The sequence below is a fragment of the Camelus dromedarius genome, chromosome 13 (genome assembly GCF_036321535.1).
Source record: "Camelus dromedarius isolate mCamDro1 chromosome 13, mCamDro1.pat, whole genome shotgun sequence".
NCBI lineage: Eukaryota > Metazoa > Chordata > Mammalia > Artiodactyla > Camelidae > Camelus > Camelus dromedarius.
This window is the reverse complement of record NC_087448.1, coordinates 69,706,913-69,777,178: the sequence shown is the minus strand read 5'-3', so window position 1 is coordinate 69,777,178 and position 70,266 is coordinate 69,706,913. Positions and strand designations below refer to the sequence as shown.

The 70,266-nt window shown below is 51.4% G+C and overlaps 1 protein-coding gene across 4 annotated transcripts; it reads left to right on the top strand.

Annotated features, from left to right (window-relative positions):
* Positions 1-10,706: 10,706 nt before the first annotated feature.
* FGF9 (fibroblast growth factor 9) lies at positions 10,707-59,437 on the top strand. 4 transcript variants are annotated; one of them, XM_064493272.1, is made up of 3 exons: positions 10,707-11,690; positions 19,664-19,767; positions 57,678-59,437. In XM_064493272.1, the coding sequence occupies exons 1-3, from the start codon at positions 11,414-11,416 to the stop codon at positions 57,888-57,890; spliced, it is 594 nt and encodes a 197-aa protein (XP_064349342.1). In that variant the 5' UTR covers positions 10,707-11,413; the 3' UTR covers positions 57,891-59,437. The 4 variants fall into 4 exon arrangements, with proteins under 4 accessions (XP_064349342.1, XP_064349341.1, XP_064349343.1 ...); XM_064493271.1 differs by lacking the exon at positions 57,678-59,437 and adding an exon at positions 35,683-38,891 and having other exon boundaries at positions 10,718-11,690; XM_064493273.1 differs by lacking the exons at positions 10,707-11,690; positions 57,678-59,437 and adding exons at positions 15,414-15,776; positions 35,683-38,891.
* The last annotated feature ends 10,829 nt before the right edge of the window (positions 59,438-70,266 follow it).

Sequence of the window (70,266 nt, the reverse complement as noted above, 5' to 3'; positions counted from 1 at the left end):
ACCCAGTCAGGCAGTTCTGCAGGCTTGTTCTGAGCTCTTCTGTAGGTGCTGTTGCCGCTGAGATCAGATGACTTCAAGTAGGCGAGATCATCCCAGATAACCTGATCCACTCAATTTCACCTTAGACGCAGAAATGAGCTTTCCTCGAGGCAAAGAAATGTCTCCTGTTCCTGAGCGTCCAGCCGGCAGGCCTGCCTTTGGGTTCTGAATGTGCAGAGCATGCCCACAATCAACCCCCTCCTCCCCCCACCCCATTTCCCTGTAAGCCTAATGAACAAACTGATTCACAACAGGAGAACTGCCACCATTGTTACTGTCAAGGGACAGAATGAGGACAGGACCCTACCTCATTTATTTTGTTTCCCTCTGGACTCTGGCACATGGCTCTTCGTAAGAGAGGAGCTGAATGAAATTATTATTAGCAATTACGCCAACAGCTCTGGAGTATGTAAAACAACATTTTGAATGTCTCTGCTGGGAGGGAGGTAATTTTTATGGAAAAAGGCATCATTTGGCATTCAAAATTCAAAAACAACGTTCTTCGTTATGTAACTTACATGAAGCACACCATTGAGAGTCTGTGAATTAGAGCGCAAACACACTGTAAGTTCACGACGGTAACGACGGGGCCTGCGTCCGGGTGTCGTCCAGGCTCCCCAGGAGCCCCCAGCCCACGCAAGTGCTGTGTTAGTGTAGTGGTGATCATGCTGCCGTGGGAAAGGTTCTTTGCTCTGTTTGTTTTGGTTTAGCTTTCTGCTTTTCTCTTTGTTATTGCTTTGTCTTTATGAATATCATTTTGTTTTTATTTTTTCTTTGTTGAAAATAGCTTTACTGTTCAGGTAAAATTAATTTATGCTCATTAACAAGATGTACTTTGATTGAGCCCTTTTAGGAAACAGGCATTTTAAAAAGTGCATATATTATCTCTTTATTTTATTATTATTGTATCTCATGGAGGACTGGGGACTGAACCCAGGACCTTGTGGTTGCTAAGCATGCACTCTACCATGGAGCTCCACCCACCCCCGGTACCAGGCAGTTTACGTGGCCTCTTTCTTTTTACCCTCAGAACAAGTGCGTGGCAAATATTATTATTCTCATCGTACAGATGGAGAAAATGGTCTAAGGATGGTTAAAGAGCGTGTCCAGGGTGCCAGGTGGAAGGGCTCCCGAAGAATACGTTCTTTCAGCTTTGCTATACTGTCTTGTTTTGCTTGTTTTATCTTTTCTTCTGTGGATAAAGGGGTTTATGAATTGGGGAGGGGGCGTTCCTTGCCATCTTGTTCCATGGAAAAGAACACATCACCGACTCAGGACCTGGCTCCGCAGCATATCATTGGGTGTAAGAGGTTTTCCACAGCTCAGCGAAGAGAAGCCTGCCATTTTCTTTTTTTTTAGGTGCATGAACATTGATGTTTTACTTCAGTTTATATTTTCAGATTAAGTTCACACTCCAATACTTTCTACTGAGGAAAAAGCCATCGTTTTTAGATTTTGGGATGGTCACTGGTAACTGTCCTATTTGAAATCCACGTCATCAGACATACACTTGAAACTAACAGAAGCAGAGCTCCAGGGTCGTCCAGCCCCAGCGGACGGATGGGGAGTCAGACAGCTGAGTGTGTATGGACGGGAGTCAGGTGAGTATGGACGGACAGCAGTCAGACAGCTGAACAGGGAAGTGAGGTTCAGCTTTCCTTAAAGAGACGCTCAACGATTAAGGATGGGCACCACCAGTGAATCTCCTGGTGTTTTTCACATGAGAATTGATTCAAAATATAGCATTCTCTCCATATTTGGGTCTACTTAGAAATACTAAGGACTTTTAGTCATCTTTTCCCTGTGTGTTCAACATATCGAAGTAAACAATGCCATCCTAAAGTGAACAATTCTAAATATGGTTGATCGATTAACACATGTACGTGATCAGATTACAAGACCATGGAGAAGGAAGGTCGCCGCTATTGGTGTTTAAAGCACGCTGTCACCTCCTTTGCCCCCCTGCTGCTCCTGGATATTGGACATGAGAATGCCCTGCCAGCGTGACCTGTCTACAGCACGTAGTCTGCTGGGCGTGGTCATGTGTTCCTCCTTTTGTCTGATGATTCTTAAGTAGATGCTCACACGCAGCTTGACCTTAACTGCGTCCTCTGGGTCTGGCCAGTTCACGGAGGAGACTCACTCTCCTCTCCCCTCTGATTTTGTTGTTGTTGTTTGGGTTTAATTGAGCTGGTGCCAGGGAAGAGGTTTTGGGTAGAGGGACTTCCTGGATCTCCTTCAGCGGCTACCCTGGAAATGCTACTGGCCACCATGCGGAAGACCAGCTCAGCCCAACAGTGGTCACTGTGCTCCAGGGGAAGGGCTTTGTTGAGCTGCCAAAGTTATCTGCAAGAAAATGTTAGAGATGCTGCACTTCCCACTTTCTGGAAAGGCCAGCTTGGTAAAGCTACCTAGACAGAAATAAGGATGAGCACATCCCCCCGGTTCTGTAATTCCGAGAAGCCAGCCTAGTTACCCAGAGGTGAGTTTACATACCAGCATAGTTCTTAGACTCAGTGTGCCAGGAGGCTCCCATAGGGTACAGCGTTACTGCCATATAGACCCTTAGACAAATTTGGAATGTTACTTTTGATTTTGTGTTTTCTCCAGTCAGTAACCCAGTGGGAAATGCTGTCTGAGGCGATTGCTCCATGAGTGCCATGAAGTCACCTTTAAGAAGATCCAAGAAGGTGATGCCTGATGATGTGAACCCTCAACCTGAACCCGTCTGCATTCATGCAGTCTTGTAGGTGAAGGCTGACAAGTTGTTGAAGGCGATGTTTCTTAGCCTGGGGGATAATCTCTCGTTTATTTTTATGACCTTAAGTTAGAGTCAGTGTAGACAACATAGGTCTCAGAAGAACTTGGACAAGCCCCTCTGGCCTTTGTCACGGAGGGCTGTGCCCCGGGGGTAGGACTTCAGTGATTTCCTGCTGAGACAGGTGCCCCAGCTTACCTGTGTCACAGACCTGGGAAAAGGGTCAACTGAGGCAGTAGACATGTAAGACCTTTGTAAACTAGAAGATGCTATGAAATGTAAGGTAGAAGCCTTGAGATAATAATTTTGTCATTTTCAAAAATAAGAGGTGACTCCACTACTTTTGAATAACTGGTTCAGGTGGGCCGGTAGTCCTACTGGAACAACTAGGAAAAACTGCAGAAATTCCAAAAACTATATTTTAAAGGCACAGAACACTGTGGAAGAAACAAGTACTAGAACTAAAATTACAGAGAGGGGAAACCCTATTCAAGGTAAGCGGGGATTGTCAGCAGTTTTCGGCCCTGGACACAGGTTGAGGGTCAGATGTGTTTCAGGTAGAGGGTCCTTGTGAAGGAAAGAGAAACCAGCAAAGCTTTAACCCACATGGGGCTAGTGAGACAAATTGGAAATTTGAGGGGCTTCAAACACAGAAGCTTTGTGGGGCTGGGAGGCCGGAACCTCTGAGGGTAGAGACAGGTTTCCCATAATCCTTCTGGGCTGAGGAAACTGATGCCCACCAGCCTCTCCTTCTGAAGCACAGGAGGGCTACACCAAGGAGCGGGGAGAACCACGGGTCCAGGGACTTCCTAAAACTGCAGCCCAGCCCCAACCCAACTCAGCTCCTGGTTGGACTCAGGTGATCAGCCCCTCACCCGGTCTCTCTAAAAGAATGGAATTCCGGCTCATCAGGAGCCCTCATGTTTAAATACATAGTATCTGGTGTCTGGATGTGCAAAGAAGCAAGAAAATATAAATGATGACAAAGAGACAAAAAACAGACAGCAGAAGCAAATCACGTGATAGAACCTGGAATTAATAGATAAGAACTTTAAGATAATGGTCAAGAATATATATAGGAGGATGGAAAAAGCAGATGAAAATATAGAAAATTTCACCAGGTATCGGGGAAAAAAGTTTTCTTTCAACACTTTAAATTTTTCGTTCCGTGGTTTCTGCATGGTTTCTGAAGAGAAGCCCAATGTAATTCCTACCCTTGTTCCTCTGTAGGTAAGATTTTTTTTCCTCCTGGCCCTTTCCAAGATTTCCTCTTTGTCTTTGATTTTTTAACCTGTAGACATGGGGTATGATATGTTGAATATGGTAGACAGTGTAGGTTTATTTGCATTTATCCTACTTAGTATCTTTGAGCTTCTTAGATCTGTGGCTTAGAGTCTGTCATCAACTATGGAAATTTCTCTCCTTTTTTCTCCGATCTTCCCATTATGTGTATGTTACACCTTTTGTAATTATCCCACAGTTATTGGGTATTATGCTTGTTTGTTTGTTTCTTTCTTTCTTTCTAATCTTCACATTTCAGCTTGAGAAATTTCTATTGACATATGTTCAAATTCATGGGTTCTTTCCTTGGCTGTGTCCAGTCTACTAATGAGCCTATCAAAGGCATTCTTTATTTTGCTACAGAGTTTTTGATTTCTAGCATTTCCATTAGATTCTTTCCTTTTATCTTCATCTCTCTGCTTACATTACCCATCTATTCTTGCATGTTGTCCACTTTTTCCAGTTGGTCCCTTAGCATATTAATCACAGTTAATTCAAATTCCTGGTGTGATAATTCCACAGTCTCTACCATATGTGGATCTGAGTCTGGTTCTGATGTTTGCTTTGCCTCTTCATACTGTATGTGTGGTTTTTTTTTTTTTTAATCTTTTAGTATGCCTCATAATTTTTTGTTGAAAGCTAGTTGTGATGTGTTGGGTAAAAATTACTGAGGGAGATAGTCCTTTAGTGTTGTTACTGAGTCTAGGCTTGTACTGCTTGATACGGGACAGGCCAATAAATTGAGAGACCAGTTGTTGGGGCAAGGAATAGTGACTTTATTTGGAGGCCAGCAGACTGAGAAGATGGTAGAGTAGTGACTCAAAGAATCATCTTGCCTGGGTTAGAATTCAGGCTTCTTTTATACTACAAGGGGAGGGAGTAAAGCCAAACATTTCCTGCTTCCAATCAGTCTCCAGAGGGGATGTGTAAATTTCTTCTTTCTGCCATCATTCACAGGTGGGCCTGGTCAGGAGGTTTCCTGTGAGCTAAACAAAGGTATTTTAGCTTAACGCTCATTACCTGGGAGGCAGGGTTGGTTGCCAGAGATTGGCCATTGTACGTAATTTTAGCTTATAGGCAACATCCCTTTAGTGATTAACTTGTAGAAAAACCAATAGAATATAAAGGTTAAAGTAAAAAAATAAAAAACAGATCCAATATGGAGTCAGGTTTGTTCTTCCCTATTACAATGTGAGGGTTTATATTTATCTGGCTAGGAGCTAGGCTGTGTTTTACTGTTTGTGTAGCTATGGTGTCAGGGGCTAAAATTTCTTCTGGTGTCCTCGTTTTTGTCTTCCCTGTTGTCTTTGGGTTTCCCTGGAGACTCCTTAAATAGGGTCTGAGTCTTGCAGTTCTTTTAGCTCTAATCCCTGTTATTATACAGAAGCCCTGTGGATGTGGTGGGGAGGGGTGGGGGCAGGGGAGATATTCTATCACCCTATGACTAGGTCTCAGTCTTTTATTGAGCCTGAGTTGGATGTCTCCCTTCCCCCACACTGAAGGCTAGAGGAGGCTGGAGTTGGATGTTTCCCTCCCCACAGTTTGCTTACATGCTGGTAAAAAACTTTCCCTTGAAGGCAGGCTTTGTTCAGGAGAACAGAGAACTCTGGGCATGTTTCAGAATAGTTACTTTCCCCATCTTCCTGAAGGAAGCAAGAGGGGACTTTTCTCAGGTCTCCTGAGTGGGAACCTGGTAGGGCTCCTGGAGGTAAATCTCAGGACAGTGTGGGGGCCCTTCTAGGACTGGGGCTCTTCTGAGCTTTTGACTCTCAAGCTTGTCCACCCTGAGCCCCCAGCAATTCATTAATTATGGTTGAAGTGTTCCCCCTGATACTGGTTCTAGCTGTGGGCTTCTGTTCCAGTAAGCTGTGATTCTCTATATATCTGTCTGTCTGCCTGTCTCTCCAGGTTCCAGAGCAGCAGTTTGCCCCAGGACCTCAGCTGTTTGATAACTCTAAGAAGAGTTGCTGACTTTCAGTTTGTTCAACTTTTTTCTTTTGGGAGAAGAGGAGACTTCCAAGCTCTGTGTGTCAGACTGGAAACCAGAAGTCATATTTTTCTTATTGATTTGTAGGAGCTCTTTATATATTAGAGAAATCAGTCCTTTATCTTGATATGAGATGCCCATTTTTTTCTATTTTTTCATTTTGAATTTGTGTTTTTCCCCATGTAGTTAAACAAATGTTTTATTTGTGCTTGAATTTATTATTCTTTTTTAGACGTTTCAATTCTGTGATACAATTAGTCAGGCCTTCACAACTCAGATTATAAAGGAATTCTTCCATTATTTCTTCTAGTACTTTTTATGGTTTTATCTTTTATATTTAAATATTTGCTCCATTTAGAGTGTGAATAATAGATACTAATTTTCCCCAGTCGTCTATTCAGTTGTTTCAAAACTACTCAATAGTTCATTTCCCCCCACTATCATGTATTAAATTCCAATATGTATTTGGCTCTATTTGTGTAATTTCTATCCTGTGTTATTGCTTTATCTCTTTATTCATATGCTAAAATGAAGCAGTCAGAGGATAATACTGCTCTGTTTTAATTAGTGTAGCTTTAAAATATTTAAAATATTGTATGGATAATTACCCTCTTATTTTTCTTGTCAACTTCAAACATTTTTTGTTAATTTATATTAACTGTATTAACATTAGCACCAGTGCTTCTAGTTAAAAAAAAACAACTTGGTGTTTTTATTGTGATGATGTTAAGTTTTTAGATTAATTTAGGAATGATTGCATATTGAGGAAATGGAGTTTTTCTGTCTAAGGACATTGTGTGGCTTTCCAGTTCACGTTTTCTCCTGTGTCCCTGCAGAGCTTTAAACACGTATCTTTGTGTAGATTGTGCACATTTTTGTTAATTTTATGCCTAGGAAGCTTATCTTCCTTTTCCTGTTTTAAGTGTGGTCTTTGTTCCTTCATTATGTCTTTTAACTGGTTCGTTATACACGTATATAAGCTATTTATTTCTATACATTTATTTTATGGAAACATGCTATTTCTCAATATTTATTTTATGGAAACATTGTAACAGAGGGCAGCTGGGGCTCTGCATGATTGGGGTCTGAGATCTATGGACTTGGCCCCAGCACTTATGAGCACCGTGACACTAGGAATGTTACTAACCTTTATAAGCCAGTTTCCTCTTGTATAACATAGGATAATAATGATACCTACCTCATAAGGTAGTTTTGAGGATTAAGAAAATAAAGCACAAAAGCACACAGTAGAGTGTCCAGAGCCCAGCGAGTCATTGATGAAGGGTGGCTTCGGCGGTTCTGTGCTCTTCCCATTGAAGCTAAGTCTAGTAGGTGGGGTCAGACTGGGAACAGACTTCAACCTCCCAGACCCCTCCCCTCCACCTCCCTCCTTAGTTCCCACACAAAAGCCCACTAAAAGACTGCAGGGTTGTTGGGCGGAGAGAAGTGGGAAATGGAGGTGGAAGGACTGAGCCCTAGCTCCCTGATTGCTCCAGGAAAGGAACGAAAGGGCTCTAGGTTGGTATGCATTTGGGGGGGGGGGTTTCAAGGAAATCAAAGAGGAGATACATGCTGATGAACTAAGCAGAGGAGGTGGTCAGAGCACTTTTTCCAAATGATCACCTTAGATTTGGAGAGATTTGATAGCTTCCAGGCCCTTTTAACATACATGCGTCCCAAACAGATCTTTGCAGCAGCTCAGCAGGGCTACGAGGGAAGACTTGAAATAGAAATTGCAGGGAGGGATGAGGGTGGGGGAAGCCAGGTCCAGATTTGCTGACCCCCCACACCTAGTCTGCACTTCTCCCCTTATCTCTCTTCACTTCCCTTGTCAATTTATTCCTATTTGGGTCTAAGTACTAAATTATCAGCAGGAAAGACAGATGACAAACTGGAAGAAGGGAAAACCAGAGGGATTAAATATTGGGAAGAGATAGCCTAAGAGAGCTTTGTGGTTCAAATCAGTAATAGTATTTGCTGACTACGCCCCGGGCAGATGAAAACCACGGACCAATATTAGGAATAGTGTCATAATAGCTACCCTGTCTTAAGTGTCTATTGTGTGTTGCCTGTTTCACGTGCATTTTTTGTTTTATTCCTAACGTCAGTCTTCCAAGGCAGGTGTTATTTAGCCAGTTACACCATGTGTCTCCAGAAAGCAAGGCCTCAGTCTTCTTGGAGATCAGTATCTATACACTAATGGAAGAATATTTGTGCAACGAACGTAGGCACGGGCCTGGGCAGAGGAGCGCACGGCCATGGCGGGGCTGGGAGAGACCTTGAGAGGTCAGCCCTGGGCAGCGCGGTGAGTTCCCGAGAAACGTGATGTGACCAGTGAGAGGAAGGGCGCTGTGTCTATTACTCGAAGAGGAAAACTCGACCAAACAGAAGCAGGGAGAGTCACCTGATGGGCAAACTGAAGGGGCGAGGGAGCAGCACAAGCTTCCTGCGACTGGACTTAGGGCCGCAGAGGAAGCGTGGGCTGAAGCAACTGCAGCGGAAAAGAGCCGCCCCAGGAGACTGCTTCCAGCTGGGAAAGTGCTCCATCAGCTCCCCAGCCCGCCCTCCCACTGCTGCATCGCTTTTAAAGTGACAGTCACGGGGCTGCGGGATTCGGAAGCGGAAATGGTCTTCGCTCATTGGCTGACAGTCTAAATTCAGACCGAAAGAATGTGGTTGGAGACAGCTGGTGGAAATTGTCCCTGTCCTGTCTTCAGTGGGCATGTCCACGTGCAGCTGGTCTTCCCTTACAGAGCGTCTCCCTCGCTCCATCTCTCCCTCTGTCTGCCGGCCTGTCTTTCTTCATTAGGGTTTATAAAAAAGTAACCAACTCGGCGCTTTGTGCCCAAGTGGTCCAGGAACGCCCCTGCTTAGCCCAGCGCCGCTGGCTGCCTCCGTGATGAATGAGAGCTACTCGGGTGGTTTATGAGATGTGACACTTCCTCCCCAGCTTCTTGTATCTGCCACTGAGCAGTTAAGGTTAAAGCCCACCGTCGACGTGACTGCTGTAAATACCACGGGGCAGGGCCCTGGAGCTTCATAAACACGTAAGCAAGACGCACGGAGTTAGCCCCGGACGCCCAGTGACCCGGGACTGCGGCAAAGGGGTGTGGGAATGGAGACAGGGAGGACACCGCGCCCCTCTGCTTCCGCCCGGCCAGCGGAGCACGCCTTCCAGCTCGGGGGGCAGGGGCAGGTCGCTCCAGGTGGCCGGCACCTCCGGCGCCCGAGAAATCTGCAAATTCATTGCTCCTTCTCATCTTCCGGCTAAAGCCGTCCGTCCCGAGTAGGGCCAGCCCCGTCCTTGGCCGCCAGCCTTTAGCTGACCGCCGAGGAGGGTCCGACTTCTCCCCATAAAAAGGCTCCAGTTCCCTTTCCCAGCGCAGGGGTCTCGCTCGGCTTTCGACTTCGCCTCTTACTTGCACGTCCCGCGGTCTAGAGCGGTGCTCAGTCTCGGCAACTTTCTTCATCTCGCCCCGAGAGTCGGGCCGTTTCTAAGACAATGTGAACAAAGAGGCGCTGGGGGGAGCGGGCCGCGCGGGCGGGCTGTGGGCGAGCGTGGGGGCGCCGCGCTCCAGCCGGCCCCGCGGGGATCCGGCGCAGAGCGCGCCCTCAGCTCCCGGGCGGCTCGGGCGGCTCGGGCGGCTGGTTTCTTTGTCCTGGCTTCGGGCTGGGCGCGAAGGCCGCCGGCCGCGAATGGAACTGCGACCCCGGCTCGGGGCTCAGGCTTCCACGTGCGCCCCGCGGGCAGAGAAGGAAGCAGCGACTGAGGTCGCAGAAGACCCCCGCCCGGCTCCCCGGGTTCGTCGGCGGCTTCGGGCCGCGAGGGACACGGGAATCTTGCCTTTCGCGTCCCCGAGGGCGGGCCCGGCTCGCCCTTGGAGCGTGGTGTGGGGTAGGGGGAGCCCGGTGCGCGCGCTCCTGCACTCGGACTCTCCGCAGACGCGCGCGAGGCGAGCTCGGGGACCCAGGCGGTGCTCTGGCGCCCCCCAGCCGGCCGCACCGCGGGGCGGGAGCTAAACGCAGCGCCGGCCCGAGATGCCCAGAAAGCTCCGAACCAGACCGAGAGCGCGGCCACATCTGCTGGCGCACACCCCCATCTCACCTGCGGTACAGTCTGCGTCTGTGTGTCTGGAGGAGGAATGGGAGAGGAACTGCAGTGTCCGTTCAAGCTCATAAAATCAACCCCCTTCCCTCCAACTCTTAGCTAAGTTTTATTTCATAACGCAAAGCATCAGAGTCCAAGTGAAAACTAGTCTCCCACTTTGTCTGCACCTTCACCTACGCATCGAGCAAGGGTTCGGTTCCCAGCTTCGATTCTGCAGGAGAGCCGCAGTCCCCGAAGGCCCGGGGCTCCAGCCTCCCGCTCCCTTTGTGAGGCCCAGGCTCCTGGCGCCCCCGGTCCCGCGCTCGGGCACGCGGCGCAGGGCCTGCCGCAGCGCGGCGGGCGCGGCGGGCGCTAGGACCGCGGGGAGCGCGGGCGGCGCGGCGCTACCTTAAACCCAGCCCAATGCCGCTGCCTGCGCCACTCTGCGCGCCGCGGGGCTGCGCAGGAGGAGCGCTCGCCGGCCACCTCGCCCCGCGCCCGCGGCGACACCTGTTCGCGGCCGCCGGCGGCACGCGGGTCCCGCCGCGGCGCCCCTCGCTCCCGCCGCCGCCCGCCGCCAGCTCTAAGCCAATGGACGCCTGCCGAGGCCCTGGAGAATTCTGGATACCAGCTTTGGACGCCTAAAGTTTTCCCCTCTTTTTGTTTTATTATCATTATTCTCATTTTTGGAGGGGGGCCGGGGGGCAGATTAGTCGCCGCCACCAACGTGAGATCTTTTTTCTCCTTGAAGGATTCCTGCTGATGTCTGCAGAGTCGGTTAGAGTAAAAACGGCGCATGCCTTCCTGGAGTCAGGATCCGTAAATTCTGACGTAGCCCGTGCATCTCAAAAATCCCTATAATAACGCCTAGGCATTTAAGTTGCTATGGTCATTCTGATCTCGAACCAAATGGAGAAACTACGGATTTTTTTTCCTTACTACGGTCGGATGGGATGAAGACCTTCCTGCCTGCCGAGAGCTGGGGACCTGTCTGTAGAGATACATAGATATGTTTATCAGTATGTCAGTGTGTGAGTATAAAGTGGTGGTTTCTTAGACTATCCGTGGTTTGACCTTGAACCTGTGCCAGTGAAACAGCAGAGTACTTTTATTTATGCATTTAATGGATTGAAGAAAAGGACCTTGTTTCTCTCTCTGCAGCTGCAGTAAGGGAGGGGAGTTGGATATACCTCGCCTAGTATCTCCTGGGTTGGCACCAGCATTATTGTTTATCGCTGTGCTCCGAAAGCCGAATCTTCTGATGGCTCCCCTCGGTGAAGTTGGGAACTATTTCGGTGTGCAGGATGCGGTACCGTTTGGGAATGTGCCCGTGTTGCCGGTGGACAGCCCGGTTTTGTTAAGTGACCACCTGGGTCAGTCCGAAGCAGGGGGGCTTCCCAGGGGACCCGCAGTCACGGACTTGGATCATTTAAAGGGGATACTCAGGCGGAGGCAGCTGTACTGCAGGACTGGATTTCACTTAGAAATCTTCCCCAATGGTACTATCCAGGGAACCAGGAAAGACCACAGCCGATTTGGTAGGTATACCGTTAACCCTTTAGTGTCCGTGCCGGCATGTTTGGATTGTAACTACTTATAAGGTGGTGGCGGGGGTGGTGTGGTGCGGGAAGGGGTCTCTCTCTCTGTCTTGTCTGTGTCTGTGTCTGTCTTGCTAGCTAAAAAAAAAAAAAAAAAAAAAAAAAAAAAAAAAAAAAAGCCTCCGGAATTGCAGCTCTGCCGCTGGCACTGATGCGAATCTACATTGAAAGGCTTTTTTTTTTTTTTTTAAGGAAGGTTACGATTTATAAATATAACACAAGCCCCTAGTTCTTTCGCACCAGATACACGGGAAGATCAGGTTTAGGAAGTTTCTTTTGAATGGACTGATTCCACGAGTTTAAAGCTTTCATCATTAACTAACTGAGAACTTAAAAATGCGTTTTCGCAAAGGCAGTGGTTATCATATGTGCCCAACGAAGTTCTGGCCCCCTCCTTTTCCCCTCTAGTGAGTATACTGCTTGAACTGTAAACTAAGCATATCGCTCATCCCCACCGTGAGGGTCTGGAACCCTTTAGGCGAAGGTTGCTGATGTTCTGTTGGGAAGAGGACTGAAGCCGTATTTTAGACTTCCGAGCTCGGGAAGGGGCAGAGACACGGCGTGGTGGTGGTGGTGGGGGGGGATGACTCGGGAAGGGGCAGGGCGCTCACCAGGGGCGTAAGTCCTTCCAGCCATCAAGTTATTCCCCGGCCCTGTAATTTCCATAGTGTGCAGCCCCGTGTGGGTGTCCTGGGTGGCCCTGGTGTGAGTGTGTGCGCTCGTGCAAAAGCGGCGAGCTACTTTTAAAGGGCATTCCGAGGATTTCATTTCCCGAGGAGGGTACTTGTGACTCAGCATTGAAGGCTGCAGACCCGAGAGCTGGTGACTGTCCCCTCAAATGCCAGCACACGCGTGCCTGCTGGGCCACCCTGAGCCCAAAAGCAGCGAGTCAGCGAGCACAGTTTGGGGGTGGGGGCGACTCGGGTTTTCCCCTTACTTGCAAAAAAAAAAAAAAAAAAGCCAGTGTGGGCAACCAGGCTGTTGGTAGGAGTTAACTTACGAGTGAACCCACCTGACAACACTTAAACTAGGTCGTAAAAGCAAAGTCCTGTGGTGATTTCTCTTCCTCATGCTTTAACGCCAGACGTTGAACAGGATCTAAACTATCTGTGTAGGTTCGTGGGCTGGAGACGATGTCGGAGGTGAGGAGGATTCAGGCCTGAGATGGGGCTGGTCCCGGATGCACGAGCTCCGGGATTTTTTGCCCGAACGGAACCTGCTAGTGTGAATGGCTCTGGCAGCCTCTCCTCCCCGCTTTACAGTTTTCAGTTACAGAAATGTAACTCCCGGAGGAGTGGAGGCAGCTCTGGCCGCTGCACAGCGAAGACGAAACTTTGCTAAAGTGCTTTCTCCCAGGCTGCGGCCGAGCCGAGCGCTGCGCTCCAGAACCTCGGGCGGCCGGGGCGGGCGGCGTGGGCGGCCGGGTGCGCCGCGCCCAGCCGGGTCCCCCGCGCGCCGGCCGGCAGGTGCCACTCGGCTGCCCGGGCCCCGCGGCGCACTCGGCGGCCGCCGGCCAGCTCCGCGCGGTCCTAGACGCGCTCGGGTTCCGCAGCTTGCCCCCGCCCCGCTCGCCCTCCGCTGCGGGCACTGCCGTGTCCTAGGCGCCCGGCCGGCTGGCGCGCTCCGGCCGCGTTTGGGGGTCGGGCTCTTTTTGCCCACGCTCCGTCCCTTCGCGCGCGCTGCGTGTGAGTGCGGGTCCGGCTGGGCCGCCGCCCGGGCAGCGGGGTCGCGCGCGGGGTGGGAGCTGCCGGAGGCGCGCGCGGCGGGGGAGTTGGCGGTGGGGCCGAAGCCCCTGAGCCCCGTCCTGTCTCGGACCCCTCTCCCTCCTTCGAAGCTCACAGCCGGGTCTCGGGAGCGGTGGGCTCGCGGCGCCGGAGGTGGGTCGGGCCAGCCGGCAGGGCCAGAGCCGCGGGGAAGGGAGGGGGACAAAGGGCGGCGCAGGCGGCGGGGGCCGCGTGCCATTGTTACCGCTCCCGAGCGGAGCCCGCCACCCCTCTCTGCGCCCTGCGAGGCCGGCCTCCCGGCCCGTGGAGCCCGCGGTGGGCGCCCGAGTGCGGCCGGCAGCCTCGTGTGCGGAGCAGCCGAGCCCCATCCTCGCGAGCGCCGGAGACCCGCGCAGCAAGATAGGGAGGCCCCGGGAGGCTCGGGTTAGGCTCCTCCAACCCCCACCCCACCCCACTCTCCATCCCCAGTCCCCACCCCGACTGTGGGCTTTTTTTTTTTTTTTTTTTTTTAACGCAGTCACCTTTCGGGTAGGACGTTTGCTACAGGCAACCGAGTCATCAGGAATCCGGTGACTCTGCCGCGGGAACAGCGAGGAACTAGGGTGGATGGAGGGAACTGGGGGCCGGTGGGGGCGCAGGAGAGAGGCGTGCTCTGGGGTCAGCCGACAAGGACGCTGGCACAGAGGCTGAACAGAGACCATAAAACAAAAACCCGGCCTCGGCACCCCCCACCCCCAATCCCGGAGGTGACACGTCCTCTCCTTGTCCGCCTGGCGCAGTCGGCGGGCTGGTAGGGGCAGTGCTGGGTGGGAGGCCGGGCAGCGGAAGCCCCGGCCCGGGTTGGGGTCGGGGGGGCCCATCCGGAGCTCGGGGGTCGGCCAGGAGAGGGCAGCGGGGGAGGGGCGCGCCCGGCGCTCGCCGCGCCCTCACCGGGGTTTGGATGCGGCTGAGTGGGTGGTGTGCGCAGTGGGGGCGGGGAAGGAGGGAGAGGCAGGAGGCTTATTTCAGTCTTCCATCCGGTGGCAGAGAGAAGCGCCCCCGGGGTGACAGCAGTGCCGCGGTCTCCCGCTGCGGCAGGTCCCAATATTAGCAACCTCTGCAGCGCTGCGCGGCCGAGCCTCCCACCCTCGCTCCCAGCCCCGCCCCGAGGCTCCTGGAAGCTGCGGGCGGGCGCTAGGACCCGGCGCGGGGCGGGCGCGGGGCTGCGGCCATCACACCTGGGGCTCCCGCCCCGCCCCCGCCCCGCCCCCGCCAGCCTCACCTTGGGCCCTCCCCCTCCCTGCCTGCGCCCCCTCCTCACCCGCCGCGCTCTGGGGACGCTGTGACCCCCACTTTCTCTTCCGAGTCTCTGGAAAAGGGTAGCCGTGGGTAGGAGGCGAGGTGGGTTTGCACCTCGATTAAAATAGAAGGTGCATTTTCTACCTGAAATGGAACTGAGGAAGGAAACGTGCTGGAGAGAGTCTGCCACCCCCTGCAGCCGCAGGTGACTGCACCGCTGCTAGCGTGGCGGTGACACTGCAGCGGCAGTGCGGGTGTGGGGGCGGGGGGCGGCTCACCGCTGTCCCAGCAGGAGCTGCGCGGTGACAACTTAGGTGGGACCGAGAGGGCGCCCTTTGTTTCCCTTTGGGGCGCTGGTGGGGGGTGAAGCTGGCGGGCGGGGGGTGGGGGGGAAGCTAGAACTGTCTCTGGCTGACGGGCCCAGGGAGCCAGACGTTCGCTTCCTAATTCTTTAAAGCACTTGCTAGACGGGAAAAGTGAGCAGAAAATCAGTTGAGGAAATGGTAACGTGCAAGAATCATAACCAGGGAGCGCTGGGCCTGGTCCGCTACTTCACTCGGCGCCAGGCGGCCCCTGCGGGCTGACCCTGGTCTGGCGGGAAGATGGCTGCTTCCCGCGGCGGGGCCTTCTGGCCTGATGGAAGGCCGCCTCGGCTGGACCGGGCGCTCGCGCCCGCCGGGGCTGCCCTCGGAGGGTCAGGTGGAGTTGTACTGGAGGGGAGAGCGGTGTTAAACAGCACGGTAGACAAAAGGGGGTTAAAAATCTTATTTGTAGGGCTTTGCACTTGAAACAATTGTGTTCTGTGTATCTGGCTCTTCAACATCTCACCAAGGGGAAGAGCCTGTTTAAGGAGCTCTTTTCAGGATTGGTCCAGATCTCAAAAATCAGCAGGGTCATGACTCCCATTCAGTTCGTCATTTCCCACAGAAACTCTGGGGTTTGCTCCAGCTCCTGCAGACTCGGCCTTGCTGGGATTCGGGCTCCGAGATGATTGGTTTGGCAGCCCTAGTGCGGGGTTCTCTGGGTGAGCTCTGTAGGGAGGGGTTAATCTACTTTCGAAAGCCTTGTGTCCTGCCTCGCTCCAGTCTGCACCGTGCTTGTCCTTGAAGAATGCGGCTCTGCTGAGGGTGGGGGCTTTCAGGCTGAGGGTTGTTTACCGTGGGCCGGAGCTGAGCAGCTTCTGCCCACACCCCCTTCCCAGCCGGCCTCGAGACGAGGCCGATACAGAGGGGCTCTAGGGGGCTGGGCCTGCTTTGGGTTAATGGGCCATGTGGACAGAGCCCTGGGCGCTAATACCTGGTGAGTCTGGAGCGAGGATGACGGCCTATTTTGGTCATTTTCCTGAAGTGGTCCCAGGAACTGACCTGGCGTCTTGTGGCCCACAGATGACCTTGGACCCCATCAGACCCCATCAGACCCCCTGGGGCGCAGTGAGTGCATCCTCACTGGAGCTGGCGCTGCTGTGCAAGGGAGTAGCCAAGTGCCACTGGTCACTGACCGCACGCTTCCCCGGTCCCTCCGGCTCTGCCGGTTGCTGTGCCCTTCTGAACTGAGGATGTCCAGGTGTGTCTGGTGCACCCAGGTACACCGGGCACAGCCCCCATCCCGCCCTTTCTTCCTTCTTCCTCTCCTGTGGCTCGTGACACAGTTAACTGTTTCTGCACGGAAGACCTCTCCTGGGCTCTTACCAAGCCAGTGCCCCTCGGTCCTGCACACTCAGGTGAATAGCCAGCATGGGGCCTGGCCGTCCTCTGCTCAGTGCAGCTGGAAGCATTTGCTTGGCACCAGCTCAGGCCCAGAGAGAGGTCAGGGGACCTGACTGAGCTTACAGAGTTCACTGTGGACAGGATGGGCCAGGAATGATAAGGATTCCAGTCTGGTGGGGTGCAGTCTGGTGGCCAGGTCTCTCCAGCCATGCAGCTTTGGTGCTCCAGTGGGGAGATGGCTGTGGCTCAGAATTTGAAGTTCTCCTTGCCCTCGGTCGTGAGGTGACTTCAGGAGAGCTGGGGCTGTTCTTTGGAGGGCTCTGCTTCTCAAGGAGCTGCGTGATCCGGTCAGTGCTTTGAGCTGGTGAACTCTTTTCCACCTGGTGTCCCTAAACAGGCAGTTCCTTCTCACGTGGAGAGCCCCTTGGAGCCTCGTCTCTGCTGTTAATACTTTCAGGCAGCCGCTCTGACTCCCTTCCCCAAGCCTGCGTGCGCTGCCCCTGGGCACTGACCATGCCCAGAACGCCTGCCCTGACTGCATTCTCCCTGTTGTTACTGTGTCTGTGTGCTGACGTGGCCTCCCTCCCACTAGCTGGTAAGCGCTTTGAGGGCGTGGGCTAGCTCATATCCATCTTCACATGCTCCACAGATGGCCTGGCGCTTGGATTACGGTAGTCATTCAATAGTTTGTTGATTGAATGAGTCAGTGCATATTAATTACAGCTCTCTTGTTGATGCCAGGAAGAGGAAACAAGACAGATATCTTAATACTTTCATTTCCAAAATGTCTAACCGTAATTTCAGAACTCAAGTCCTTTAACAAAAAAGCTCTGTGCACATAAACAGTGTGCTAATAGTCTGCATGCACAGACCTTCCCAGGCTCTGTCTGAGGAGGGCATGTTCCTTCAGCTCACCTGTTCTTCACTTCCTCTGCGGCATCTAGTCCTGAGCACTGGGTCCGTGGAGTCTCCTCTCGGGCACATCTTCCAGTCACTAGAAAGGGCCTAACTCTGTGAAGATGGTGCAGAAATCACGGATGGGTGAGGAGTGGTAACACGCACATCATCATACGGGTCTAGGCTCTGGAGTCTGATTGCTTGGTGGCAAGTTATTTAGTGTCCTCGAAGCTTGGTGTCCCCACGTGTCAGCTGGAGGTGAGCCTCTTGGAATGCCCAGAGTTGTTCCAAAGGTTGAGTGAGAGTCCGTCTCACTGGGCGCAGCCTGGATGCTCCAGGACTCCAGCTGTTCCAATGGTCCTTGTGGTTGCTACACCCCCGACGTCCTGTGGACCAGCCGGCCAGATGGATTTGTGAGGTCACACACTTACTTCTTGTTGGGCCTGATGGGCAAAGTTGGTTAATATTCGGTATTAGTCCCTCAGTGCTGCCTCACGTTTAGGGAAAAGAGATTATCAGATGCTCTCTTAGAAGGTGCCAGTATCTTTTAGTTTTATGACTTCCCTTTTATTGACATGGTGTATTACGTGGATCAGATGCAAAGGGGCAAAATGTTTTCATTTTACAATGAAAATCAGACATGAATGAATTCCTTGCGCTGTTTCAGGATAATGATGATCTGAGCAGAGGCGTGTTCGCATGTTCTCATGCATGCAGCTGCTACAGTAGTAGAACGCCACCGTTTAAAGCATTTTTAATCATAAGAGTTAGACGTGGTACGTTGAAATAAAATGGTGCGTCAGGAAGGGAGAGCATCTCACAGGAACTGACTCTTGTGGGAACAGTGCCTTATTGTCTTCCTTTTTGCTGTGTGAGGTGGGGCTGCCTGGAGGGAACTAGCTTATTTCAGATGTATCTGCCACTAGCGACTCACAGGTCATTGGATCCAAAACATAATTTGTAATTTCTCTTTATATTTTTCCATACACTGTTCCACACTCTGTTAAATACTTTCGCAGGTCCAGAGAGATATTCTGCAGACTGTAAACACAAAATATTTGTTGCCTTTTGGGCTTATAAAAGACTCAGGACTACCAGTTTGTAAGCACTCTCTTTGTGCCTCACCTTAGAGCACTCGCTTTATTAGATTTATGTACTTCATGCCTTCATTTGACTGCAGCACAATCTGATTTGCGAGAGTTGCAAAATTAGTTGTTTAAAAAATCCATGTAAGTGCTTTTTTATTAGTCACATGAGACTGACTGTAGCACAATGTTGTCCTTAGTTTTTTTTTCTAAACTCTTAAATGTAAGTAAGGTTTTTAATATTTGGAGATATTTTGAAAGCAGCTCAATATTTGGTATGCGTTGATGCAAGGTCTACACAGAGTGTAGCGCTGTGTGAGGAAACAGAAAATGACTGAGCGTGAGGGGTGTGAGCGGCGTCCCCGGTAAACCGTTGGGTAGTCGTGTTAAAGCAACAGAGCACTCGTAGAAATTGACGCTGCTGCGGTGTGACCATAAAATTCTGGATTTATGCTCAGCTTAGGTATTGTTATTCTTGGTGAGGTAAGCAAGGCAGGAAAGGAAATAAGAAAAGATCATCATGTTGCCTTGATTCTGGGGTACAGCATTCCATGCCTGCTTGAAATCAGGAGCATTTGTGGAACTGGCGTGTTTTTTCAGACTGTTGTGTTATCTTGATTGCTTAGCTGTCCCTCTGAGGCTTGGGTAAGTACAGCAAAAATACTTTGTTGAAGCAGAAAGATTTGGGATGTGTGTAGACTTCTCAGTTTTCCAGACGGAGCTCCGCGCAGTTAGGCGGGAGAGAGCTGGATGATTTCGGCGGAAGTCAGACAGGTCATCAGTAGCACCCCTACTCTCATTTTGAGAGTCAGGACCCTTCACTGAACAGAATTCTTTCCCCCTCAATCCATGCCCACATCCAGACACCCAGGTTCACATTTTTAAAGTGGAGTAAGGTTTTGCTTACGTTGCGCGCTTTCAGGTTAATTGGAATTCGGACATTGGTTTAGCTGACCTACCCCTTCTTCGCGTCTCTGTGTCAGGACTAGCTTTGTTTATTCTTAAAGTGTTTTGTGTATTATGTGTCGTGTCGCTCGGTGTTTTGTACCATTACTACGAGGCAGGGCTTGGTCGGACACCCGACTCCTTTGGCAGCGGTTGTAAGAGAAAGCGCTTCCTGCGCGAGCCGAGTGAGCGGACATCCTCTCAGACGCCCCCCCGGGTGCTGAGGCGGGGAGACGCTCCTGCTCTGACCTGCCTCCCCTCTGCTCTTGGTCTCGCAGGCATCCTGGAGTTCATCAGCATAGCGGTGGGCCTGGTCAGCATTCGAGGCGTGGACAGTGGACTCTACCTCGGCATGAACGAGAAGGGGGAGCTGTACGGATCAGTAAGTACCGCGGGGCCGCGGCTGTCTCCCTGGGGCGGCACCTTCTCTAGGTTATAAATAGCTGGAAACAAAACCGTGTTGGGAAGGCGAGTGTGCGTTTCCACTTTTGGGGGAAACCATTTCATTTTTACTGATTGATGATCAGCCCTGGACCGTCACTCGACCAAGTTTCTAAGAAGATGCTTTATTTCTCTGCCAAACCATTTTCATTATCAAGTAAATAAAAAAATTCACAACTGTGAAAAATCCCATCTTCTTGCATTGAATGGGAGTTATTTTTGAAATGAATTGAAATTACCTTTTCCCAAGCTTTGCCAAGCGTTGTGATTAAAACTAGAAATAGACCACGCAGTGAGCATAAACCTTTTCTCTGAGCCACAGAAGATTTTCATTATGTAGAGAGAGACGGGAGATGGAAATTACTGTCAGAGATTCTTGTGTGTGAATAAGAGTATAAAAATGTAATCATTGTTTGCAAGTATTATGAGTGTCTTTTTTTCCTTGTCCCCTGGGTTAGAAGCTCCTTGGGGGAGGCGGGGTGGGGGCACTGATTGTAGCCTGCCAGGTCTGGGCCCTGTTCTGGGGGCTGGGGGACAGCAAGGATGCGACAGAGCCCCCCATCTGCTTTGAGAGGAGGGGGCCGACTGGACATTTTTGTATCTCTTTACTCAACAGTTTCTAAAACACAGGGCGTGGTAGGAACTTGGTATGTTTTTGCTGAAGGTATGAGTATGAATGATAGGTCGTCAGTCACCATATCCTAACTTGAGTTTTTAGCAAAAGATTTGTAGTGAAATCACCCTCTGTTTTTCATTTCCATTATTGGTGGTCAAGTGGGAATTTTCTCCATGCGTCCAACATGAGAACTTTGGTTAGAATCTACAAAAAGTTGACAATTACAAGAAGCTTGGAATGGGAGAAGTTCTGGAGTCGTCTGTTGTCAGAAGTGAAGGGCACTGTCACCGTAGAAGCTGGAGACATTTTTTCTAGACACACTCTTTTCCTATCCATGTACCGGCAAACACGGACGTGTGCGCGCGCGCGGGCTGGAAGTCACAGCGACCTTTCACTCAGGACTCCGGGGCCTGAGTGGTGGCCTGTGTTGTCTGGATGTAGCTCTCACCATTTTTGGTCACACAAGGATGGTTTTCCTGCCTTGGTGAAATCTGAATGTACATTGGTTGATTTTGTTAGATATTTGTCTTCTTAAAAAGTGCTTCCTTGAGAGAATACGTTATTTTAAGATATGTTTTTAAGCATAGGGTGGAGTTTAGCTTTTTACAGAGTTCTTGGTTTAGATGAAGTTGTCTCCTTCCTAAACGATCTCTGTCGACACTTTCGAGTGTGAAGGGACAAAGTATCAGGACTTGTAGGTTTTAAACCGTGGCGCGATGTCCTCCGCGTCAGCCCTCGCCTGCTTCCTTGCCTCTCGGGGTGCAGCATGTCGGGCCGTGAGCCCCGGAGAGCGCTGGCCGTGCTCGGGCACAGTCTGCCCTTCGGTGAGTGGAAGGGCTGTGGTTCTGCACAGTGGGCTTCAGGTGTTTTTGAATATGGATCTCAGCACTGCCTGCTAAATTATTTGAAAATTGTACATATGAAATGTGGTTCGTGTATGCTGTTATTTTAGGAAACACATATTAAAGGTTTGTAAAGGAAGCGAGGAGTGAGTTGTCACAGACAGAGGCCCTCGTGCCGGAGGAAAGATGGGACACTTGGTGTCCGGCGGGGCCTCAGCCCGGTGCTCGGGCTCAGTGGTCGGCTGAGCCTGGACCCCGTTGGGTGCCTCCCGGGGATGCTGGCCCCTTCGTCTCCCTGCCTCCTCCTCGGCGGCCCCCACTGGGGGCAGGGCCAGGGCTGAGGGGTCCCTGACTGTAGACCAGGTGAGGCCCAGTCCCGCCTGGGGTGGTGGCCGGGTGGCTGGAGAAGCCGGTCTGGGCGTGTTTCTGAGAGGCCCAGCTGTGCGCTCACGTTTATCGTGCATCCCAGCTGCGAGCGAGGAGGTGGGGCTCGGCCCCGGGGAGCCCAGCAAAGGCAGGACAGGCTCTTGGTCCTCTAGGCCCAAGAAACGCATCGGTCCCTTCTCGCCTGAAGGGTGTCCTCAGCTTGGAAGCTGTGGTTGGAAAGTGACCAGGAGTGTTTTCCATCTGTCATTTCCTTTGTGGAGAAAGGTCTTCAGTGGCTTCTCTGCCCCCAGCGTCTCCTGTCTCCAGCCCCCGGCCGCACTGCCAGGAGGCCCCCCCGCCCCAGACGCGAGCCAGGACCCCTTCAGGCCCTGCCTCTGGCCCCGCCTGCCCTTGGCTTGGTCCAGCGCTCTCCCCAGACCGCGCGGCCTAGATCTGCTTTGCTGGAATCAGCTTTCGTCCTCCTCGTCTGATGTGCGCAGTGGTCAGGGGGCCCCTCTGGCCGGCCACCCCTCCCTCCTAGACCGGAGGGGACAACTTTCTTTAAGATTCTGTGAGAGCTGCGCTTCTCAGGCAAGACCCTCACCCCACCCCTGACTTGAACCCCAGTTTCCGGTTAGCGTTGCTGGTGATTTCCTCGGGCCCCAGTGAAGCTGTTCGCATTTCCATCACACGCGCGTCCCCGGGGACTCACGGTGTGGTCGGCTGTGTGTTCCCTGATGTGTCGAAGGGCGCATCTGGCAGGCTTCTTTGTGGTGTTGCCCACATGTGGCGAGGGCCGTGCACATGCTGGGTGTTCGGTGAGCCCTCATGGGGCTGCTGTGACCCTGACGTGGTGCTGATGCACACGCTTCATCGGGCCCCAGGAGTGCCCTGGCCATGGCTGACGTGCGCGGCTGCGCGTCCTTAGGGCTCTGCTGGAGGGAGGAAGCCCTCTCTGCCGTTGCGTGCTGGCTTGGACTGGGACGTGTCCTCCTGGGTGGGTGGGGGGCGGGTCCCCCCTGGGGGTGTGGCTGGGGCTGGACAGGAAGATGGTGTGGCAGGCCTGGCGGGTGAGGGCGGGTACCAGCATCAGGAGACAGGTTGCTCCTTCTGTCCCTGCCTCCTCCTTCCCACCTGTGAAGCGAGAGCTGGACGAGGTGTCCGGACCATCCTGTCCTACTCTGCATCTCCGGAACCTGTGGTTTGGATTTTCCCAGCTGCACTCTCGAGTCCTGTCTTCCTGGCCCACGATGCTCTCTGTGTGCCCAGGTGTCCGTGATAGGGTCTCTGTGCCTCCCTTGCTTGGAGCCGCTGGCCTGGGTGGCCCCGGTCTGGGCCTCGTGCAGGTGCGGGGGTGCTGGAGCTGAGACCTGGCTCTCTGGGCCCAGCAGTCACACTTCCCGCAGGCTCAGGGTTGTCGTGCCTGGTGTGGCCGGACCCCAGGTGAGGCGGGGAGAAGGGCAGAAAGACAAAGGCAGCGGCTCTGGTGTTAAATACCCTGGAACCCGTAGCTGGAAGAGCTCCCGGGGAAGCTCAGAAAAGTGGAGAAGGTTTGCGTCTAAACACTGGGGAACCTTGAAAAGACGGATCTCACTTGGAAAGAAGGTAAGCAGAGATTTGGGGAGGTCGCCGCCACTTTTATAAAGCGAACAAACGTGTCCGTGTAGCCAGAGCTGGTGTGAAATGCATTCGGGATTATTCGTCTTCCATCTGTGTAGTTCTTTTGTTTCCAGTTTACATTAGGCTTAGCTGTAAGATGTCGGAGGTGGATGGGGTAATATTTCTTCAAAAAATGTGTAGAATTCCGATATCCCAGCAGATTGTGGAAACAGGAAAAACCGTATGGCTGATGTGGCTCATGAGATGGTTTAAGGAAAACTCAGATGATTCTAACCCCGGGGTGGAGACTGGTTACTGTGCTTCTGTTAATTCATCTGTGCAGCCGGTCATTCATTTGCTTATTCATTCACTAGCATTTCTCTCTACTGTGCCTAGAATTGTGCTGAGTGCATAACAATGCAACTAATCTCTCAAAATCTCATGGGAAAAATGTACTTATGAATGAATAATTCAGTGTGCGATGCACTATATTAGAGGAGTCACAGGTGTCTTGGGCGTCCAGAAGCGTGTTTAAATAACTGCCTGGGGAAATGGGGCGGCGGCACGTAACTGGATCTTGAGGGATGCATAGGAGTCTCAGGAAAGGGAGGGCAGACGGGGAAGGGCCACATGAGCTTTTGAGCGTAGAGATGAGAATACCCTGCCTGGGTGAAGCTTAGAGAGGCCGTTAGGTCTCACACGCACGCACACGAGTGTGTACTGGGCAGAGGACCACAGCGTGAGAGTATTAGTTTTCACTTGTCACTTTTGTTCTTGTCAGAGAGACTGGAAGTAAGGCTCAGTTGCTTTGAGGGTCTTAATCTAAATTATCTGAGTATTGTCAAGACACTTCCGAGTGTTCTGTAATAAATCTCTCTTTAAAAAAGGATGCCACAAAGAATTAATCTCTTTCAGGAAGCCTGCATTTAGTGAGAGACATTTGGCCTTTTCATTAACAAAGTTCAGCGCAATCACTAAAATTGTAATGACAGAGGAAGGTCAGCGTGGGGCCTGTAAGCAAGGTGACAAGGCCGGCACACGGACTTCTGCCTTGTGTCCCTCTCAGCACTTGCTTTATTCTGTCCAGAGTTTTCATTCCTGTTGGTCTTTCCCACTGGATTAAGGGGTGAGTCTCTGTCTTACAGCCTTTCTGGTCCCCGGGGCCCCTGGCACGCGTCACGTGCAGTGGGCGCAGGGGGTCTGTGGGAGGGTCGCGCGTCAGTGGCGCTGCCTGGAGTGCAGCTGCCCCCTGGGCGTGCTGTGCTCCCGCAGGCGTCACCTCATCTGGCTGTCAGGGCTGAAGGGAGGGGTGGGCTGCCTTCTCCAGGCCTGGCGCTCGTGGGTGGCAGAGCGTGGACGCGGACCCGCGCTCGGGGCCCAGCCACCATCCTGACCGATGCTGGTCACACAGGCGTGGGCCTCTGGTTTGCTGCTTATGTTTCCAGAGGCACAACTGGTCCTGAGTTGTGTGAGTCCCTGTCGTCAGTGGCCAGGGTGTGATGGCTTTGGACTGAGTTTCCAGCACACAGAAACCTAAACAAGCCGGAGACGCTAGGTGGGGCAGTGGTGTCTCCGGCGTGGGGGGCCCTCGGGGTGCTTCTGTGGTGCGGGGTGGAGGTGGGGGGCTGTCCCCGAATGAAGGAGGTATCCACTGCATGAGAGGCCAAGGGCAGTGTCCCTGACACTTGGGACCCCATTTCACTTGCACTGTTTTCATTATGTTACCTGAATATGTATAAACGTAGACCCCTTACTCCTCTGTGGCAACTGCAACTCACACCATATTTATATGAAAGCTCACACTGGACGGTGAGACCAGTAGCATCTGAAGTGGCTCAGCTGACCTGATGTGATGGAGGATATCACCTGACTGGGCCAGTTTTGTCTGAGCTCCGCACATCTGTTCCTCAGGGCACCTGGGGGAGGGCAGCCTCCCCCCAGGTCTTCTGTGTCATCTGGTCTTCACTGACCTTCCAAGTGTGTCTCCTCCTCCTCCCGTCAGCCCTGGTGGCAAAAGTTGCACCACTTAGCACAGAAGGTGACGCTAAACACAGGGACACTCTTGGGTGCTCATCTGGAGGGTCTAGAATGGCCTGAAAATGATCCCTTTACTTTTTCATGAAATGAAGAAGCAGCAAAATGCTCTCTCAGGAAGCCGCTGCCCCAGGTGGGTCCTTGTCTTCCGGGATCTGCGGAGCCAGTTTGAGGAGGCACGTCCTGTGCGTGGAGCTTGCAAACAGTGTGATTCCTGCAAAGGACATGAAAAGGGTCATTTGTTCAGTGATCTGCTTGATGGCGGGTGTGCTGTGGAAGTGGGTGGTTTTAAACGGACCCTCTGGGCTGCAGAGCTCTGCCTTCCATGGCATGTGTACGTGGCCAGTTTTCAAAGGATCAGGTAGTGATTCTTTGATGGGAGGAGGGCAGGACCTTGGAAGAGCATCTCCCGTATTAGCCGATTTAGTTGAGAGCATCCTTGCTTTAGAGGTGAGGAGAGTGAGTTCGGTGGCTTAGTGACTTGCTCAAGGTCACATGGATAATACGTGACAAGTTACAGTTTGAACGTAGGCAAATTAGTAAACCTTGTCTGGTATGTATGCATAAAAATGGCCACCCGTTTTTTGTGACTAAAAAATATATTTTTTTAACCAGAAATAATGATGTATTTGAGCAAGATCCTAGCATCCCCTTCACAGATAGGATTTTGCAAGTTTTTCTTTCTAGTTTTTGTTTAGTGGTCCATTTGTTTCCTTAGCATCTAGATTCCTGGTCGTTCATTAATGGAAAGTTGTCTTGTAAAAAAATGTATCCACTTACTTATTTATTTAATTTTAGTTCAGTTTATGTTGTTGAGCAGGGCAGCTGCCTTTACTGATGGGCGGAGGTGTGTGTGAAACCGTGTGCCAGTGGTGGCAGGAGTCACAGGACCCTGGTCTGGAGGGTTCACGGGCTTTGGGAAGCCCACTGCTTGGTGGACGCGTCTGGGAGGAGAGGTGGGAGGGGTGGTTCCGGGCACCAGGGGATGGGCCTGGGGTGGTCCTTCTCAGGCTCCAGAGTCCCAGAGCAGAACCTTCCTCTGGTCCGTGCTCCGTGTCCTCTTTTCAGAGTGGATGGTGGGTGGCAGACCCGGGGCCTGTCTCTTAGGCGGTTTTGATGCAGAGCTTCCTGCTTTGTGTAAGTGCTCCTAGACTTGACGCTGTCGGATGGCCCGCCATCCCTGCCAACACTGGGACCCCCCGCCCCACACACTCACCTGTGATTGTACCCTCTGCCGACACGTGCACTGAATGTAGCAGGTGCTGGAAGTCCAGTGAGCCCCCGCGATTCGCAGGCGCTGTGTCTGCAGGTTTGTCCACTTGCTAGGATGTGTGTGTGACCCTGCAATCATGTTACTCTCCCTGTCCCTGCACGGGGAGGAGCCGCATCTCGGGAGGGCAGTTCCTGGCTGAGGCCCCGCGCTGCCCCTGACTTCAGCTCACACCCAACAGGTGTACCTTTCTGGGGTCTGTTCCATGCCATGTTTCCTACGTTTTTGTGCTTTTTTGGGTTTTGGGTGATTTTGCTGATTAAGATGCCCCCCGGGGCCCAGTGCTGAGTGTCTGAGACACATGCCTCAGACGAGCCTCGGTCAGGCCTGAGTCACAGAACGGCTGATGCCCCACGTGTGCTGTGAGTGAGTTGACAGGATTAACTTCAGCAGAATCACACATAAAACAAAACTGCATGTGGATTGTTTGACCAAAACGTTGTGACCAGAGGCTGGCAGGAACCCAGCCTCCTGTCCCCTGAGTTCAGTGCCCCTGGTCCAGGGTCCGGCGACTGCAGAACTTACACCTGCAGGTGGCACTTCCTCCTGGGGGTGACCTTGGGGCCGGTTCAGGAAGAGCTGGCATCTTGCGGGGCGGGTCAGATATGCAAACCAAGAATGATGCTTTGGTGTGATAGAGGTTATAACAGAGTCGTTTACAGAAGGGTGGAGGGGGGCTGAATTCTCAGGGTGGGGAAGACGCCGGGATGCTTCACAGGGGAGGAGGAGGAAGGTAAGCAGGTGCTCCCGGGAGAGGAGAAGCCGGTGTGAAAGAGGCTTCCGGGCTGCGGGGTTTGGAGACGTGGCTGCTGGAGGTACCCTGACTCTGTTATCCCCGCTCCCCCGTCCTGTCTCTGCATCTCCCAGCTGCTTGGAGGGTCCCCCACTGTCATTATCACTTGCTGCTCGGGGGACGGTGCCGCTCTGTGTCCTGGCCCGGCAGGTGCCCTTGAGCCTCACAGAGAGCCCCCCTCCTTCCCGGGGCAGCCTCACTGCATCCTGGCTGCCTCGCCACTCCCACCTCCCCTGCCAGGACTGACTTGTCCGTGTGTCTGTCTGCTGACCTGGGGGGCCTTGGCAGCATCCTCCAAGGCGGCTGAGAAGTGTGTGCACCTTCCCTCCACCCCGAGGCTCCCCCAGGGCTCCAGGGTCATGGCGTGAAGTGGGAGGCGCGCAGGAGCCCTGTGGATGCGTCAGGCCCTGGTGGGCCTCTGGCCCCTGCCCGCCCTCGCTGCTGATTTCCGCCAAGATCTCCACTGCAGTTTGCTTCCCCGTGGCGCGGAAGTGCCCAGGGCTCAGTGCAGAGCTCTGAGACCGGGCTGCCGAGGCCACGCCAAGGGCGCCCTCCCCCGGGCAGGGGGGCGGCGCTGACCGTGGGCACACACCGGCCCCCCCCCCACCGTTTTCCACGCGAATCGCTGCATCTCAGGTAGTTGTCTTTGGGTTGGCTTGTCCTCTTTCTCTCCCGGTCTTTTGAGTTGATTTCCAGTTGGCTGTGTTTTGACGGGAGGTCAGGTCTGGACTTGTACCCTGAAAAGTTTGAACTTGGACCCCGGCGGAGCCACGAGGGTCAGAGGGGCCGGTGTCCAGGGTGCCCTTCTTCAAGGACGAGGGTGGCTGTGGTGGACCTGCCGTTCTGCTCAACCTGGATTCTCCCTACTGCACGGAGATGCCCGGAAATGGTGTTTCTTGCAAGTTTGAAATCTGAAATTAAGATTTAGGACATAGTCTCGGAAAGTAAACATTTTCCTTCAGATCAAACCATGGCACCCGTTGACTTCAACTTTAACACTAACGGTAAAGCTTCGCTTGTTAAGGTTAGTTTTATATGCCTTATCCTCAAATGCGGCCCGTTTTTTACCCACCTAAGTAAATTAAATTTGGATTTCCTTTATTAAGGACGTAACTTACTTTGTGATGGTGATGATGGTTTTAATGCTTCAATGCTAGTGAGCTCACTGGGCTGTGGTGGCACCCGGAATTGGTTTTTCAGGGGGAGGCAAGGTTTGAAGAAGGCCCGTGTTGGCGGAGGAGCGGGTTTCCTGGGAACAGGATGACTCGCTGGCGGTATTGGCTCTGACTGGTCCTGGAAGGAGGTGGTGGGCTCTGGTGGGAGGGGCCCTGGGAGAATGGACGGTCCCCGAGGCAGGTGCGGCAACACCGGTCACCGTCCACCTGCCTGGGGCCCTTTCTCCATCTCAGGTGGGGCCAGGAGGAGGGGTCTGGGCGATGGAGCGCAGCTGGAGCTGGAGTCGGGTCCTGAGGGAACGGAGGGCACTGGGGACGGCTGCATCCCCTGGGGGTTTCACGTGGGGTTTCTCGGGGAGTCTAGGGGCCGGGGTGTCTGAGAGACTCAGGGTCCTGGGCCCTCTCTGCGGTGAGCCCTTTTCTCTGCCCCCTGCCCACGTCCGACTTCCCCCTTGGCCCTGGGCACCACGTGACCGTGAGAACTTTTTCTTTTCCTGCGGGATTTTGGTTCTTCTCCCAAGTAAGCTCCCTGTGGGCAGGTCCTGATGTGGGCTTCATTGGTCCAGCGAATCTTTGATGTGCATTTTAAGTGGTCCCTGAATCACCTGCTTCTCTTGTCAGATAATCGTTGGTCGCTGAGCCAGGTTCACTGAGGCCGCAGCGCCGGGGGTCGGCGACCTCAACGCCAGGAAGTGGTGGCGAGACCCCTCCAGGAGGGGCCGTCCTGAGGGTCTCCCCGGGGGGAAGGAGGGGCCCCTGGCACCCAAGAAGGGTCTTCTCCCCTGTCCTTCTTTCTTCCCTGAAACAGCAGGGAAGCTTGGATTTCTGGAAGCTCCCTTAGCTCTGCGTCTGTGCAGGGGCGGCCGGTACCGCACACTCGGCTGGTTCCTTCCCGCGCCTTCCAGAGACACTGCCGTTTCTTCCTCCATTTCCTGCTCCTTGTGCCCTTCCAGAGTCTTCGTGGGTAGTTCTGTCCACATTCGATGTTCCAAGGCCGAATCGTTAGAATCTTAGGCTGAGAGAGACCCCAGGCTTCCCTTAGTCCAAGCCCCTCGCTTTACGGGGCAGGAAACTGAGGCCCAGGAGGGCTAGTCCACCGGGTGTGTGTGTGTGTCTGGAGGGCCGCCATTCCTTCACCGAAGGAGATGCTGTGCAGCTTTCAGCCTCTCAGAAGCCGCCTCTGGGCTCTCACATCATCGTGCTTGTTAATCTCTCAGTGTCTCCAATTTTGTTTCTCCAGACCAAGGCCTGGGTTTAACCCCCTCTGTGTATCATAGGAGATCGTCGGTACGTCCTTCCCTTTCGGCTCTGTCCCCTTGGACGACTGTTGCGGAGACAAGGTGGCCGGGCTCTGCGGTGTCCTGAACAGCAGGGGCGTTTCCCTGCTTCCAGCCCTCAGCCCGGCAGCCCCTCCTCCCCGCCCTGTCACCCTGCTTTCGGTTTACACGTAGGGTGGCACTTGGACTGAAGCGTTTTTTCAGCTCTTGCGGATCTTCGACGTGCATTTTAAGTGGTCCCTGAACCGCCTGCTTCTCTTGTCGCATAATCGTCTGTGACAAGGAATGTCAGTGTGATTCCTTTTTAACGTGGTGTTCTAGGAGCCTGAAGGAAACTTCATGACCTTCTCTTGGCAGAAGAGCTGAGTGGCGTTGTCTGCACGTGGGCACAAGCGGGATGTTTCGCGGTTGGCTGCGCTCCACGGACGCGGGTGCGCGGCGCCGGGCTCGCCAAGCGGACGCTGTCCCCCCGGGGCGGCCGCCGCGTGGCCTGGTCTGTCCCGCCGCGCGTGGGGGCACGAGGCTGGGGGGCGCGGCGTAGACGATGTGGGTGTGAACCCCCAGGGCCACCCGGGCCCTGGCCTCCGAGCCGCCGAGGCCTAAGCGAGCGGCCTGCAGAGGGCGCTGTGCGTGGGTTTCGGTGGGCGGGAGCGGGGCGGCGGCGGGTTCCTCGTCTCCGGTGCGCTTGGTGCCACCCACTTGCTTCGTTTTGTTGACCTTGACCGGACGTGGCGGGGTCTGCTGCCCCGCAGCCCCGTGGCCGCCCGATGGCCGGGGTCGTGGGTGCGGAAGCAGGGCGCTGGGGTGCCGGGCTTTGAAGAGGTTTTGGGAAGTGGGGCTCAGGGGGGGGGGCGCGGAGGGCAGGAGGGGCGCGGTGGGCGCTGGGCCTCCGGTGGGACGCGGCCGCCCCTGCGTGAGGACTCGCCCTGCTTCGGGGAATGGTCCTGGGCCGTGCAGCCTCCACCCCGGCCTTCGCAGCAGCGCCCGCGGAGACCGCGCCGCCGCGCTGCTCACGAGGAAGAGCGCACGCGTGTGGGCAGCCGGGGGGCGTGAGCGGCGTCACAGAACCGGCGATCGGGTCCGGTCACTGGAGGGGTGCGGAAGCCGCTATCAGGCCGGTTTCTGAGTAGTCGCTGACCTTGGGGCTCGCGGTTGTGAGTTTATGCGGGTGGTTTAAGCAACCCGTCGGCCTGAACACGTGCAACCATTTGGACAGCTGGTTGAAGCCACACCGTATGCTTATATGTGTAAAAGCAGAAATCACGTTTTAAAGTAGCAGCATGGTGTAAGTCTATGTTTTCAATGAGAACTCTTGAATCTCAGATTTTGAAAACTTCTGATTTCAGTTTTTCAGTGGGTACCAGTATGAATTGGGCATAATAATGTCCATGTGGGTTACACATTTTCCGATTGTCAGATACTTAAAATTAGCGTCTGTATGAGTTTATGTCTTGTAACATTCCTTAAACATTCTCTAGGGCACACCGTAATTTTCATGTTATTATCTCATACTTTGGCTTTAATAGGATTGGTAAAAGTTTTGAAGTTTTAATTTCAGTTTTTCCCACTGTTCAGAATTTGATGATATAAAATGAAAAGAGGTTTCCATAGTTGCTAACATTCACCAGATTTTGTTCCTAAGCATGGGCCTTAGTAGACTTTTGAATTAAATCCACATTCTCCACCCAAGCCTAGTGACATAATCCAACAGTTCAAAGATAGGTATGCCATAAACAGCTATAGTTAAATAATCTAAAAAAAAATTAAAACATGGAAATACAATAAAACAAGAATTGATCACTTTATAGTGGAATACTCTATAAACTGTCTGCATTGGAAACATGTGGTGAGTTTTAAAACATCTGATTTCTATAATTCTAAAGTGTGTAGTTTATTTGAAGGCACAAACTTTTTTTTCTCCTCTGCAAATGTATATAAGAATAGAGGTTAATATATTTTTTTGCTGTTTTGATTTGTATTCATTTACTTATTTTTAATTTAGAGAAATCACTTTGGAGTACAAATACATAACATAAATATATTCACCTCGACTAAATATTTTATCATTAGGTACTGAAGTCTGACCATAAAGAGATTAATGCTGTAAATCTTGCTACTTTTTGTCTAAAACAGAAATCACATGTTACCATAAACTCAAATAATAAGCAGAAATTTTTTAAAACCATATGCGTGGTATAGAAAGGTATCCGGGTCTTTAATTTTTATGGTCATTTAAATTAAAAAAAATTCTTTTTAAGGCAAGCAGGCTCATCTGAGCGGCCTTGTACTGCTTGTGTGATAATTACAGGAGCTGAACTGTACTTGCGGTTTTGCAATGTCATGTCTGCACAGCCTCATCTAACTAGTTAGCCGAATCATCCAGCCCTCCCGTGAGGGAGCTGACTAAACTCTTAACCATCACAGAAACTTCTGTCTGTGGATTACAGTGTTTTGCGTGGAACAATTCACTTTATCTTCCGAGTTGCCTAGAAAGTTACATTGTGTGTGTAGACGATGTTACAGTCGCCTTCTGGGGAAGTGGAGCCGCCTTTGCAGAGCAGTGGAAAGGCTAGTTCACCTTCTTACCCGACTCACCTTTTTTTTAAGGGATTTTTCGTAAACTGACAGTATCCCCCAAGACACGTAAAGTCAGAATCTTCTCTTCAGTATTGGAAATAGATTGCGTGTCAGTCTCAGAACGCAGCGTCCTTCCCGCTGTGGTTTTGTGCATCCTCTGTTTTCTTTTCACCTCCACCTGTTCCTCCTGCAAAATGAATGGTGTTTATAAGGAACCACCTTTTGAGGTTGGGAAGAAAGGCGGCGTGTGGCTTAGAGTGAGTGTGTCACACCTGACTCCAGCCTGGCCGGGAGCCCCGGCCCTTGAGGGGGCTTCAGATACCCCAGCCCAGGGCCTGGGGGAGCCCCGCTGAGTGAGCAGTGGGAGACTGCAGGTGGCCGGGCTCTGAGGCACGGGGGCTCCTGGGGGCGCCCTGCTCTGGTGCCCCTGTCACCACAGGACAGGACCCTGGGGCATGGACCTGCGGCCGACACTTCACTTCCGGGCCTCGCTGTCCGGCCTATTTTCCAGGGAAGGTGGCGCTGGCTGTTTGCTAAGCTTTGCTCCAGTGTGAGAGGGTCCCAGGCGAACGGTGTCCACACTGAGGTGCTTCCATGTCTGGGCTGTTGTCGACAGTGCTGCTGTGGACACTGGGGTGCACATGTGTCTTCGAATGGCATTATTTTATTCCTTTTTATGACTCAGTAGTATTCCATTATAGGTGCGTGTGCGTGTGCGTGTGTGTGTGTGTGTGTGTATTATACACCACATCTTCTTTATCGAGTCACTGCTGATGGACATTTAGGCTGTTTGCATGTCTTAGCTGCTGTGAACATTGGGGTGTACGTGTTTTTTTGAATTAGTTTCCTTCGGATATATGCCCAGGAGTGGGATTGCTGGACATTTGGTAAGTCTACTTCTTAGCTTTTTGAGGACTCTCCATGCTGTTGTCCGTAGCAGCTGCACCAGACCGCGTTCCCACCAGCAGCGTGGGAGGGCTTCCTTTCCTCCACAGCCTCTCCAGCCCTTCTCCTTTGTGCACTTTTTAATGGAGGCCGTTCTGACTGGTGTGAGGTGATGCCTCACTGTAGTTCTGACGTTCATTTCTCTGATAACTAGCCATGTTGAGCACTTTGTCATGTGCCTCTTGGCCCCTTGTAGAGAGAGACTCATAGTTGGAGGAAACAGTGCCTGCGGGCACCACGGGCATCCTGGGCCCTGGGTCTCCCACTGCGCACCTGTCTTGGGGCCGGATCCCTGACCTGCTCTGCAGGTGAGGTCACCGAGCAGCGGCCGACCACGAAGCTGGATGCATGGCCTGTGGCCCCAAAGCCGCGTCCTTCCCGGGGTGCAGGCCAGCTGCTCCTGCAGAGACCCAGGGACGCCTCGCCCAGTTTTTTAAATAAAAGGTCTGTCAGGTAATGTGATTTCCTGCTGAGAAAAAGAAAGCTTAATTTGAATCAGTTGCTCATTTACTTTGTGGAACCAAAGGCTCAGTATAGAATTCAATATGTGGGCCCATTTTACTGAGTGGAAAATAAACGAACATAGATCTGTTTAGAAAATGTACTTGATCACCGCAGACTCAAACCAGGCATTTTAAGCCAGGAATAATCTTGTCTGTGAGGGGAATATTTATTACACAGAGGGGAGTAAAGACTTAAAGAGCTGTTAACACACTATTCTTACTTTGTTTCATTTTAATGGCGATGGGAGAGAAGTCCCGTCCAGCCTGGCCTCCCCTGTGGCAGGCGTGGAGGAGCGGAGGGCGGACAGGAGGGGCCTCTCTGCTGTGCCCCGTCCTGCTCCACAGGGAAGAAGAGCTCCCCTCACCCAGAACGGGGGTCGGGAGCGGTCCGGGTGGGGAGCCCAGGGCCATGCACCCCGCGCTCGCTCTGTCCCTGCAAACCCGGCCTCAGTGGCCACAGTGTCCCCATCGTTCTGTCTCGCTGGTGCTTTTTGTTTTTCTTTTTCACTTTCCCCTGTTTCAGCTCACCTGCCAAAGACAGTCCAATGAGATAATATTTTGTCACAGGCCCATGCGGAGCTTTCTGGTGACCCAGAAGATCACCGACCGGCGGGGCAGGTCCTGTGCCCCCGGGTGGTGTAAGCCCCCAGGGCACTGAAGAGCCAGTGGGGGAGCCACTCACAGTGCCTTGGTCTCAACATCCCCACCTCCGCGGCCCCGTGTGTCCACACAGTCGGAGGTGATGGGTTCACCCAGCTGGTGTCTGCGAATCGGTGCCCGATTGTGTTCCCAGGCGTGTAACTGCACGTGGATGTGTATTTGCTGGGTTTCTTACTGATGTGAGGGGCCAGGTGGGCAAGAGTAGGGGGCGGTTCCCAGAGGTCATTCTGGTGTTTGCTGCTGAGCACTGCCGTCCAGGCAGGTGTCGGGCTCGAAGCTTCGAGGTCGGGGGAGAGGAGCGCTTGTGCTTGGGGAGTGCTGGTGCTTTGGGGTGTGATGTGGACTTCATTACTGCCCTCGAGGTGGGCGCTGCAGGGGCCCTGGGTGCCGGGGGTCAGGGACCCAGGCTTTCTGAAGGCTCCGGAGGGCAAATACGTTTATGAAAGTGTGCCACCCTTCTGCTTCTGAACTGGGGGCGGGGTTCTGCCTGAGGTCAAGGAGGTCGAGGGCTAGCGTGTCTGTCTTCACGTCTTTGTACTCAGGAGACCCCGTCCTGATGGAAAGCACGGCTCTCAAACTGCGGGCCAAGGACTCTGCATCAGGGCTCCCCCAGGACCTGTTAAAATGTGCACTTCCAGACTTTCTGGACCAGAATTTTAAAGGGTTGGGGATTGGAAACCTACATGTAGAAAAAAGCATCCCCAGTGATTCTTCTCACACTGAAGTTTGAAAACCACTCTTCCAGAGTGATAAATAAACTCCACTGCTTCAAAGGGCAGAAAGTTTCTGACATCACTGGGGACGCTGGTCTGCGTGGCAAGGACGAAAACTACGCGCAAGGTGAAGCGGCTCTGAGACTTTCTCTTCGTGAAGGTTCTTCCCCAGAATGGTCACCATCCTAAATGCTGCCGTGAAAATGGGCACAGCTCATGGTGTTACTTGCCTTTGCCTGCTGACTCACTCAGATAATTGGCGTGTGGAAAAGTTTAACTAGAAAAAATTGAGACTTTTGTGCTTTAGTCATTATGAAAAAAATTAGAATGTAGTTAAATTGATAGAGTTAAGCAGTTTTTGCAAAACGCATTAAAATGGGCTCAAATCAGTGTTTCCTCACCGATTATGTGATGTAGCAATTGCTTTAAATGCAAAAAGTAGCTAATGCTGCAAAATACCCGCTCTCTCTCTCCCCCCCCCCCCAGGAGAAGCTAACCCAGGAGTGTGTGTTCAGAGAGCAGTTTGAAGAAAACTGGTACAACACGTACTCCTCGAACCTGTACAGACACGCGGACACGGGACGGCGGTACTACGTCGCCCTCAACAAGGACGGGAGCCCCAGAGAAGGAGCCAGGACTAAGCGGCACCAGAAATTCACACACTTCTTACCCCGGCCCGTGGACCCCGACAAGGTCCCCGAACTGTACAAGGATATCCTGAGCCAAAGCTGACAAAGACAGCTTCTCCGCTCGAGCCCTTAGCAAGTAGCCACTATACAGGTTTCACGCGGTGGGTTCCTCTCGGTTCACTGTCATCACATCAGCTCCACTGTTGCCAAACTTTGTCGCATGCGTAGTCTGACGGCGGCGTGGTGGGGGTGCTGGTTTTGTCCCCCCACTGGGGACCGCCTGCACCTGCTGGCGGGGATGGAGGGGTGCAGAGGGTGGAGGCCGAGGGGTGAGCGGTGGGGGGGTGAGCGGCAGGGCTCGGGGATAGAAGGGAGTGGAGGGGACTCGCCGATGCATGTGGGGTTAGACGTCCTCTGTCCTTGCCAGCACAGCTGCCACACCGACCATCAGGACCTGGCCGCGCGTCTGCAGGGGCGCGGGGGTACGGTCCTCCTTAAGAGTCGTCCTCGGTTCATTCTCACGGGTGTCATCCCAGTGAACTGACAGAAAAGACCTCTTAGTCAAAAAAAAAAAAAAGTTAAATTTATTTATAGAAATTCCAAAGGCAACATTTTATTTATTTTATATATTTATTTATTATATAGAGTTTATTTTTAATGAAACATGTACAGGCCAGATAGGCGTTTTGGAAGCTTTGGGCTCTGTAAACATTAAATGGCAGCGTCCGCTACGAACCTGTGGTAAATGCACGCAGTGAGCGCTGCGTGCATGGGTTTGAGACATTCGAATGGCCCTCACGTCCGAAAGGCGACAGTCGCTTTTGTGCCCGTGTGATTGTAAACTGACGCATTCGTTCACGACACTGAGTACCCACTCTCCAGACTGCTTGTTCCGTAGCTTACCCCAGAGGATTAAAGATCAACTGGGTCTCAAACTTTTATTCTGTGTCTGTAATATTTGCTCTCTCCCAAGTGACTCCCTCCATCATTGTAACTCCATGGCTGGAAAACAGGAAAACGTAAGGGTTGGCATAGCGCCGACTTGTTTAAGTCTATCGCGGGTATACCAAAGCTAAACCATAACTATGCTATTATTCTGTCTGTCTCCAGAATAATAGGACTAACATTGAGCATCACCGATTTAGAATTCTCAGAAAGGAAGAAAGCTTACTTGGCACTGATTTTTTTTTTAGGGGACAAGAATCAGAATCAGAATAACAGGATAATTCATGTAAACTTTTAATTTGTGCGCTTGGCTCTCAAATGTGAAATTAGACAAGTACCTTAGGGGTCATCGTGACATCTTTTACAGGAAGCTGCTTCCAGTGTGACCTGTCATAACACAGGGTCACAGACCCCTTCAAGTGAAGCTTGCAAATCTCCATCAATAATGACAATGAGGGGAAAGTATGCACTTGTTGACCGTGTTTTGTTTTTTAAAGTAGTCTTCACAAGCACTTGGTTTTTTTAGAGGGAAGGTTACTATACAGAATATCTTTTACAAGGCTTTTATAACGTTTTATGCTGAAGAGCATAAGAATACATATTTCTTTAGTAGCAATAATTTTGAAACTTGCCCTTGGGCAAGGGAGACTATTTCTTACTATATACTAAGGAGAAAAGAGCCAAATTCTTAAAGCAATATTTTAAAAAAAGAAATTTATAACAAATTCTCATACCGCATGGAACACTTTCTAGCTGGTTATGTGGGAAATTGAAAGTGACAGTTAAAAATGTGTTGGAATTTATGTAACTAATTTTAAAACTTAATATTCCAGCTCTGTTTTGCTCTGATGCACATTCTCTATGAAAAATAAAAGTATGTCACTGGTGAGTTAAAGCTGTTTTGAAGCGGAGGCACATGGCTTACTGTCGTGAGCCCCTGGGGCCCTCCTGGGGTCCAAACTGGAGTGGAAGCAGGGCCCTACTGGTGATGTGCATTAAGGAAGAAGTAGGTCTAACATGTGGAATCGAAAAATACTGTAGGGGGAAGGGACAGAAGCGACGTGAAGTAGTTGATTGATGATAAAGGTCTGAATGTTCTCTTCATTTATTTTCTTGGGTATTTTTTTTCAACTTTCTAAACAGAAAGTGCATTTAATTCCAAGATGTAGTGTTCTTATTTATTATTTAACCCTTTGCTGCTGCTAAAATGCACATATTCAGGCTTTAGTTTTTCCAAAAGGCATTTAATTAATATTTGTGGCTGAAAAACATTCAACATCTCACCATAGGGAAGAATCAAGGTTCTAGGATGTCATAGGTACAATATTTAGCACGGAAGACATTGATTTTAGGAGATAGCCAGAAGTAATCGTACAGTAGCATGAGGCGGGAGATAATCAGCCTAAAAGAAAGAAAACAATTTGGGAAAAAGACTAAACTCTTCATGCATTCCTAGAAAATGCTACTTTCACGTCTACTTTTGGAGTTCTTTTGTTTTGGTAACTTTTTTTTTTCTAAAGCAAAACAAAATGCTATGTGCTTTGGGCAACTGATACAATAAACTGTAATGGTCTGTAAATAAATAAATGCTGACTTATGCAATTTCTGTACAGAAGTGTTCCTGGAGAGTAGACGGCTCAGGGTCTGGGTGCAGGCGGCGTCCTGCTGGGCCGCAGAGGGCGTCACCCCGGCTCCCGGCTTTGCATCCGGCTCGTGTAAGGGATCCAAAGCCTTTGGCTGGCTGCCCCGAGTCACTGCGGAACACTGAGGCCAGTTTTCACAAACAGAAGCCCAGCCAGCCAAACCGCTATCTTCCTGGTGCCAAACACTGCACCTCGGGCACAGACTTAACGGGCATGGACTGGCCCACCCTCCCATCTGTCATGCGAATGTCCCCAGGTGGTGTCAAAGGACCTGCCAGGTCACCAGTGGGGCACCCAGCCTGGCCAGGTCCTGTTCCGTAGATAAGTGGGCGGCTTCAGTGGATGGTTTTCATTCTATTTCATCTCATTAACACTGCAACCTTGTGTTACTTACTTGATAATCTGTAATTGTATGTAAATGCACACAGAATTATGTAATTTGTGTAAATACATAATTACAGACTTTTGAAAACTGGCATTTTTTACTCGATGTCCATTTTGGAGCTGCTTCAGACTCTGTGCCCACGTGAGCCAATGGGATTTTAGGAACACGACCGCCTGGCTCTGCTAGCTGCTGTGTGTGTGTTGAGGGGAAGAGGTGGTCCGGGGAACGGGGTGGGGGACAGACATCCCGATGTCTCGTCTCTTCTGTAAGCGTCATCTTCCGGGGTAAAGGTTTATGAGCTTGCATCAGGCAGGACGCGGTGTGTGCACATCAGCTGGGAGAACGGGCAGGGGCATGCTGCGGGAGGTCGAATTCTGTTGGCTGCATCATTTGACCTTGAAATGTGCCAAATTTAGATCTACTGTTTGTGGTCACTTGCACGAAAGAGCCATGAAGTGGTGGGGGTTGGGGAGAACGCCAGATGGATTTGAAAGCTGTGTTAGCACCACACCCTGGGGGGGGGGTGTGTGCGCGTGTGATACACTCAATGTGACACTCGCATGTGTTCCACCTCCTGCTGCCGCACCAGCGCACACTCGCCAGGCTGGCGGCCCTCCGGCTCCAAGCTCGGACGGCCGTTGTGCCGGCCACCAGGGAGGCAGGTGCACCATGGAAGAGAGGCCTCTTCGCTGCTCGGGCTGGTGGTAAAACGGAAAGTTCCGACTCTGGTGGCTCCTTGTTCTCTAGCTCTCTCCCAGCTTGTATCTTGGAAAACATTTAAAAGACAGCTTTAATGAAAAAAAAATTACAGGCACCCCAGATACTCAATAGCCCTTGGCCAGCCGTGCTTGTAACTGGCTCTTGCCTTTTTCCCTCTGTCCCCTCCTGAAGGTCCTTCCAGTTACGCCTGTGGTTCTGGTTCTGACTCCCTTGTTATTAGCAGGCTTAGCAGGCACATCTGGCCCTGGGAACCAAGGATTCAGAAGACAAGGTGCAACGAGGTCAGCGGGGGCTGCAGAGCGGGCTCTGTCCCCCTCGGGTGACTGGTGGCGGGCACAGCTGCCCACGATCCTGGCCCAGCGTGGAGAAACATCTTTGTAAAAACACCTGTGCAGGCTTTTCCCTGACCGTTTTGTGGGATGTCGTAAAGCATTCTGTAAACTCCACCTGGCTGTCACCTCTGGCTTCCGGAGTACCCATGTGTGTGGGGCTGGTCCGCGGCAGCTTGGCTGAGGTTTTGGCTTCTCACTAAGAAAAGGGGCTTTTCCTAGTCTGTGAAGGTGTTAGAGTTACAACGGCCCTTTCACAAGGAAGTGATGCTCCAAACACCTCTCCCCTTGGTGGCTGACAGGTCCTCTCCCCTCCCTCCCTCCCTCCCTCCCTTCCCGGTTTCTTCTCCTCACCCCATCCCTCCTTCCCTCATTCTGTGGGGTGGAGCTTGAGAGACAGGCATGGTCCTGACGGCACACGGGGAGTTTACCTGACAGGCAGGTGCACTGTGATGGACGCTGGGGTGGGAGGGTGCCGGGCCGTGGGGCGTGTGGGTGCCGCTGAGGACGTTTGAGAGCCCGAGGTCGTCCTGTCTCAGGCGAGATGCAGAGGAGCAGGAGGTACAGTAGAGAGAGCCCGCAGGCCCTGGCTTTCCAAAGGCGTCAAGAAGGTGCATGGCTCGTGGAGAACGTGGGCTCCTTGGATGGTTGTCTGATGTTTCCTGGGTGCTTGTGAGGGACCTGAGGATGTGGAAAGCGCTGGTGACGTGGAGATGGCGGGGACCAGACTTCAGTCAGGCCAGCTGGGCTGCCCTGCGTCCCTGGGGCCACGCTCAGGACGCTCCTTTCTGACTTCTGGTTGCCGTTCGGAGGAAGGTGACTCTATTTGTTTCTGTTACCTTTACTCACTTCAGTTGTCCCCCTCACATTTACCTCATGTCACAGGCAAAACCCACAACATAATGGCGATGAAAATACAGGATAATAAAAGAGGTGGAAATACGATCTTTAAAAATCTACTTCTTTCTTTCAATAAATATGTATCAAGCAACTGCTATAGGACATAGGACAGTGCTAAGGACATAACAGAGGAAGAAAAGACAATATTCTGATTTTGTTACTCAAATGCCAGGCTGGGTTCTATGTCAACGACTATACAAACGTGCAGTCTGAGGTGCCGTGGGACTGGGCTGCCCACGTCATGAGGCAATTAGGACAGTGTTGACAATTTCCCATGAACTTCACCGTCTTCAATTTACGTGAATTTAGAAGAACCCAGTCAGATGCAGCCCCCTTCGAGGCCATTGTTGCAAGTGGGGCAGCGTTGTAGGAGTGTCCTCAAATTGGATGATACAGATTTTCTCAGTAGATGAGTCCCTCCTTGGCAGTAAATGAGTTTCTTTTGAATTAGGCAACCCCATTTTTCCTCCCTTGGAAAAATCCAAAGGAAAAGGCACGAGAATTCCAAAAATTTGTCAAGTACGTATTTGTGATGTCTTTTAAGGACGCCTCCCCTGCCATGCAGACAGTGGGCCTGTAACAGCAGCTTCTACACTGCAGGCACGAAGTTACACGTCTTGGTTAGAGGGATAAAACGTCCCGTTCCGCCTTCACAAGAATTAAACGTCTGTAGTGAGTCAGCTTCTGGTTTCCCTGCAGCTTGCTTTGGTTTCCTCCTCTGGTTACGGGGCGCCCCGGCTCCCCGCTGTCTTGGGGCCCTTCCCTCCTTGTCCCACACTGACTAAAAGAGCAGAGATGCATGTGTGCCTCTTACAGAGTAAGCAGGACTGATGGAATGTGATGGATGCTCTTTAGAATTGCCCCAGAACAGTTTCATGATGCTACGTCTGGTTTTGGGAATGCGGGCTAACTGAATTAGAGTGGCACTCCAGGCGGGGCATATTGACGAGAAAGGAGACTCTCACCATGCCTGCCCCTGGAGGTCCACAACCTCAGGGCAGAACATTTCCCTCATGCTGCCATTCTTCCAGTGTTGTGCCATCAAGAGACCGATTTGAGTTATGAATGATACTTTGGGAGGTGGGTGCAAAATTTGAATCAGATTCTTTCTTCCCATGATCGCTTCCATGAAGCAATTTTAAATTTTGAATTTTGCGGTGACTCTACTGTCTGTGCTCTTTCTTCCTCCTGGCATATTTCCTCGTCAAGGAGGCTGGATCCCACTCTTATCCCAGTGCGTTCATTTGGTTCCAGATGCAAAATGCTTATTTCTTTTAAAATGTAGATTATTAAGTGAAAGAACTTTATTGTATTAACAATGCTTCCTGCTGAAGTATGTGAATTAACCTGCCTGAAAACACAGTCTAGTCACATCTAGCCCTATGCCTCATTCTGCACTCCACGTGGTCCTGAGCATGTCCCCAAATGCAGCAGTACCTGGAAATGGCCCAACTGCTCTCAGATGAGCTGTTCTATGTCCTAATTAGCTGGTAGCTATAGACACGTGGGTCGTGTTTATTTTTCAAATAGCAGGAGCTCAAATTATAGGAAAACTAAAAATAAAATAGAAAGAATAAATATTGTAGTTTGGATAAGTAAAATTTTTTGTAGTCATGGGTCACATTTAGTGCTTAAAATTTTTTTAAACCTTTAAAACCTGGTCAACTATTGAGTTTTATTCTTAGATAAACGCATGATTTTTCAACATGTCTATATAATACCCAGTGGATTATTTAAAACCTGCCCAAAATTTAAGTGAAGGGAACTCTTCATTGAAACTCATGAGTTTATTCAGCAAGCAGTTACTGACACGGACCACATTGCCGGGGTTGGGAAAGCAGCACAGAACCGGTAAAATCGGTTTCATATTCACTATGAATATAAATGAGTCACTTAGCGCGTGCCTACCACTTGTGAGAGCGCCAGGAGTTACCTGCCATAGCTTTTCTCCTTATCTCCTTTGTGTAAAATACCGCTTCTTTCTGGAGAAGAGGACTGGGATGTGGTTTAAAGCAGAATATTATCTCTTTAAAGCAGATACTTTATAATATAATGGACTTACGCCATTGGGAAATCTTCTTTTCACTCCCATTCAACTGGACACTTAAAACTGTTCTCAAAGCTATTCCTTCTTGCTTTGACTTTGAGTTGAAAAATGTCTTGGAAAAACAAAACATGCATAAAGTCAATGTGATGTAATTTAGCGTTCTTTTGGGTCATGTTTTATAATGATTATTCTATATTTGTAGAACAGTAGTTAAGTTTCCAAATTCCTGGGTGACTGTTTTTATCTCGGAAGCATGTGATGGCTTGTCGTGAAGTGGTCTTTTTTGGGAACCACACCCAATGGTTCTGAGCACACTCAAGGAACTGTATTAAGGAGCATGTGAGAAATATGTGAACAATCTATAAATACATTTGACTAGTGACTGCTCTCTAGAAAGGGTCTATACTGTGATTAGTACATGAGGACAAGAAAGTTACCTGAGGACAGGGAAAGGACCACCCTGAAGGATGGGAGGTAACGGTACTGGCGCTTACACAGGGTGAGGAGCACTGCCTCTTCCTTCCAGCCAGAGAAGTGAACCTCCAGATTCACAGGGCGTTGTGTGGCGTGCACAGAAGGGCCTCAGCTGTGCAGAACAGCTAACCTTAACACTGTTCTAGTTCTACCTAACACATTTGAAAAGAAACGCCAAAAAGGATCAAACTATTTTCAAGTCAACTTCATCCCAGAACAAAGCTCAATAAAGTTTATGGGAATAAAAATTATCCATCACCCACCCAGCAAGGTAAAACACACAATGTCTGGCATCAAATCAGAAATCATCAGACATGCAAAGAGGCAGGAACACAAAACCCAAAATGAGGATAAACATCATTCCAGTCTGACTCAGAACTGACCAAGATGTTAGCGTGAGCAGAAAATTACATTGAAACAGCTATTACATTTCATATTTTTTAAAAAAGTTTGAGATATGGAAGATACTAGGAAAAAATTCAAATTTGACTTCTAGAGTTGAAAAATACAATGTGTGAAATGAAAAATACATTGGATAAGATTAACGGTAGTGTTGACACTGCAAAACAAATGGTGCCTGCACTTGAAATTATAGCAACAGAAACCATCTAAAGTGGAAGAAACAGAGGAAAGGGAATTAAGGAAAGCTGAACAGAGCATCAATGATCTGTGGGAAAACTTCAAGCAGCTTAATGTACATATAACTGTAGTCCCCAAAAGAGAAGAGAGAGAGGCGTCAAAAAAATTTAAATAAATAATGGCCAGAAAGTTTCTAAAATTTGATAAAAACTATAAACACACAGACCCAAGATGCTCAGTGAACCTAAAACATAACAAACATGAGGGAAAAAAACCTATGGCAAGGCATATCATAATCAAATTGCTGACAACCAGTGATACGAGAGAATTTTTAAAGCATCCAGTTTGAAAAAAGCCACAGCATATATTTGATACAGAAGAACAAAGTTAAGAATGACATCAGATTTCTTGTCAGAAAAAATATGAATAAGAATATAGTGAAATAACATCTTTAAAGTACTGAAAAAACAAATCTGTCAAACTGGAATTATATTATAGAAACCGGAAACAATATATTTTAAAAACCAGAAACAATATATTTTAAAAACAAAGGTTAAGTGAAGACTTTTTTTGATATACACAAGCGCAAAGACTTCATCATCGGCTGACCCTTACTATAAGAAATGTTAAAATGATTAATATTGTAAATGTTAAAACCTTAAAATCTTTCAGGCAGAAATGAAAAGATGCCACGTGGAAACAGGAATCTATTCAAAGGAAATGAAGAACACCATAAATGATAACTGATGAGAAAATACAAGATTTTTTCCTACTTGAATCACTTTAAAGGGTGATGGGCTGATTAAACAAAAACAATAACACTGTGAGATTTATCACATTTGTAAAAATAAAATGTGTGACAGTAGTACAAACCCAGAGGGAGAGACATGGAAGTACGTATTGTAAGGTTCTTATCCTATCCTCGGAGTGGTGTGCATCACAGTGAGCTGAAGATGTGTGCTGCCAACGCCACAGCAACCACTAAGGTAATAAACAAAGAGTTGTAGCAAGATGATAGATTTAAACTTGTCTATACTGAGTCACATTAAAAGTAAATGGTCTAAACATCACAAGATTGGATTTAAAAAGCAAGATGCAACTATATCTTACCTACAAGTAATGAACTTTAAATATAAAGATACAAAAAGATTCAAAGTGAAAGGATGGAAAAATACGTACTGTGCTAGCATTCTACAGAAAAAGCTAGAGTAGCTAAATTAGTATCAGACAACCTTGATTTCTCAACAACATTTTTGCTAGGGATAAAGAAGGCTGTTCATCAAAGGGGTCATTTCCTCAAAGGGGTCATTTCATCAAAAGAACATAAAAATCCAAATTGTTTGTGTACCTAACAAGCAGAGCTTCAATATATATGAAGCAGAATGTGATAAAACTACAAAGAGAAATAGCCAAATTCACAATTACAACTTAAAATTTCAAGAACCTTCTTTTGGTAATTGATAGAACAAGTAGACAGAAAATCATTAAGAATATAGAATGTTTAAACAACACTTTCAACCACTTTGACCTGATTGACATTTACAGAACACTCCACTCAGCAATAACAGAATATACATTCTTTTCAAGTGCACAAGGAACATTTACCAAGATATTCTGAACCATTAAATTAATATAGACACTAATTACAAAATTCATAATTGAATTTGCAATTAAAAACCTTCCCACAGATAAAAGTCTAGACTCAGAGGCATCACTGGTAAATTCTACCAGATGTTTTGGGAAAAAGAAATGTCATTTTATGATAAACCCAGAAAACTGAAGAGAAGGAAATATTAAAAAATTCGCTTTATGAATTAAGCCAGAGAAAGGCATTACAGGAAGAGAAAGTGACAGATCAATATCCATCATGAACATGGATATAAAAATTCTAAATATAATTTTAGCAAGTTGAGTCCAACTATATTAAAAAAGGACAATATACGATGTCCAAGTGCGATTTATCCTTGGAATGCAAGATTGACTTGCGAATCGAAAATCGATCCATGTAATTTGTCTTATTACCATACAAAAGAAGAAAAGCACATTATCAGCTCAATAAACCTAGAGAGAGCATTTGACAAAGTTAAAATAATTCCTGACAAAATCCTCAGAAAATTAGTAATAGAAAGAAACTTCCTCAATCTGATAAAAAACTGTCTGCAAAAGAACTACATGAACATCATTCTTATGGAAGACTGAGTGCTTTACCCCAGAACTGGGGAACGAGACAGGTTGTCCATGCCTTCCACTTCTACCCAGCGTTGTCCTGGAGATCCGCGGCAGAAAGGAATAAAAGGCGTTCCGATTGGAAAGTAAGAAGAGGAACTGCCTTTGTTTTTTTTGCAGTTGACATGATCATCTATGCAGAGAATTTGATGATATGTACGGAAAAGCTACTAGAAATAAAAACCAGTTTAGCAAGATTGCAGGATGCAAGAGCAATATGCAAAAGTCAGTTGTATTTCTACATATTCCTAATGAGCAATCAGATGTTGAAATAAAAATAACATTTAATAGGGTAAAAATATTTAGGGGTAAATATGACAAAAGATATTCAAGATCAATTCACTGCAAACTACAAAACACAGCCTTAGAGAAATGGAAAATTACACCCTGTTTATATATTCTTAAGATGTAAATTCCCTGCGTATTAATCTCTTGATCCAAGGTAATCCCAATAAAAATTTCAGTTTGTTTTTTTTTTTTTTAGAAATGAGCAAACTGGTTTTAAAATTCATATGGAAATGGAGATTCTCTAGAATATCCAGAACAACCCTGACAAGAAACAAAGTCAGAGGACTGACACCATTTGAATTCAAGACTTATAAATTAAGTAACTGACCGTGCAATTGGCATAAAGATAGACAAAAAAATAACTGCAACAGAATAAAAGTCCCCAAATACAGCCACACATCAGAGGACACTCAATTTAAAAAGTATGCTCATTACTTTCTAGCTTGTCTTGAAAAGCAAATACTGATAAAGAAAATGCCATATAGCAGCAGAATCAACTGAAAAAGAGATCTGACATGCTAAATTCACTATTTTTATCCCTATACTTCTGAAAAATAAGACTATTTTTTTAGAACAGTTTTAGGTTCAGAGATTTCCCACACACCCCCTCCCCCCACCGCCGTCCACACATCATCATAATCACCCAAAGTCCATGATTTCCATTACAACTCCCTCTTGGTGTTGTAAACATTTGTGGAGTTTGGACAAATGTGTAATGACATGTATCCATCATATGGTACCATATAGAGTATTTTTACTGCCCTAAAAACTTCTAGCCTCCACCCCTCAAACTTTTAGCAACCACTTGTCTTTTTACTGTCTCCATGGTCTTGCTTTTTCCAGAATGTCATGTAGTGGGAATTACACAACACGGAGCATTTTCAGGTTGACTTCGTTCACTCAGGACTATCATTCAAGATTTTTCTGAGTCTTTTCATGGCTTGATAGGTCATTTCTTCTTAGCACTGAATAATACTCCACTGCCTGGAAATACCACACTTTATCCATTCACCCTCTGAAGGACATTTTGGTTGCTTTCCAGTTTTGGCAACTATGAATACAATTGCTATAAACATCCATGTTAAGGTTTTGGGGTGGACATCACTTTTAATCTCTTTTGGGTAAATACCAAGGAGTAAGATTGGTAGATCATATGGCAACGATATGTTTAGTTTTGTAAGAAACTGTCAAACTGTCTTCCCCAGGGGCTGTGCCATTTTACATTCTCACCTTTGATAAATGAGGGTTCCTGTTGTTCCACATCCTCACCAGCATGGACAACAAATTTTTGACAAAGATACAAAGGGAATTCAGTGGAGGAAGAACAGTCTTTCAACAAATGGTATAAACAACTGGATATCCATATGCAAAAAATTCAATCCATGCCTTGTACCATATATGGAAATTAATGCAAAATGGATTATAGAGCTAAACATCAAAGCAAAAACTATAAATCTTCTAGAATTAAACATGGGAGAAAATATTTGTGAACTTGGGCAGAGATTTCTCAGAACACAGAAAGAGCACAATCTCTTTCAAAAAGGCACCATTAAGAGGATGAAAAGAAAAGCCACAGGCTGACAGAAGAGATTTACAAATTACATCCAGACTTACTTGTCCAGGGACCTATATCCAGAATGTATAAAGAACTCTCAAAAGTCAAGAAAACAGGCAAAATATTTGAACAGACAGTTCACCAAGGAATATGCAAATTGTAAGTAAGTACCTAAAAAGGTATTCAACATCATTGCTCATTAGGGAGACGGAAAATAAAACCACAGTGAGATACCTTTACACACGTATTAAAAGGCTAAAGTTGTGAAAATGGGACATACTAAGTGTTGCTGAGGATTTGGAGGAACTGGAACACTCGTACGTAGGTGGTAGGGATGTCAAGTTGTAAAACCTCTTTGGAAAACATTTTATCAGTTTCTTAAAAAGGTAAACATGCATCAACTATATGGTCAAGCCATTCGCCTCCTATGGATGGACCCAATAGAAATACAAGCATATGTTCATACAAAGACAGATGCAGCTTTTAAAATAATAGCCAAACACTGAGAAAAACCCAAGTGTAGGCTCCAGGTGACTGAACCTTAGTTCACTTCATCCTGGTACATCTCACAACGGAATACTGCTCAACCATGAGAACGAGTGAGTTACTCAAACATGCTGCTGCCTGGATGAGCCTCAAAATAATTGTGCTGAGCGGAGGAAGCTGGACAAGAAAGAGCACATACTGTACGTTTCCATTTGAATAAGATTCTAGAAAATGAAGTCTGATGCAGAGTTACAGGGAGCGGATCAGTGGTTTCCTGGAGACCACAGGGTGGGCAGGGATGAGAGGAGGGGCTGCGACGGGGGTAAGGAGGCGCAGGGGTGATGGATTTGTTCATGATCTTGACTTACCTGGTGTATAACTGTGTCACACTTATCACAGTGTACGCTTCTGTGCAGTTAACTGTATGCCAATTATACCACTGTGACAACATTTTTAAGTACTATGTACAAAATTTTTGTTTTTATAAAGAGCTGTCAGATAGATGAAATGGGATGGTGGTGACTGTGTGATCCCTGGCGCGTCAGTCACCCCCTTTGCTTTCACCCGCAGACAGGCATCTCTCCATCCGGGAAGAGGTCCCCACATTCGCTAACTGCAGAAAGAGGAGAACTCAGAGGCAGGGAAACAGTATTAAGATATTTGTCCCTGATCACCATTTTCTAAAACTCAGCTCTTTAGAGTCCTCCACTCAATTCTAAACTAAACCTCCAAGCGAGGAGAGCACAGGTTTGCAGCTGCGAGAGGCTTGACTTACGACATGCAGTGGGGGAGATGTGGCAGCTAAACGAAAGAACAGCCACAAGACAGTTCTGACCTGTATGTAGTTCACAGCAAACACCTTTTTGGGAGTGCTTTGTAATGATTAGTTCTGTATTTTTAGCACAGAACAGGAGTTCAGTTTCCAAATTCCTGTTTAGCTGTTTTTATCTCGTGACAACTTGTCACGAGGCTAAATCGGGAACCACACCCGATGGTTCTGAGCACACTCGGGGAACTATATTAAGGACGCAGTGACAGATGCCCCATTCGATTAGTTACTGCCCTCTAGAAAGGGCTGAGCACTTGAAGCCGATGCCAGACCTCAAACTATGTTGTGAAGTTCATGAGAGATTCGAGGGAAGAACAAATCCATTGTGTAATCCAGTGACTGGATAACCCACTCTTAGGACTTTGCGATACGACTCCAAGGTCCAGACTGTAGGATTAAGGATTAACGGTCTGAAGACAAGTTACAGATAAAGGAGAGGAGGTTCAATTAAGGCTTCATTTCTGCTTTCTGCAACTGGAATTAGAGCTTTTCAGCTGGAGGGCAGCAAATAAACCAGCTGTGCTTTGTCTCAACGGAAGTTTGGCCGTTCTGTGCTTTGCAGTGCATAGCGTTGTGCCTTCCCTGCGTGGGACCATGTTCCAACTGTGCTGCTTGACTATGTAAAAAGGAGATTGAATCCGCTAAAATGCTAATCATTTATACTGGCGTTAATTCACAATTGGGTGAGACCAGCTGGGTGAGACCCCCTTCCCCTCCGCCTCCTCCTTCTTCAAATGGAAACAGATGGAAGTTAGAGAGTGAAGTGACTTGATCTGGTCAGTTTCCACTGGGAGTGAGAAACAGTCCACCTTAGAAGACGAGCTATCTAATTTTCACTTCATGTGTCCCCAAAACGTGCCCTCTCTTCAGTCCTCTGAATCTGTTTCATCTCCGTGCAGAGGACACCAGGCTGATAAGTGGTCCAGGAGCCCTGAGATGGTACCCGCCTGGGCTGAAGCCATCACTGGCTTGATGTGGAAGACCGTGGGCCGTGATTCACGTTCCATGATGCGGTTCCCTTCTTCAAGCCAGCGGGTATCTGGCCCAGAGCTGCCTGGCTGGAGACTCTATTTCCCAACCTCATTTCCCAACCTCCCTTGCAGCTGGGTTTGACCACTTGATTAATTTCTAGCCATGGAATGCACACAGAAGAGATTGATGGCGTTTTTAGACCTGGCCACAAATATCACACGTCACTCCCCCATCTCTCTCCTTCTCGTAAGACCTTGAGACTCAACTCTGACCATGCTGACCAGCCTAATGTCCTAGGGGCTGGTGGGATGGCTCCCATCCCCCTCCGGGCTGTTCAGAGAGACACAGCAAGGACACTAAGGACGCTCTATCACTAGACCTTGTCATTTCACTGCTGCCTCCCCTGTCGGGCCGGGGCCTTCAGTCCTGCATTTCTAGCAGCTTTCTGCTCGGTCTTTTCAATGAGTAACAAGTGCAAAAGACAAAAACAGAAAACAGCCCATAAGCTGTGCTACCATCTATGTTCATCGAGCAAGAAGAATTTATTTCATAGAAAATGACTTTACAACCTTTGGTAATTCCATTGTTTTATATGAACTACCCATTCGAACAAAGCCACCTCGTTAGTGACTCCTGGCTAGGTGCGTTGTTAGGTTTTCCTTCCGGTTTGGAATTTGGCGGTTTATTGCTAGGGGTCACACCTGCATTTTATAAATGACTTCTGCAACCGTGTCAGAGATTAGCCGGAGGAGAGTAAAAATACACATACACGGAGCCCAGCATGAGGAGAAGTGTATGTGATTGTCCTACATCTGCCAAATGTCATGAAAGCCCAGAAGATTCTGTGACTCTTTACAGCACCAATTTCAGAAGACGCAAAACCACATTCTCCCACCTCTGTGACTCAATAAAAGAGAAAGCCGACTACGCGTCTCTGTTTTGTTGATCTACAGTGGGGCTTGAATTTCGACCACGTCGTTTACCTGGAGTTAGCGGAAGAGGACTTGGATGGTGAGAGCTTTGGGAAGTTGGGAGGCTGTAAAGGCTGGGTGCTAACTGAGCCCAGGAGGAGCAAGCAGCTTTGTGGGGCCTCGTCAGCTCAGGGAAGGCAGAGGAGCACACCCCAGGGCAGCTCAAGGCCCTGTTCCTGCTTCCAGCTCCTGCCTCAGCTGTACCATGGCCCCTCTTTAGGGGGCTTCTGGGGAGCGTGGCCAGTGTTCTCTGCCTTCGTCCCCGTGCTGGGGGGACGACGATTCTGAATTGCCTCTGCTCTGGGTCACTCTGTGAGATTCTAATTTACCGCCGCGTGTTTCCACACACCTCCCCGAGCTTGTGTCCCACTGAGCTCGGCTGCCTCTGCCTGATGGCTCAGTGTTTCTTCCAGCTCCTCACAGATGTTCAGACAGACCTATTATTTCACCGCTGCTCCTGCCCTGCCTCCTGCGAGCACCGTCTCACGGTGACACCACCATCCATGAGGACGTCCACGAGGAAACTCGGGAGTCCTCGTTCCCGCCCTGCCCCAAGCCCCCCCCCCCCATCACCAAGTCCTGACTTATCCCTAAACTGTTTTCAGAACCGTTTCCTCCTCCCTGCCCTCCCCAGCGCGCCGCAGTGCAGCCCTCCCTCACCCTCCGGCAGCAGGGCCGGACCCCCCGACGTCGGCACGGCCCCTCACCGACCCTTCGCGAAGCGGCCGGGGTGGACCAGGTCTGCGACCCCGTGCCCCGGGCCGGCTGTGTTTCGGGATGTTCTGCAGCTTAAGCAGGGGACTGCATGGTGTAGGCGCCCTGTTTCACCCCCGCAGGGCCTGAGGGAGCACCTCCAGTTCCAAAACGTTAGTGGGTCTGTTCTGAAAAAGGTATCCCAGCAAGCGGGTCAGTGAAGCCCGGACGTAACTTCAGACCCGTGCAGGTCGGGCTTCGCGGCCTCCAGCTCAGACTGGGATCGGGTTTTGCCACCTGAAGTGCTCAACATCGCACTGGGAAGTTCTGGGTTCCAGGCGTGCGCTCTCCCTGACGTTTCTCCGGCCCGCTCTCTCCACTTTGGGAACTTTTGGGGCCCCCTTGGGCCGCAGGACAGATTCTGGCAGAACTTCCAGGCCCGGGACCTCCTGAGGAGCACCCGCGCCCCCCGCCGCGCTCCCAGCGCCCCGGGCTGCTTCCCGGCCCCCTCTCCCTGGGGACCCGCCCCTGCTGCGCATGCTCAGACCCACCTCAGCGCCACCTCCCCCGGGCGCCGGCCGCCCGGCGTGGTGTTGAAACAGTCGTAGGGCCTCTGGGCCCCTGGGTGGTGCTGGGCTCTAGAGGTGGGCCCACCACGCAACGCGGGCCTCGGGGCAGCGGCCGCTTCACTGAGTAAATTGAAAAATGGCTCCCCCTCCGCTTGCTTTCTCCCTGGAATGTATTTACTGTTTTATTGTGGGTGTTAATGGGGGAACTGGGATTCCGGAGATGGACTTCAGGCTTTGAAGTTGACTTTTCCAAAAACAAATGTATGCATCAAGGGCTGTCTGGACTTTGCCTCTGAACTGCGTAACTACAGCTCCTAAGCATTGGCTAAATGGATGGAGGAAATCCTCTCTGTTCACCACAGAGCTTGACAAAGTGGTGCCTGTGGCTTTGTGGGATGAACTGTGCAGAGAAGTCTGGGGTGTAGGTGGGGACCCCTGAGGCAGCCGAGAGGAGTGAGGGGGGCGCTCAGCAGGTGGCTGGTGGTTCCTGTGTCACCAGGATGTCACTTGCTCCAGTAACTTTTAACACAAAGCCTCAGTTTCTGCGTTTGGAAATCACAGAATGGCACCTGGGGCCTCGGGAAACCTGTAGAAACCCCGTCCTATAGTTTGGGCTGCACCATGAACGGGCTTTCCCGGGACGGTCACTCTACCTGCTCAGCAGAGGGGGTGCTGGGTGACACACAGGTCACAGTGAGGCGTGAGGAGAAGAGCAAGTACTTTTCTACTCAAAATTAAAAGCTGAAAGTGTGTGCCTGCGGGGAAGTGCTGCCGCGCCGCCCGCCCGGAGGCCGAGGTCCCCCTGGAGGCATAAGTGGCACGCGAGGGTCTCAGGGAGGGCCGCTCACAACAGGCCACAGAGTATTCACTTTTTTCTTTTACTCAGTTAAAGTGGTGACAAGGTTTTCCACGGGAGAATGTCCCTCTCATGTAGTTGGCTCTGATGGGCATTATTTATGGTGGAGAGAAAGGTCTGGGAATACGTGAGCGTGCTGGAAATTGTGTGTAAATGTAGGTGCACAGGTGAACTGGTTTGGGGAAAAAAATTGAGAATCATTGAAATATAAAATTTTTAACGGCCTTTCTAACCTTAAAATTCTACATGTCACGATCCATGGCTGTGATCCTGCTAGATCTTTGCTGCTTTGACATGACCCTTACTATGTATCATTTTTGGTAATTAATGCTTTATTTCATTTATTTCTTTGCAAACTGGCCATTCACCACGCCCTTCATTCAGCCGGTATTTATGGGATGATGACTAGGAGGTGAGCCCTGCGTCAGGTGCTGGGGAGTCTCCGGTGAGTGAACCTGGTGTATTTCTCTGCCAAGCTTGCTGCCTGGCAGTGGTGGCAGTAGGAGGAGGGGTGCTGACCACCAAGGGCCATAGCAGTTGGGGTAGGAGACACGCAGATGGGGACCAGAAAACAATAGGGTTTTGGGAAGTAGGATTCCGTCCTGCTGGATTGGAACGTCACTGCTTGGCATCTTTAATTTCTCTGCCTGTCTCTCTCTGTCTTTGAATAAAAGCCCACACAGCTTTCCGCAGGTTCTTCATAAACTGTCCTTTCCTCTGTCTCGCCCTCCTTCCCGGCTGTGCCTCCTGGTACCAGCTCAAGAACGCTCCCCGCGGCTGTTTACCGGCCCCATTATTTATAGGCTGCTATGTTCCCCCATGCTCCTCGCCAGTCACCACCCAGACGCGCTGTACGTAGTTCGTTATTTTAATCTTTCCCAGTAAATCAATTCTCCCTACCTCCCCATCATTTTTATTGCTCTGCTTTGAACTCCCTTCAGCTTTTCTACCTCTTTATGGTATTGAAGTGCCCGGAATTTAATGTAGTTTTCCAGGTGGGGTTCGAGAAAGGCTGTTAGAGCGGGACTCTCACCTCTGTTCGCTGCTGGGAACGGAGCCCAAAACTGCATTAGCCCCTGAGCTGCGGTATCAGCTCTAGCAGCGCACGTCTGATTGTCTCCTGCCCAGCGCCTGCCGGCTCCCACACAACTCCGCGGCGTCCCTCCGGTGGTCTCGCTGCCGTCTAGCTTTTAGTCAAGGGTCGGCACCGAGAATCAGAGGAAGGAAGGTGGCGAGCACAGCCCCAAAGGGTAAACGCAGTGGGTGACTGATGACAGTGACCGTCCCTGCCACGGGAGGTGTGGCCGCGCGCGGGGCTGAGGCTCCAGGACTTGTTTGTGTTCTCCTCTGGCACTCGCCTCGTCTGGCTGAGGAGCAGGCTCAGAGACGCTAAGTAAGTGTCGGGGAGTCCCCCAGCTTGAGGCAACACAGCTGGGTTTGAATCCGGGCAGCAGGACCGCAAAGCCTTTGGAACCAGCGCCGCTGGTGAGGGGCCGGGGCTGGGCGGGGGTGATGGTGCCGCCTGGAGCCGGGGGTCCGCCGGCCCAGTGCTGGGCTGAAGCACTGTCACCCCCGGGGACCACTGCCCGGGTCTCCTTCCCCAGCCTCATAAAGCGAGGTGCATCAGAGGACCAGTGAGATCTTCGAGTGAGTGAGTGGAGGTTAAGTTCCGGGCACTTGTGGACACGAAGCAGTGTTGTCACCCTCTCTGCCCTCAAGCAGCTTCCAGAGTCCCCGTACCAGAGCAGGGCACAGAGCCCAGCGAGACAGACCCTGCAGAGCAGACCCAGCAGGACTGTGGTTGTGAAGGAGAGAACGCCGAGGTCGGAGGCTGTTTCTGAAAGGAGTCTGACTACGGCATCTTGCCACCCTCAGCCAGTAGCATCGCTTCCTGCTCCTTCTTTTAGGTCAGTGTTGAAATGGAGTCATTCAACTTTATTTCTCCTGATACTGATGCAAACCTTGATCAGGAGTCGATGAAAAGTGAAGATTGACGGGGGAAATTAGGGTGCAAACGGTGCAGTTAGTGTGCGTAAGGATGGTGTTTTTTGAGAAACACAGAGTTTGTGTTTTGAACCCATTCCTACTTTGGAGGAACGTTGCTGGCCATCCCCTCCCTCTGCCCATCAGTCTTGAGGGGTTGTTTGTGGGGCCGCCGGGTGTAGAGGAAAGGGTGTGGCTGTTGGAACCCAAGCAGTGTCGTTATTTAGCTTCATAAAGTTAGGCAGGTCATTTAATTTAAATTAGGATTTCTGCCAATGAGCTGCTGTGAGGTATAGATGAGATAGACCCGCAAGGGCTTGGGGTCGGAGCAGGTGCTCCACAGGTGCTGGTTTTCCCTTCTGCTCATCTCTGTCCCTTAACTCCGCTATACAGCCTGTGAGCATGTGGTTTGCCAGGTGAGCCACATAGCGGCAAATACTTCTAAGTTATCTACTGTGTTCAGGACTCTATGATGTATACAGTCCACTACCATCACCCTCACTGCCACCATTACCATCACCACCATCACTACCACCACCACCATCACCTCCACCAGCACCAGCACCACCAGCACCACCATCACCAGCACCACCACCATCACCATCATCACCACCGCCATCACCACCACCACCACCAGCACTGCCATCACTACGTCCATCAGTGCTTGACGAGCACTCGTCGTGTGCCAGGCACTATGCCAAGCACTTTGCAGACATGTTCTCATTTATTCTTCAAAACTGCCCTTTAAAGTAGGTACTATTATTTCTCCAGTTTTGAAAATAAGAGTACCGGTGCTTGGAGAGGTTAAATGACGTATTCAAGATTATATGGGGTGTGAGAGATAAAGAAGAAACAGGAGCCCTGAGCCCCTGCCCTGAGGAAGTGTGTGATCTGCTGGGAAGTGAAATTAAAGCCCATGCAAAATTAGTGCCCTTGCTTTGGCGAGGCATCCTGTAGTGAGTGCCAAATCGCATGGTTCAGGCTAGAAAGGCTGCAGATGTTTGGGGGCAGGGACTGGTGAAGGTCACTGTGCGCACGGTTCTTTTGTTTTATGGGATTAACACTTATTCGGATTCTCTGGAGGACCGTAGGGGTACATGTGGGACACAGGAACCTCAGCCAGTCGTTCTGACTTCACAGGAGTCCAGGAGACTCTGCCCACAGGCTTCTTAGGGAAACAGAAATGGAGCGAGACCGGGCAGCACAGAAACTGGACTTGGGAAGCTGTGCTGGACCCAGGTCTGCTCTAGTGATGAGGCAACCTCATGTCCTGGCAGCAGCAGGCGGTCTGGCTCCTCCGCTGAGGCTCTGCTGTAGCTGAAACCTGATGACTTGCTGATGTTTTCAGCCCTGCTCCTGTAAGTTCCCTCTCCCTCCCTCCCTCCCTCTCTCCCCCCCTCCCCCCCACTCTCGAACCTTCCTGTTCAGATTTCCAGCAGTGGGGCTCTCATGGCTCTGCCTGGTCCTCTCCATCCTTCTTTAAGCAGGGCTTTGGCACCTGGTGAACCCTCTGGCCCCTGGCCTGCCTGTGACGGTTCCGCCCAGGTCAGAAGCCCATCCTAGTCCAGTCAGCTTTGGCTGAAGTGTCTTGGTCACATAGAACCTGGTCACCTCTGCAGAAGGAGCCCTCTGGACAGCTGTGTCACCAGGTGTCTGTCACAAGAGCTTAGGTGTGGCCTGTTGACAGCAGCTGGGGAAGCCTCCGTGGAGGAGTGGAATTTGACGGGCAGGAGCCTTAGGGGAGACACAAACGGTGGCCTGGAATGAGCTTGTGGCAGCAGAGAGTACCAGGAGAGGGACGGGGAACGAGCCAACTCTGTGCACCCAATCCCGGCCTAAGAGTCAAGCAGCGACTGTGGACAATAGTTTTGAGGCACAAGGGAGCCATGAGAGGTGTGGGAATACAACAGATGTCTACCGTGAAAACAATCTAAGAAGAACCAGGGTCGGGGGAGGGTAGAGCTCAGTGGCGGAGCGCGTGCTTAGCACGCACGAGGGCCTGGTTTCAATACCCAGTCCCTCCTCCAAAAACAAATGAAAAACAAAGAACCAGGGAGGCAGAGTCATGACGTGCAGAGTCAGGGGCGCCGGGCAGGAGGGCAGGAGCCCCCCTCGGAGCGGCGCAGGCTCTCCGCGCAGGCGCCTTGAGGCGCCCCAGTCCCCCCGCAGCCTGGGCGGCTGGCGCGCCCGCGGGGCCCCGTGCGTCCCGCAGCGCTCTCGCGGCCCGGCTGCAGCAACGGCCGGGACCTAGGTGAGCTCGCGTCGCGGAGTGGGTTGGTAATGAGCCATGGGTTGTTTTAAAAGTAGCTGTTTTGCTTACTGAACCTGCCCGCTTGCTAAATTCCTCACGGAAACGCCGTACCTCCCGCTCTCACATTTCCGCTCCCCTACTCTGTCTGCAGGCTTCTCAGGAGCGGCTCGCGGCTCTTGCGCGGCAGCGCGCTCTTCACTCTTCACGTTCCGTGTGTTCTGCTGCTGCCGCCGAGCAGCCCCAGCGCTCGACCTGCCCTCCTGGGGCCCCTCCAGGGACCCTGGGGCACAAAACAGATGTGGACCCGATTAGCTTTTCTTCGAGAAAGTACTTCGCAGTCTCTAGAAGCTTCCGGAGGGCATGAGATTTGGGCGCAGAGCTACCAACGATACACACCGCCATGGCCGCGTGTCCTCTGAACTGACGTGAACCATCTGATTTTCCGTTGTCTGGAACACGTCTGCCATATTAGAAGAAATGAGATGCTGCTGTTTTTCGGAAGATACACCATTACTTACTGCACTGCTGTTGCGATGAAGTAAGGATAATGCCGATTAAACAAAGACACGTAGGAACCTTTGTAAGACACCTCCTAGACGTGGGGATGTGAAAAATAAACGTGTGAAAAGTAGATGTGTGACATGGGAAAAATAACGTGTCTGAGAAGTGGTGAGTTACAATGGGTTACAAGTACCTCTGGAATCGTGGGTTCAGATCGGAAGCAAACCAGTGGTACCTTAATTATCAGCCACACCCTCATCTTAAGCCTAACCTGGATACTACCTAGCCCTATGGCTAGTGTAATCTTTTTTAAAATTTTAATTAATTACTTATTTTAAAAAATTGAATTACAGTCAGTCACAATGTATCTGTTTCTGGTGTCCCTGTGGCTAATCTAATTGTAACCCAGTCCTCCTGTCTCTTCCCTCGCCCACTGGGCTGAGCACTCGATTCTTTTAATGTCGTACAAGAAACTCTTTCTCTTTGAGATGATGTCCCAGCTGCCTTCTCTCGGGCTGTCCTCACAACACACCACAGATTGGATGGTTCAAACCATAAACGTTTCTCCTCCCAGTTTTGAAGGCGGACAGTCCAGGGTCAAGGTGCCAGCAGAGGGGTCTGGGGAGCCCATCCTGACCTCTGACTTCTACCTGTGTCCTCACGTGAGAGCAGAGAGGAGGTGAGCTCTCTGGGGCCGCTCCTTCTCAGGGCACTGACCCATTGTGAGGGTCCCCCCTCAGGACCTCTGCACCTCGCAGGACCCACCTCCTGACCCCGTCACCCTGGGGGTTTAGTTTGAGGGGGACACAAACACACAGCCCACGATGCCAGCAGCTGCCCTGCTGGCCCTGGGAGCTCCTCCCCACCTGCCTGGCCTCTGAGCTCAGGGTTCTGTCACCTTCCCTCCGGTCCAGCCCTTCCCTCCTCCCCTACTGAAGCATTCCCCTCCTCAACCTGGAATGTGCTTCCCCGCTTCTTTGCCTGAGCTTTGAGGCCCCCTTCGGGGCACCACACACGCTTTTGCTGCTGTGTCCTCTTAAGCTCCTGGGGGCATTCTGTCCAGGAGTAAGAGCCATGGTCCGGCGCTGGGGGGAGGTGAAAACGAGAGCCCGTGAGGCCTGTGTTGGTGAGGGCCGAGGATGAAAAGGTTCAGCCCGTGGTCTGACTAGCAGGGCCCTGGGAGTTTCCTGAAGACCAGAAAATCTGGTTACTGGGAGGTTCGGATGAGAGCAAAGAGGTTCCATGGGCCTCGGGAGGCTGGGACGTGGAGTGTGCCCCCTGTGGCAAGACCGATGAGATCAGTTCCCTCCGCTGGCTCTTTTCTCGGGGTCTCTGTGCCGGGTCAGCTATGGATCCAAGCCACAGGTCAAATCTGCTTGCGACTGTTTTTGCCAATAAAGTTGTATTGAGGGCCAGACACCCTCCTTCTGTATGTGTTGTCCACGGCTGCATTCACACCGCGGCCGCAGCCGGTCGCTGTCATGGAGACGACGTGGCCTGCAGATCCGAGGACACGTCCTCGCTCGCCCTCTGCGGAAGACGTCTGCTGACGCCCATTTGAGACGGGTTCGAGGTCCCGTCCGGCAGGGCTGACACTTTAAGCCATCCCTTCTTGTCTCCACTAAAAAAAAGCAAGTGAAAGATGAAATGATACGTTAATCAAGATAAAGAGTAAGTTGGAAGTAGCACACGAAAAGGAAAATAGAAAGAGTGAAAGTGAAGGACAGGTTAAAAACAACAGACCCAAGGTCCAAGCCAAGGTCTGTGTCTGAGCGCGTCCCTCTGAAAGTGCCTGGGAAATGTTGTGTGTCTGTCATGACGGCCGACTCGATGGCTGGGACCAGAGGCCTTGAGAAGTGGGGGCGCCACGGGCAGGCCGGCCTTCGGGCCGCAGGGGAAGTGTGTGTTTTAGCTTCGGGGACGAGTCCTCACCACTCTGCCCCCCGGGCCCCGGGCCCTTCCTCCCCACTTGGCCCACTCACTAGGCAGGGTCCCCTGCATCCAGCCTGTGACACAGACGCTCTCCTTTCTTCCTGTCTGGGGTCACCCTCAGTGCCAAACTTCTTAGGAAACCCAAGACGCACAGCTGCGGGGCTAGGGTGGGGCAGAGGTGGTGCGGATCTGCCCCCGGTCTGCTCGTCAGGGCCGCGCGTTTCTCAGAGAGCACGTGTCGCTTGGGAGAGAGGCCGACGCGGGTCGTGGGCAGTGAGCATCCGAGCCCTGGCAGGCCGGCTCTCAGGGGGGCCTGAGGCCTGGGGAGAGCAGGCACTGCTGTCCTCTTTCCTAGCCCCTTTCCTTGCTGTTTGCACTCAGACATTATCCTTTGTCAAAGGTGTCTGGTGAGAAGAGGTGATGGGGGTTCTCAGGTGAGCAGCTCACAGCCCAGGAACCAGCTCCCTGGACGAGCTGCCTGCGTGGCTCACATCCAACAGGGCCATATGTCATGAAATCCTAACCTGGACCCTCTGCCAAGCCACACACTGCCTCTTGTTGTTCAGAGACAGGTGCCAGAAGACAAATCTAGCCGGGTTTGTGGGACTCGGTTGCTGTGGGGGTTCTGCCCAAGTCAGAAGGTGTAAAATGTACTTCTGGTCAAATACAAAGACAGTGACCCACTGACCATCCACGTCCGTGGGAAGGAGCCAGGCAGGGGCAGAGCCTGGGCTGGGGTTGGGAACTCTGTGCAGTTGCTTGGTCCCTAGATCTGGGGGTGATACAGCTGGAGAGCTGACGTGGAGGTGGCTGTACTGGTGGGTGAGTCCAGCCGCACCTCCAGCTTGTCTGCAGACCCGGCCCACCCATAGGTCCTCCTCCATCCCCAGGCACCCCTAGGCCTGTGGGGGACCCTCTGCTCACACCCTTCAGCCCATGTGTCGATCTCCTGGGGTGACGTTCCTCCCCCTTTCAGTTACACGCACTGGGTCTAGGATCCACCGTTCTGTGCGCAGGGCCGGCAGTGCTCGGGCAGAGTGCCGGCCGCGCACACGGGGGTCGGGCTGAGTACCCGCGAGAACAAGGAGGGGGGGCGCAGTGAGGGGCTGACGGGGTTGATGGGGAGGCAGCAGGGGCCGGTGGGGGCGGGGGCGGGTTTACGGAAGTGACACACGAGCTCTGAGTGAGCCTTGGGAGTAGCACAGAGTTCCAAGCAGAGGAGAACGGTCAGGGGACGACGAGACTAGGTGGGGAGGCGGGGAAGCAGACGCCCGTCGGGGACAGCGCGTCGGGGCCGGCGCGTGGCCTCGTCGGGATGGTGGGCGGGGGCGGCTGGGGGCGGGGAGAGGCGTGTGAGGGGAGATCTGTGAGTGACGGGTAAGGCTGACTGAGCGGCAAGAGCCAGAAGGAACCACGGCTTAAACAAGATAGAAACGTGTGCAGCCCAGCAGCTGGCGTGTCGCGGACCCACGTTCCTCTCTCCTGTTAGTCTGCGCTGCAGACCCTTAGCGGATGGTCCAAGGTTGTAGCATCCTGTTCTAGAACCAGGAGGCAGAAAGGGACAAAGAAGAAGGGGGGAGGGGCACACCTATTCCATCTCTTAGAGAAGGTTCCCAGAGTCAACCACCAGGACGCACGTTCGTTCTGTCAGCCAGAACTCAGTCCCATGGACGTCTGGTCTCCATGCCCAGATTCCGGGCAAGGCACCAGGGGTTCTGCCACCAGGGAAGGAGGAGGGGATGGACATCAAGGGACAGTGAGTGTACCCGCCCGGGATTGCTGGGGACCTTGAACGCAGCTGGAGAAGGGCTTGCCGCGCTTTGGGGGTTATAGGGAGCTCGGAACTTTGAGTAGGGGAGTTATACGAAAAGGAGTATTTGAGGCAGGTTAATGAGCCCGCTGTGCACAGACGACCAGCTTGGAGAGAAGGAGAAGGTGGGAGGCCGGCCAGCCCAGCGTGGAACTGCCGTGGAGAGAGCAGGGCGATGCAGGCGTATGCTGGATGATGGAGACTCAAGACTTGTTGCAGAGGTAATAAAGCAGAGCTGGCCAGATGAGGGAAAGCAAAGAGTCAAAGAGGATGCAAAGGTTTGAAGCCTCAATGCTTGGGAGAGTAGGACTGGCAACATTTGAAATACAGACCAGTGAGAGTTGCTGGTTCAGGGAGGGTTATGGTGGATTGAATATGTTAAATTTGAGGTTCCAGAGAGCCTTTAAAAATTATTTCTTTATTATTGTATTATTTATTTTATTTTGTTGGGGGTTTGCATAATTAGGTTCTTTTATTTTTAGAGGAGGTGCTGGGGATTGAACCCAGGACCTCGTGCATGCTAAGCACATGCTCTACCACTGAGCTCTACCCTCCCCCTCAAGGAGGCTTTCCAATGAGGCTTAAAATGAGCAGTTGAACCTGTGGGTCCAGCACGACGTGTAAACAGTAGCTCACATCTGGCTTTCAGGTATAGTTGCCTTGTATGGGCTTTCCCCACACAGTTAAAAAGAAATTGAATTGATCGTTCATTAATTGCTTATGAAAGTCTGCATTTCTGACTCCTCTTGAAAAACCTTAAGATTTGGGTCCCTGAGCTCTCATGCTTGCAGGACCACAGTCGGTTGGAGTTGAGGGTCCCCACTTTGCTGCGGTCTCCCCTGCTCCCTCCTGCCCTCGAGTCCAGGAGGTTATTAATGGGACCTGCTCAGCCCCTGCAGATATTGGGGTGTTCGACCCCTAGTCTAAGTTTTGGAAAAGATGTATCTTCTTCAAAAAGAGGTATGGGGACCACAGATACAGATTTGGGAGCCATGATTTTAGAGAGTGAGTCGAAGTCATTGGCACGAGTGAGACTCAGGATGGGGACATAGTGGAAGGAGGAGAGACGGGGCTGGGAGCATGGGGCACGCATGCACAGGAATCAAGGGGACCAGGGGACCGGTGCCGTGGACTTGGAGGGCAAGGGCAGAGAGGGAGGGGAAACCCAGAGCAGAGAAACCAGAGAAACCAGAAGGGAGAAGGCTTTCGAGATGGAAAGCAGCCAGTGCCAGTGCTGCAGGGGGAGGAAGAGAAGCCCCAGCCAAAGGCCATTTGCTCTGGAGATCAGAAGGTCTTGCGAGTTTTGGCAGCATGGGGAGGGCAGGAGTCACGTTGAAATACCGCTTTGATGTTCGTAATCGTCTGGGTTCATCTGCGCAGAGACACCGGGGTGCAGAGGACGGCAGGTCACACCTGGGACTGGCTGGCTTTAAATTTCTCACTCACCTGGTGAGAGCCCGGAGGGGACTGGACGCGAGGCGGGCAGACTGTTCTCCGGTGGGGAGGGCGCTTCTGTGTTCAGCACCCACTCGGGGCCAGCTTCTCATTTCATCCTTACAAAAACCTTGGAGGGAGGTCCCGTGATTTGCATTTTTACAGATGAGGAAACTAAAGCTCACAGAGCTTACAGGATTTGCGCCAAGTGATTTAAACAGTGAACAAGCTGAAGAGGGAGGGTTTGAACGTGGCCACACACCAGCCACTCATGTCGCCCGGGGCAGAGCGGAGGCAGCCCCTCTCCTGTCACTTAGCCTCCGCCTGGCAGGTGACAGTCACGCCTATAGCTGCAGGAGACCTTTCTCACCGCTTCTTAGCGCTGGTCCTCCTTGCTGCATCTTGCGCTGGGTGTGCTCCCAAGTGGGCAAAGGACATTAGGCTTTAAAGAGAAAATGACTTGTTTTGAGCTTGTTGGTGCTGCTCAGTACATGAAAGGCCTTTGCTTTGTCCCAGTCGCACCGACATCTCCTAGGGCTCAGTTTATCTCTGAACACTGTGTGCCATGAATAATACCCACACTGTCACCCTCAGTGGACTGGACTTCAGAACCGGTTGGAGTGCTTGCTTAATCCCATCTGCTCTGCATCCTCTGGCTCTGCGGAGATGAAGACAGAGTTCAGAGTCTGCGTTCTCAACATCTCCTCATTCCCTCCCTCTCTTCTCCCTTTGGGAAGTCATCAGCACCTGCATAACACTACCTGACATTCCTCGAGCGCCTCCCATGTGCCAGACACCACGAGAAACACCTTGACCTGCATGCCCTCATTTTGTTTTTCACAACAGCTCCTCCTGGTAGGTATGCTTAGTGTTTACACTTTACTGGGGAAGAGAAAGAGAGGCTGGAGGGCTGGCAGATCCTGCCCAAGGTCACACCATCAGCCGCTGAGCTGGAATTGGATTTCCTCTTCCCCGTGTCACCGTGTGCCCACCACAGAATCAGCTGTCCTGGAGGGACAGTGGGACACAGTCAACTAGGGCAGCAACCAATCCGCCGTCCTTCCAGGCATCATGGCGCCCGGGCGAGATCTGCTTGTCGAATGCTGCCTTCTTCTCCTTGGGGAGATGTCTCTTCACCTTCACTTGCAATGGGGGGGGGGCAGAGTTTCAAACTAATGATGGACCCTGATTTCTGACCCCAGAACCAGGATGCACAGTCCAGCAGAGGATTGTTCTCTGACTTGTACCATTGCTTATATGGAAAATTTTGCCAGGAGTAAACATGGAAGCCTATTTGCCTCTATGCGGAATGACTTTGCTATTGAAAAGAATAAGATGACAAAAAGAAATTGAGATCACCCTGGAAAATCTGGGGAGCCTGCTTGCTGGGCAGGCTCTTCCGTCTCTGAAACTCTAGGAAGGGCTTTGTCAGGCTGGCCTGGGCCCAGATTGCTGCCCAGCTCCAAATGCAGATAGCTGCTCCCTGGGGAAGTGGTGACGCTCCGTAATGGACCCCTCGTGTTAACAAGAAACATCAGGTGGGGCCGGGCCAGGGGCTTAACAAGGTACTTACCACAGTCGTCGTGCCCAGGGGTCTCTCGCTGCGACTGCTTCACAAATTTTAGTAATCTTCCCTCTTCTGATTTATGTGGCTTTTCTAAAGGGCACTGTTCTCCAGCACATTAACGCGGATGCTAAATTTAGCTGGAAAGAACCCAACCTCTGATGCTCTGGAGCCCAGGGGAAGGCCGGCATCTCCAGGCAATAACCTACTTTCGTCCCTGTCTTCCTTGCTGGGATCTCTCCCGCCGTAGAGGCTCTTTGTATCTGGAGGATGTGCTGAAAGTTGCTAGAAGCCCCTCCCGCTGCAGCGAGCCGCCCCCCTGGGAGCTGCCCAGGGTAAGTGTGCAGTGAGGCATCCTTCCCAGTGACCTTGATGGGCTCTGTCCTTCCTTTGAAAACAAAAACACCAACTTGGAATTTTAATGAAAAGGCAGCGAGCGGGCTTCCAGGCTCGCGGCGCTGGCAGAGCTGCGGCTCACTGCAGTGTGGGCTTGAGGTGGCCGTGGTGAGGGCTGCGACACTGACTTATTGGGGAAAACACAGAAGCTGAATTCATCTCCAGGTTCACCAGGAGGGAGGGGCTCAGAAGGAGACCATTTTCTTTTTGGTGCATATACGAGATGTGGTTAAAAGCATAGGGAAATCTAGACGGACAGGGCCCACGGCCGGCCCCAAGCAGGGGAGGCGTTCGGCTGACAGGCAGCATCCTGTGGTGGGAGCCATGTGGACTCACCCGTCTTACCTCGTAGCGCTGGTCACCGAGTGACGGCGGATGAAACGGCCCGGGTTCGTGGTTCAGCGTGGTTCTGGGTGCACATGTGGTTCAGCTGGCCCGTAAAATGACTTCAGTTTGCTTAAGTGGGTTGTTTTGCATTGAGAAAGTTATTTAAAGCTTTTTTAAAAATGGCATGATTGGAGCCTGTTATTGGTTTACATTACTTGGTGAGAAGGCACACGCTGTTTCTTGCAAAGATCTCCTGAGTCCCAGACTGAAAAAATCCTCTAAATGATGGGCTCACCCACTCTGGGATCTTCAGACACCCACTGTCTTGAGTGGGCGTGGGGACTGGCAGCCGGAGCCCAGGTGGGCGGGGCTGCCCGGCCTCCGTCAGCAGCAGGACCCAGAGCTTCCGACGCGGGCTCATTCCCGCGCTCCCCAAGGCGGTCTTCTTCCATGGGTCGGAATCTATGCTTGAAGGGGGTTCCCAGAGGTTTCCATGATTGAGAAGCTGTGGGAGCTTTCAGCTAGGAACTCGGGGAAACGCAGTCTAGTCGTGGGATGACAGTAACTGGGGTTTTCAGAGAGGAGGAAGGCAGAGGAGACCGTGGTGAGTCGTGTTACTTTCTCCTGCTTCTTCCGAGAGGACGTCGGGAGCGGCCAGCAACAAGGTGGGCAGCAGCTGAGGGGGCCTGGCCGTGGGAACGGTGCAGGCATCACACCCCTTAGTCCTAACAATCCCTAAGCAGGCATTAGTGTCCCCACTTTATAAAGTGGGGAACGAGGCATGGAGCTGTCAGACCTGCCCCTGGGGGCACACAGCTATGTTCTAGAAGGTGGTAGAGACCCTGGCCGGCCCCTTCTTCCCGCGCCTCAGTTTCCTCTTGGGCTGTAATTGAGCAGCTGAACCCCTTACTCACCATCTGTATCCACCGAGCTGAATCCCACCCCGGCCCCGCCCACTTCTATGGCTGGGCGCAGGGGTCAGAAAGCCGGGACTTCAGGCTCCACAGCGAAGCACAAGACTTGCCAGACTCCACTGGGATGTGTGGGCTGGTGTGCTACCCGCCTCTGATGGATCCCAGCACCAGAGGGAGGAGGGGGCGGGCTCTGAAGAGCTTCTGCCGCCGTTGTCACGGAGACAGGCCAGGTGGTGGGATGGGGGAGGCCTGATTTATGGGATTTGCTGATTTCCCTGGTGTACGTCCTCTCATCCTGGCTGGTTCCAAACTACGCATGGCTTAACAGCTTGCTTTGAAAGTTCCTGGACATTAGGGGGAGGGCATAGCTCAAGTGGTAGAGTGCGTGCCTAGCATACACAAGGTCCTGGGTTCAGTCCTCAGTACCTCCTCTAAAAATACATAAGTAAATCTAATTACCCCCCCCTACCCCCGCCCCGGACATTTGACCACCGAAAGCTGCATATGAGCCCTTGAAATGGTGCCTGGTTACTGTGGGCCAGCGTCTGTGCCTTGCTGGTCTTCCCAGGCCTCGTGTCACACACCCCTTTGTGATGGCACCGGTCCCACTCCTGCAGATGGTCTGACTTACCTCTGTGTGTCTTGCACACATGGTACTGGGTGACACTCTGCACACAGTAGGTCTTCAGTAGCTGTTGTCTCAGGGAATGGACCTGACTGTCAGGCCCCACTCCAGCTGGGCCAACAGCTAAAGCTACACACTTGGGCCGAGCACAGGGTCCACGCTGCTGACGGCAGAGGAGCCAGTGCCCCGAAGCCACAGTTTTCGTGTGTCCTGGGAGCGAGGACTGGTCACCGCCTAGCAGGACAAGCCTGGGTTGGCCACAGCGAGCAGAGACAGAGGGGACCCTGTGTGGAGAGAGTCTGGGGCAAGGTGACAAGGAGGAGAGGTAGATGCTGGAGACGCGGCCGCGGCTTCACCACGGAGATGGTGTTTATGAGCACAGCATGTGGGGAGCGTGCAGAGCTGCACACTACTGCTCCCCCACCCCCACCGGGCACACCAGGTCCAGAGCTTCCTCCCGGGGAAGGGGTGGTGTGGAGGCGGTCGTCTCCTGCTTGACCTCTAACCTGGGATGCTCAGCAGGGCTCTCATGCACATCCGACTGGTCCAGGAGCCCAGGGACCTGCAGAATTTGCTCCATCTCCAGCTCGGGGGGCCCCCCAGTCCAGGGCTCTGTGAAGGTTCGCTCTCCGGGGGTCTTCCTGCCCTGATCTGAGCTCTGATCCGCTCTTCACCCTGTAGAAAATTTTCTACGATGAAAGTCTGACCAGTGCCTTGAATGAGATCTCCCCTGTCGTCAGGGTGGTCTGTTCTTGGGAGGCATCTGCACCCCATCAGAAGCTGGAGTCCGTCTCTAGATTGGTCTCCGGCCGGTGTCCACTCACCTGCATGCCAGGCTTGCTCACTACCCTGCTTCCCTTCCCTGGAGACAACCTGGCTCCCGCTACCCCTGGGTTCCCCTCCTGGATGCAGCCCCCCCTTTCGGGTCCCCGGCTCTGGAGCTGCTCACGCCCACCTTCGTGCACCCTGTGTGGTACCTCTGCTCTGAGGCAGTGATGCCACAAAATGCCCACTGTGTAGCGGGCACAAAAATTCACTCAAATGAGTTAGTTATTCATTGTTTGCATGTTTGCTTTAATCACGGCAAATTGGAGCCCAGGCTCCACAGCTCCCCTCAGGGTTCGTGGGGTTGCAGGAAGGGTGGGGGCAGAGGCGCGCAGGGGGCAGGGGGCTGTGGGTGTGACCAGGTCGCGGGGGATGCTCATGGCGCCTCTGCCCCCCTTTTCTATCCCCAGGACCAAACGATGACAGGTGACTGTGTGACGCACACAGCATCCTGCTAGCAGCTGTAAATGGAGGCAGGGAACGCAGGTTCCTCGTGGGTGCGCCTGCAGCCCAGCCTCGTGCCCTGGGCGACACCTGCGGGAGCCAGCCTGGCTCCGCGCGCTGAGCTCTGGCTGTGGAGCGCGCGCCTCCGGCAGCTCACGTCCGTGAGGGGCAGGACTCGGCACAAACAAGCCGCCGGGGAGATCAACGCCTGTGCTGCATGTAACCAGCCGCCATCCTGCCCCCCCGGAAGTGGGCCGCCGACAGGTGGGCAGGCTCCGCGAGGTGATGCTGGTGCTCCGGCGCGCTGACACTGGAGGCCACAGAGCCACGTCGTGGGCAGCAGTGTTAAAAGGACGAGAAGCAACCTTCCAGGAGACCTTGGTCCTTTGCCCCACATGTCGGTTTTGATTTTTATGATTGCAGATGCAGTGGATCAACACATCATCTCCCCATGGCGCCTCTGGGGAAGTCCTGCCGGGGGGCTGTCTGCTCTCCATCCACACGGACTTCTCAAACGCTGACCCCCGGGAGTTTAGATAAGCAGACAGACCTAGAGCCTTGGCAGCTTGCTGTTTCTGGTTCACAACTGGTGATTTCCTGTTTCAGACCAGCTTCTTTTCCACCTGCTGACATGGTCACTAGATTCCTCTGAGTTTGGGGAGAAGAGAGACTCCGTGAGGAGCCTCTTTTTAAAAAGCAACATTGCTATTTTATTTTTATGTGAGTGAGTAAATCATAGTACATTTCATGGGGACATTTAATAAAACTTTTCAATATATAGCAAATTTAAGTATGCTGCTGAGAATATAATGAACATGTGTTCCAAGATGGAGCCTCCCTCTGTCATCCCTGAGGAGACATATTAGTGCTTTGGTTTATCAAGAAGTCTGCACCAAACACACTTCATGGCCTCAAGATTTTTTGTCTTCATTCACTGGTATCAGAGGAAATCACTGCTCATGAACTTACTAGGTTTCGAGGTGGGGAATCGCATGGAGAGCGGTGTCAAGTGAAGGTCAGTTCCATCAGATGAGAGTCTGTCACCAGCAGCCGCGGTGCCGACGTGACCGAGGAAGAGCCCGCAGGTATTCGAAGGTGATGCTGTGACAAGACCTCCCCGAGTTAGCTCACTCAACCCGACTGGTCCTTCCTTTCATCATCCCTGTCCCCAGGTGAGGACACCGAGGCTTCCGTGCGCTGGGTTGGATCCCTCAGTGACAGAGCCAGGACTGAATTGGGTCATCTGACTCCAGGGCCTGCAAAACCGCTCCTTGCGAGCCCAGACTCGGATCCGCAGTGGAGCCAGTGGCACCGGGGTGAGAAGGGCCTCCGCTTGGGGTTCGGTCTTTAGGTGGAAGTGAGGTGCCCGTGTCTGGTCCGCGGACTTCCTGTGACCCCGTGTAGCTCGAGCATTCTGCTGGGGGCCTGGGCAGGCGGGTCCCCAGCTTGGAGCCCTGTGCGTGTCCTGCGGGGGGAGCTCTGGGTGTCTCACCTCCCGCCCGCACCCACTCCTTCCCCTCCTGCACCCCACATCTCACCGGGGAGGCAGAACCCCAGGCTGTCGGGGTCCCGTGTGGCTGCGGCGGCCTTCTGCCTTAATGAATCCGTCATCCAAATTTTTAGAGGTTCCAGACTCCGTGGGCTATAAAACTCACTTGGGAACTGTCACGGGTTGAATTGTATCCACCCCACCCCCAATCTGTTGAGTTCTTAACTCCTGACACTTACGAATGTGATCTTGGGTCTTTGCTGGTGGAATCTAGCTAATCTGAGGTCATGCTGGATTGGGGTGCATCCTACTCCAATGACTGGTGTCCCGTAGCAAGAGGGAAGTTTGGACGCAGACCCAGAGGGGGAGGCCATGTGAAGACACAGGCAGGGAGGGGAGTGATGTGCCTATGAGCCAAGGAACAGTTCTCCCCGGAAGCCAGGAGTGGGGCAAGCGAGGGCCCTCCGGGGAAGGGCGGC

What these genes read in the sequence shown, in the direction of transcription:
- FGF9 (XM_064493271.1), top strand. Translation starts at nt 11,414, where the DNA reads ATGGCTCCCCTCGGTGAAGTTGGGAACTATTTCGGTGTGCAGGATGCG. An exon ending in GAAAGACCACAGCCGATTTG is followed by an intron (nt 11,691 to 19,663) that starts GTAGGTATACCG and finishes TTGGTCTCGCAG; the next exon opens with GCATCCTGGAGTTCATCAGC. An exon ending in AGGGGGAGCTGTACGGATCA is followed by an intron (nt 19,768 to 35,682) that starts GTAAGTACCGCG and finishes CCCCCCCCCCAG; the next exon opens with GAGAAGCTAACCCAGGAGTG.